Genomic DNA, 72,089 nt, shown 5'->3' on the forward strand with positions numbered 1-72,089 from the left:
CATAAAAAAATAATAATCTAAACATCATAATAATTAACTACTTAAAATTAAATAATTTAATAATTATTTCTTACTATTTGTTAATGCCGGAGATATGCTTGTCATCCAAACAAATAAGTTGATTTACGATTTAAAAATTTTAAGGAATAAAATAAAATCGAAGAGAATAGAATTCAGAAAAATAATTAAAAAAGTAATTGAGAAATGAGAATTTATAATTAAGAATTGAGGATTGAGGATTGAGGATTGAGAAATGAAAATTGAGGATTGAGAATTTAGGATTGAGGATTGAGTATTGAGTTGAAAAGAATGAGGTTTGGAGGGGGTTTATAAAGGAAAAATTGTGGTTGTTGGACTCCTTTTAGTCGTTGAAAAAGTTACAATTGGAATAGTTACTGTTGAAAGAAAATGCATCCTATAGGGTACTTTTTTTTCTCTCTCTAAAAACAATGCAGATCAATAAATTAAAAAAAACGGCACACTTTCTTAGTTGCTTTTTTTAGCATATTTATAAAATTATCCCTACATTTTAGATTTTGGTTTTAATAGATTTAATTTGAGTTTAGTCTAAAATTTGGATTCAAAGGTCTTTCAATTTATAGGTTTTAAAATTTCATTTTCTAAATTTTAGAATTTTTAAGTTCTTAATGTTAGATTTTAAAATCCTAGAATTTTAAGTTCAATTCGCTTATTTTTAGAATTTTATAGTTTTTTTAGTTAACCTTGAAATTTAGATAATAATTGTAGAATTTCAATTTCATTTAGTATTATATATTTAGACATCTTCTTTCCTTTTTATTAAGTTTATTCGGAGTCAAGACTAGAATTTTAAAACCTTAAACATTAAGCCTTGTATTCGAATAGGTATTGTAAGGATGCTTTAACCTTTTCTACACATAATTGTATTTTAGAACCCATATTTGATTATAAGATCATGCGAAGATTTTCCCTTTGATTTGTTTTAGGATTAACTTTAAAATTTTGGGTGATAGGTGACTAACCGACCAAGCTCAAATTAGTTAATGATAACTTCACTTTTTAGGTTTTTGTGTCTAGCTTGTTAGGTTCATCCCTAACATATTATGACAACTTAGCGACTCCACCACGAACTCTAGTTTCAAGAGTCTATCTACTTTAGGGCTTGGCTTTAAGGTTTTTGTTGTAAGTTGAATATGTAGTTATATTTGTTGTAAATTGTCATTCACTTTACACATGAATTTGATCCTATTCCCTCATTCGGCCTATTAGGAAGAGTGGTCTTGGGCTTTCATGTAGTCCTTTCCATAGCATAAATTATTTTTTAAAATCGATAGTAGATTTATCATTTATTTATTGATTTCTTGAAGTGTTTATATGTCCATGTTTATAATTCATTAAAAGTAAAAATATATATAATGTTAAATGATTCAAAAAAATATTTTATAAAATCAATAGAAAAAAATTATAATGCAACTATCCGATTGGATTGGTAATCGATTGAGATACCGATCCAGAAAGGTAAAAATAGGTGATTTACAAACTGAGCTAAAAACAGTTGAACCGATTGAATTGTATTTTATAATTATTAATATTTTTTATATTTTTTAATAATTTACTTGATTTAAATCGAACAGACTCAAAATCGACAGTTTAGTTGGTTTGATCACTGATCCGATTTTATTAATTTTTTAAAGATTTTATTTTTAATTACATTAATTAACATAAAATAACATTTTTATTTAAATTATTGGATAAAATTAAAATATATTAACTTATTATAAATATATATATTTCTTACATTATTTTTTTGTTAATGTTACACAATTATATATATATGCTGGAAGTAATGGATGCTCAATTATCTGTCAATATGCAGCCTTGATTGGATTTGTGTTTTTGTATGTTTCAAATAGTTTGTTTATTTGTAGGGAAAATCTGAAAAAGAATATGATCAATCAGAGGGGTTCCGACAGGAGTTGAAATTGAAGGTTCGAGAGTTGTTGATAGAGTAGTAATGGCATCGGAGAAAAATGGCGATAAGGGTATCTTCAGATATCTGAAGAAGTTCAATAAAAGAAGGATGAAGAAGAGCAAAACGAGATGTGGATAATTAGGGTTACCTTTCTTTTGATTTATGGTATCCCTGTTTGGGGGCCTTTTTTATTAATGAATTCATCGACTTAGAAAAAAAAAAAAAAAGCCATGTCCAGAACTTGTATAATAAATACCTTCAAGAGGTCAAATAACATTGAGTGAAACAAGTATGAATTCTTGGGCGACCACAAGACCCCACCAATGTGACAAATAGAGAAGCCAAAGGTTATCAATCAAGAGAAATAGTTTCAGGAGTGTTGGAAACTAGAAAGATGAATTTAATGGAAAAGTTTCACTGTTGGATGTAATTGTCCTAGGCATTGAACTACTAGGATTGGACTCCCATGAATGGATTATGTCATCTATTTCATATTCTTCATCACCATGGTCTTCAATAATATTTCCACCTGAAGCTTTAATCAACTCCAGCTCCATTGCAACTTGTTTCATGGTGGGTCTTTTCTTTCCATTAAGATTCAAGCATCTTTTTGCTAGAAGAGCCACAACTATAATCTCCTGCTCTGGACCATCCTTTACTACCATTGGATCGAGAATGTTAAATAAGGAATTCTCTTGCATTGAATCCAAAAAATAAGATACCAAGCTTCTCACTGGCTCTGATTGTTCTGCGGAGATGGGTTTTTGTCCTGTTAAAAGCTCAATAAGAACAACTCCAAAGCTATAAACATCACTCTTCTCTGTAAATTGACTTGATCGAAAATATTCCGGATCCATGTATCCAAAAGTTCCTTGCACCCGAGTGGTTAGATGTGTTTGTTCAAGTGCAACTGATTTTGAAGTTCCAAAATCTGATACTTTTGCCCTATATTTATCATCCAAAAGTATGTTACTAGATTTGATGTCTCGATGATAAATAGGAGCAGAAGCAGCTGAATGCAAATAGAACAAGGCATTGGCAATTTCAATCGCAATTCGTAAACGCATTTCCCATGTCAATGGTAATTCTTCATTTTGGTTATGAATGAGATCGTATAATGTACCATTTGGGATGAACTCATACACCAATAGAGGAACTTCAGCTTCTAAACAACACCCTAAAAGCTTAACCACATTCCTGTGATTAATTTGAGATAAAATGATCACCTCGTTAATGAACTGTTCAACCTTCTTTTCATCAAATTTCTTTCCTTCCACCATTTTGGATTTCTTAATAGCCACAATGCTTCCATCTATTAGCATTCCTTTATAAACAGTCCCTTGACCTCCTTGACCAAGGATTCGATTCTCATTATAATGATTGGTCGCCTTTTCCATCTCTTTTGAAGTAAACAACTTAATTTTTTCAACATTACCTTCATTGCTAGACAAATGTTGTTGCAGTAACAAACCTCCATTCCTTTTGAAGTATTTCTGCTTCAGCATGATTTTTTGTTTTCTTTTGAGGACTTTGTACATACTCCATGTTGCGAGTAGTAGAAATAGTGTCCCAACACTAGTGCTGCAACCTACATAGATATAAGAAACATAGTTAAAAGGTAAATTTGAAAAATAAAGTACATGTTAAAAAACCATGAAAATGTTTCGATAAAGTTTTATTCAAATTTGATAGCCCAATGAAGAATGAGTGAACCTTATTGCACCATCCATTGTTTTGATATTGAACTTTTACAAATTTAATGATAAATAACTATTACTGCATCACACATTCAAAAGTAAATATATTATTGCTTAAACTAAAATAATTCAATAACCATAATGATTCCACTTTAAAAACAAATACGTACCTACAATAATGCTTGTAAAGATATGCTTTTTTTGAGTATGTATTTTGCGCTCACAACGAAATCCCGTACTATTGAATTCATAATGAGGAGGGCAAGACTTTGAGGAGCAATAGTTACTAGGGGTATTCAAACAAAGCATGCTGCAATACTTATAATTCTCACATTTCTCATCTGTCATTTATGAATTGAATAAAAAGATATTAGAATCATATAATTCGGTTAAAGTATTTGAAAGGTCTTTCTATTAAACGGATTTGATCAAATTAGTTTTTATATTATTAAATAGATCAATTTAGTCTTTATATTATTAAAAGAATAAAAAATTTAAATTATAACATTATTAACATTTACTACATAAAAGTATGATGAAAATTATTTTTCAATTTCAAACAAGATATTTCAAAAACTTTAAACATAATTAACTCTATTAAAAAGTAAATGAATTTTAAATAGTAAATGTTAAGTATATTCCAATTTAGCCTTATTTAATTTTTTTAATAGTAGATGGATTAATTTGATTAAGTCTTAGTGGGACTCTCAAGTATATTCATTCATATAATTCAATAGATATTAATTTAGTAATGCAAGCCAAAATAGAAGTTATTTTGATATATAATTTCATTTTCCTTTTGTTGGTTCAAATTATGTTTAGGAGTATTCCAATATGTATGTAGAACCATTATTTAGTTGATTGAGATTTAGTTGAATTAGCATTACTCTTAATTATTGTAACAGTTAAAACTAGTTGAAATGTGATTAAATGAGAAAGTTAAATACAATTATCAAAAACATAAAACAAATAAGTACAGTAGTTTTGTTTAAGAGGGATGGATAATTTTTAATATATATATGGACGGTTAATATTTTGACAATTCATTCATTGAATTTAATATTTTATTCATATAGATCGTGCATGTCAAATTTGATGTAAATTAAAATTTGCCAACCTTTGTTTTATGTAAAAAATATTCATCTATGAATATATTGAGTATAGTAGATCAATATGATAGAGATATCGGATGGGTTTGAAAATTTACATGCATGACAAGTACAATTATATTAATAAATTCAACGTTGGATTGTTAAAATATTAATCGTATAAAGAGATATGAAAGAGTGTAAAACTGAAGTTGTTTTAAAAAATTATGTAACAATTTATTTATTAAAAATGATATAAAAATAGGAGTTTGATTGAAATGGTAGAGTTAAGATATTAGTTATCATGGTGCCTTTGTTCAAATTTCATTACACTCATTTTCTAGATTTTACATAAATTATAAAATAACAAAATACTCTCATAATAATATTTGTTATTTGTTCTTGCATAAAAGTAAAAGATTTTCATAATTTCTCAATCGAGTTGAAACTCTATTGATGGGTGACACCAAATCAATTAACCTATTAAAGAATAGTACTATTTTAAGGCACACCCATGATGTGAGCGGAAAACATTATGTAATAAACATATTGAATTAAAGCTTATATAAGAATCAAATGAATCGTAATGATAAAGTTTAATTTTAAAATTTGTTGTGTGAAAGATTCAAATGTCACAATGTTAGATTTATTATGAATTTTATATAAAAATATATATAAAAAAAATAGAATACCCTTAAAATAATATAACTTAATTTGTATATAAAATATTTTAATAATTTTTCGATTGAAATATACCTATAAGCAAAGGTAATATAGATATAAGAAAAAAAAGTTCCAAAAAAAAATTAATTCGTACCTTGGCATGAACTCGAATAACCGAAATCTTCGCTGTAGCATACACATAGATGTTTAGAGCTCAACATCGACCAACAATATTGACCATCGGACGTACAATAAGTGTTCGAGCTATCATTCAAATGGCACTCTCCTAATATTGGTGTGCCCCATTGCAGCCGTGTTGGGACATAGGCCTTGTTACTTATACCAAACTTCAAATCATAGTCAATAGAAATCATGGAAGCAAACCCGCATGATCTTTTTCTCCTATAATCACTGCTACTCATGTTTACGTAGAATGAATTGAGACCCTGAGGAATCTTAACAAGACAACCATTAGTAGAGGAAGTCTCATTATTAATCCTACAGCTTGGTTGCAAACATCCACCTATAAGATTATATGTTTTGTTGAAAACAGTAACCATATTACCGCAACCTGAAGACCAAAATTTGTTGTAGGAATCTGAGTAGTAAAAAGGGGTGCCTGTTAGATTGAGACTCATCCCATTATGATGGTTTTTGCGACAATTAAAGTAAGTTATTGGATGGTTGATTGTGACAGTACCGTAAAAAAAATCAAAGGCTAGTATTTTTAGATTCGTGCCACTTATATTTAAGAAAGGCCCTTTTTTTCCATTGGTGGTTTTGTCGCAAATTACTTTAAACCAATCTTTGGGATCATCTTGGCCCTTCACTCTAAAGGGGTAGTTAAAAGTAACATTCCCACATGACTCTACCTTGTAGAAGTTGATGGATACGCATCCTGCAGGCTTAGCAAAAAGGAAGTAAATTGCAAAATCTACTAAATGTATATACATCTAATATTTGTAGAAAATAAAAGCAACGTGTCATTCAAAAAACAAAAAATATATAATTATCGAAGCTACATATGAAAAGTGTTACTCTTAATTAAGTTTATGTGTTATTTGTCACATTAAATTCAATAAAACTTTCTTATTATCAATATAAATTTTATGGTTGAATTTGATGTCATACAATATTTCTAATTAAAAATATGTTTAAGGGTGTAAAGCCCTCAAACTTTTTAAAAAAAGTAATTAAGTTTCTATTTTTGTTTTTGTACTCAATTAAATACTTGAATTGTCAAAATGCATCAAAAGGTCTTTTAACCATTAAAGTTAATTGACCCTAGTTTTTTTTTTCAGTTAAAACTACCATGTGTCATAACCATAGCGTGATATGTGACAAAGAATGATAAAAAATAAAATCAATTAAAGATATAAAAATTATTAAATTTTAATAAAAATATTTAAAAGTTATTAAAAATTAGAAAAATAAATTGTAAAAAATTGTAAAATTTTATAAAAATAATTAAAATTTATCAAATATATAGAAATATAGAAAAATCATATAATTTTATAAAGTCGTAAGAAAATTATAAAATGTAAAGAAATATAAAATTTTTCCAAAATTATAAAAACTATTGTATCTTGATTTTATAGCTATTAAATTTTAATAATTTTTATTTCTTTTATTGATTTTTATTTTTTATCATTTTTTACCACATGCCACGTCATGTTGTGACACATCATAGCTTAACTGAAAAAAGAAAAAGAAATTAGGGGTTATTAACTTTAACAGTCAAAGATTAAAGTTAACTGTCAAATGGCCTTTTTGATCCATTTTGATAGCTTAAAAGCTTAATTGCTTTTCTTTAAAAAGTTTTAATTACTTTTTACACCTTAAACTTTAAAAATACTTCCTTTTCTAAAAAAAAATTCCGAAGATATTTATCGCGGGTTTTCTTTTACATAATAATATTCTAAATATTAAATTCTTATACTAATGTATAATTCAACTTATGATCATTTCAAATTTTTTATGGAACTAATGATTCAATTTTCAAAATAAATGGACTTCATTTAAAACAAAATTGTGTAAATCATGAAATGAATGGAAACATAATAAAATGTAATAAAAATAAAATGGATAAAACGAACATGAAGCCAGCGGTGTCCTTAGTCCAACAAATTAGTAAACTACACCTTTCTGCCTCTCTCAAAAGAATTAATAATTTAACATAAACACTTTAACCCTTGAATAAATACGTAAATTTACATTTTTAAACTCCTCTAAAAAATTAATTTAATCTCATTTTAAGTATTAATTTAACTGAATTAAAAGAAGAAAAATGAAAGCCAAGCAATTGAAATGACAGCGCGTGACTGACCTCCTTCACCGCAATAGCTGGAATTCCAGTTGAGCACGGCGGGAACATGCGTGGTTCCTTTATTGATGCCACTGGGTAATGGGTAAGCATCACGGAAAGAGTACTTGCTAAAGATGAAAGCAGATGCGCATCCTTTGCTGTCAGGATACATGGCTCTCATTTTTACGGTATAGGAAGTGAGATTTGCAGTAATTTCAGTAAAGCAGCCAGATTCAGAAGCACCATCGTCACACCTTGGTTGACTGCAGCCGCCAAGTGAATCAGCTTCGCTACGTAAAATAGTAGCCAAATTACCGCATCCTACTGACCCGAAATAATTCATATCACTTGAGAAGAAAAATGGAGTGCCTGAGAGATTGACCCTAACACTAGCCTCGTTTATACGATTACAATTAATGTAAGTAACTGGATAGTTGATGAGAATGGCGTTTGAATATAAGGCTTTTCCAAGTACCTCTAGATCGATGCCATTTACGTTTATGAAAGGCTTGGTCCCATTGAGGGTTTGGTTGCAAGTTACACTAAACGAAGGATGAGTATAGCATCTGCTGTGGATTCCAAAAGGGGATGTAATTGTAATATTTCCACATACTTCTTTACCACAGGTAGGTTCTTGAAATTCTGCTGCTTGTAAAATAGGGCATAACAGGAAGAGGAAGAGGAAGTAAAGCGGTAAGTGAAAACCCATTAGCGTTGTTATTTTGTCTGAGGGAAATGAATGAAGATTTAGATAGGGTTACTGTAGAAGTCAGGTTTTAAAGAAACAAAAGCAGGGTTAAGTAGCACAACGAGATTGTAAATTATACTTCTTAAAGAAGCCCCACTACTGTTTTTCTTTTCTTTTTAAAATTAGCACCACTATGTCAAAATAAATTATAATTTTTTACGTCTAAACTTAGTAATATGATAAAAATATCTTTATTTATTTAAACTTCAAGTTTTAATATATTCTATATGTTTTATATTTATCTGGAGTTCTTTCCTATAAATATATTCATTTCTACCCCTACTACGTCAATCCAACGAGCCTTTACTCCATCTTTATTCGATCATGATGAAAATAAGACAAAATAAAAATATTCATATTAAATTTAAAGTTAATCAAATTCACCCCAATCAAGAAACACAACCAAGTATTGGACAAATGTGTGGCGAGACAAAATTTCTTCCGTCAATGTGCTGTTTCATTTTGTATCCCTCCACTCATTTCCTGGCAAGTGTATTAAAATTATTTTTAAAATGAAATTTGAAAGTAAAGGTTAAAAAATTAAATACAATTTAATAACTTCCAACACTTGTATCAAATTGTAGATATTAGATAAATTACACTTTATAAATGAAACTCCAAATATTAAATATTTAATAATATACTGCACATGTTACAATGCATTTAAGTGTGACCATTAAACATTAATCTGATACCATAATATATAACAAAGGTACTCATACTTTATAGCTCATCATTTTTAATGTTTGAGCTGTTTTATGGACACCATTTGGTCCGCAACATTTGAATACAGAGGTGATTAAACTATTGTATTTTTCGGTGACTTAATTATAAACAATTATAAATTATTAATTTTTATTATTCAATTATGAAAAGTTATAAAATGGTTATTTAATTATTCAATTTTATTTTATTTGTTATCAACTGACTAACATAAAAATAGAAACATTTAAAATTTAAGATAATAAAGCGATTAAACGAAAACAAAATTAAATAATTGAGTAACTATTTTATAACTTTTACATTGAGTAAATAAAAAGAAAAAAATTCCATAAGTGGATGACAACTAATCTACTTTCCCCATATTTTATGTTATATTTCACATGTAAAAGAATCTTATTTACTAAAACTTAAATTTTTGTCCTTCTCGATCCCTTCTAAAGGTGTAAATGAAATATTATTGATGCTTATAAAATTATTTAATTTCGACTAAAAACAAATTTTAATTCAATAATTATTGAATTGATCTCTGACCATCGATCCATTCAAATTACAAATATCCTATACATTTATCTGTGTTTAATAAACAAAAGAAACTCCAAAGACAAGAATATTAAATATTTAATAATATACTCCACATCTTACAATGCATTTAATTAATAGTACAGACAAAGGTACTCCCACTTTATAGTTCATCATTTTTAATGTTTCAGCCGTTTTTCTGGACTACTCGACCAACACGATTTGATCGGCAACAAGTGAATATATTATGGATAAAGTATCATATTTAGTTACTTATTATGAAAGCCTATTTTAGTTATTTAATTATTATTAACTTTTGTTTATCACTTAATTATGAAAAAGTTATAAAACGATTATTCAACTATTTAATTTTATTTTTTGTCACCAACTAACTAATATAAAAATAGAAACACTAAAAAATTTAAGATAATTAGGTGATCAAATAAAGACAAAATTAAATAGTTGAATGACCATTTTGTAACTTTTATTAAATTGGGTGAAAAGAAATAAAAGACAAGATTACTTGAGTATGATTCTGAAAAAAATTCGAATTCAACTCGGTAATTATTGAACTGAGCTCAAGCTATCGATCAAGTCAAATTCAAGCTTAGTAATACTTGACTTGAAGTGCTTGCAAGTCTTAACGAGTTTTTCATATTTTTTATATTATTAAGTTACTTAGTTTCCCTTAATTATTGAGCCGAGCTCAAGTATAAAAATTGATAAACGAGTTTAATCGAGCTCGAATTCAAGTAACTCGATTATTTCTCAAGTGAGCTCGAACTTAAAAACAAATGTTCAATTAAACTCAAACCAAATATTGAATTTCAAAATTTAAATCAAGCTTAGTAATATTCAAGCTCGGCTCGATTATGCGACTACCCTCTACAAACTAATCAGTATAGCAAGTATCTGGCCCCGTAAAATGTGCAATGCACCTCATTTGGATAAACTAACATATTAATAAATTTCATAATTTTAAAGATAGGTAATCTTAAATGAATAGTATATAAAATGTTAGTAAACAACTAATTTGGATTTGCATGCGATTCACTAGTTATTTTTGTGTATTAATAATGTCATGTTTTTATAATATATTGTAAGTTTCAAATATTGTCAACATTAAAAGTTAATTTTAAAAATATATTTTAAGTTTAAAAATTATTAAATATATATACTAGTGTCTATTTTCCTTATAATTTGTATTCCTAATAGTTTATTTAACTCAATTATAGGTCGAATTATACTTAATCTTAATTTTGTATTTTTATTGTATATTTATATATGCATGCATATTTCAATATATGCACATTTAGAGCTGCATATCACGAGAAAAACTAATGTAAAATAAAGTACATTTATACATGTATAATCTTGTATTCATGTAAAAATAATATGCTGAAAATAAAATAAGTCCAAATGCATCGATATTATGAACAATAAATATAAATGTTTTTAAAATTAATGAATGAATTAAATATAGCAACATTGTATTTCTTAAAGTAACATGTATTGTTAATATTGTGTTATCTCGTATTTAATAATTACATGGTGTCCATTTTAGGTTTTATATTAAATAAAATTAAAAATTATAGCGAGGAGGATGCTGGGTATATTAACAAAATATATAAAAATATTTATTCCGATTCTGTTGCTACACTTTTATAAGAAAATTGCCTTGAATTAATTTTTTAATATAGTTAGCAGTTATACGTGGTAGATTTTTATTATGACAAATGACAGTTTATAAGTTATACCACATAAAATTTATTTCCGGTTTTGTAATATCATATTGCTATAGTGTATAATAATAATAATAATTAGATAAAAAATATAATAGCCCATTTTCAGTGAAGTTGGAATAGTAGTTTCGGGACCACAAATTCGAGTCCGGAAGAAAAATTATTTTAATATTATTTCATGGTCTGCGTTGTGATTGAAATATCGCATGAAAATTAAGTAAAGAAATTTTATCGGTTGCATGTCTAATTAGATGAAAATGACCAAATTGCATAAAATACAAAAGTTGAGTTCTAGTAGCTATATGTATCAAATAACTATGGAATTCAAAGTTTGAGGTCCTTATCTGGAAAATAGGCCATTAAGAGGAGTTAGTAGATAAGTATGGTTAGTCATCATTAGAAAATTTAATAAAGAAAAGGACTAAATTGGAAAGTAAAAGATAAAAATATGATAAATAATAAAATAAAAGAAAATATCATCATATTATCATCTTTCCTAAATTAAAAAGATGGAAACCTTGCCATGGAAACCTAAGCTCAAGCCAAGTTATTTTGCTTAATTAGGTAAGTATTCTTAACCCGCTTTTAATGATTGTTATATTTTCGAGATCGTAATAGATTAATCTAGCTATCTCGGAATTAATTTGTAAAGTTATCAAAGTATTAAGGTTTTACTATGGATGAGTATGTATGAATTATGAAGTTTTATGGTAGAAAATGAAAGGTTGTTGATAGATAAACAACTTTTGTAAAGAGAAATTTGATGAAATTATGATTTAGGGACTAAATTGAAAAGATGTAAAAGTTATGGAAAAATTCTAAATTTTGTGAAATACATAGGTTGATAATGTTACATGTAAAAATAGATTAGGCTTGGAATAAGGATTAAATTGTATGAATTTTATTTTCCGAGCCTAGGGACGAAATTAGAATTAATTAAAAGTAAATTTTATTAAATTGATGTTAAATTCATTCGTATAGATCCGGATAGATCAAATACGAAGTTAGATCGTGGAAAAGAAAAAGTATTGGATTAGTAGACAACAAATCAACGTGCAACTGTCAAGGTAAGTTCGTGTAACTAAATTGTATATCTATATGTTTAAATTAAATGTTGTGTATGTGGATGGTGTAATTGCCAAGTATGAAATTTGTATAAATTGTTATGTGTATTTATTAATCACATAACTAACAATGACCGACAAGTATTAAGTCTCATTTGAATAAATGAAATTCGATGGTTATGGGTTTTCCGATTGGCTGTGATCCTGTATGTGTTACAGACACACCATAGCTCTTACGAGCGTCCCAATATTTGGCTCTCACGAGCTTCCCGTTATAGCTCTTCGGAGCATCCCGATTGGTTGTGATCCTGCATGTGTTTTAGATACACCGCAACTCTTATGAGCGTCCCGATATATGGCTCTCCAGAGCTTCCCGTTATATGGTTCTTGCGAGCTTCCTGTTATGGCTCTTATGAGCTTCTCGATAATTAGCTCTTCAGAGCTTCCCGGTAACTGGATCTTTTGAGCTTCCCGTTATACGGCTCGACAGAGCTTCCCGTTTATGTGCTCGTATGAGCATTCCTGAATATGAATTGACGAATTACAGTTTTGTACACTTTATGCATGTACTACCTGTGTATCCATCGATATTTTAAATGATTCAACGGGCAAAATCCTGACATGAGAAAATATGAGTTCGAAATGAATCATTACTTGTATATACATGAAACACATGGAAATTTGATATTTGATGAACTCATACATTTTTCTTGGTATTCATGTGAAATACATGACTAGCATGTTTTATGAGGTTATGTGTTTAGGCTATTAGTCAAATTTCTTTGGATGTATTTTGTATGCTTACCTTAAATCTAAATAAATGGTAAGTTAATTTCCGTTATACAAACTTACTAAGTATTAAGTGCTTACTCTGTTTCATTTCCTCTGTTTTATAGTAATTTGGAAGCTCAATTTGGTTGGAAGCTGGTTGGAGCAACATTACACCATTCTTCGGCTTAGTTTGGTATAAATAGCAAATTACTTTTGGTTATAATGGCATGTATAGGGTAATTTGGCCAATGTTGGCTTAAAAGTATTTTATTGTAAATAGCCATTGGAATGGCTTGAGTTAGGTATATTTGATATGTATATATGTGTGGCTTATCATGTTTGTTTTGCTGATATGGTTATGAATGGATAATTTATGAGTATGTTGATGAATGGTTTGAAATAACATGATTGGAGAAATATGCATATATGTTTATATGGTCATTTAGGTAAGATTGAATACTTAGGCATATGGGGTGTTATGATATGTATTAAACTTGGTTTTGGCTTGAGTTAGATGTACTGTATTGGTTGGTGAAAGTGTTAAAGTGTTAATGGAGGTGGAAGACAAATTGGGTGAGAAAAGTGGCCTTAGAAATGGTCTATTTTCGTCCACACGGGCAGAGACACGGGCATGTGTCTCAGCCGTGTGTGATACACGGCCTAGCACATAGGCGTGTAGTTTGGTCGTGTGTCCCCTACATCTTAAAAATTGAGAAACAGAATGCTCAAAATATTCACACAGCCTAGCACACGGGCGTGTGGCTTGGTCGTGTGACCCAAATCAGAGAGCACCCTAAATTGGTCACGGGATGGGACACGGCCGTGTGCCCTACTTCGAATGCCCACACGGCCTAGCCACAGGGGCGTGAGTCCCCTGCACCTAGGCAAAAATTTTAAAGTTTCGCGAAAAATTCTCTAAGCTCTCGGTTTAGTCCCGATTTGTTTCTAATGTGTAGTTTGGACTTCGAGGGCTCAAGTTAGGGACAATTTGATTGGTTTTGATTTGATTTCTGACATGGATGCTAAATGAAATGAAATGTTTGTATTTGATCTGTAAGTTTCGGTAATGCTCCATAACCCTGTTTCAACAACAGATATGGGTTAGGGATGTTACAAAAGATGAGTACTTCATAGTAATAAATAATTTAAATTCAAAAGTAAAAAAATATTGTAATTGACATGTAACATACAAAAATTTTTTTAATGAAAGATATAAATAAATTTTATAATTATAATTGTAAAAAATTATATAACTTATTAATCAAATAAAAAATTTATATAACATACAAGAACGGGCTTAACCTCTTCCAACAGTATCATCTCCAAGATTTGAGCATGTGCTCTCTCTTTCAAATTGCAAAAGACTTTACCACTACTCCCAACACTTATTGATAGCATATAAATTTTTTTTTTATATATTTGTATGATGAAAAGTAATTTGAAAATACATGAAATTAATTAATTTTCATCATAAAATATTATAATTGTAATGCCCAAAAATTTTAGTGGTCATAGTTGTTAGATTCTATCGTTAGCAAGTATTTATTTCAATGGTTAGAGGCTCTAGTTATGTGTTAGGGTCTTGGGTTTAAATCTCAATTCAATCGTTTTTGTTCATAGGCCTATCGATTTAAAATAAAATATATTTTGTTGTCAAAATAATTTTGGAATTGATTTTAAATGAGTTTGTTTTAAAAAATATATAATAATAAAATCAAGTAGTTAATTTAAAATGTATTATCTTTTGGGTTTGTTTTGAAGTAAGCAAAACAAGGTATTTAGTTTATGTTGTGCTTATCCATTCCATTTTTTTTTTTAAATTAAATTCATTTTATTTTTGTTTTATTTATTTTGTAAAGAAACCCAAATCCACGTTCCCACTTCTGTTATCTCCCTAACCCACAATTTCAAATCCAAAATATTGTTTTTTTTTATGCTTTCATCTTTTCTTTTATTCTTTCATTTTTGTTTTGGGAATATTCTTTAAACGCTGGGCTGCTGTTAATTTTTGAAGCAATAGTTGTACAATAGGCAGTGGGTGGCCCTCCAACAATTTAAAATTTTCTTAGTAGTTGTTTGTTACATGGTAAGTGTGTGGTTGTGTTATGAAGTATTGTTTAGTTTGATTAGGATCGATTATTAGTTACGTTTTCACGAATCGTTATTGAAACTGGTTGTGTTAATTATCAATGTAGGTTCTAGGATTACTTGTGTTGAATCAGCATCAGAAAATAACCAGGTGTGTAACGAGAAACTCGAAAAACAATGAATGGTGAAAGCTAAAATTGGGCACTATTGACGTCACACGGCCGTGTGGTAGCCCGTGTGTGACAAACGGCCGTGTGACAGACCATGTGCTGGACTATGTGTGACACACGGTCTAGGCTATTTTAGACCGTATGGACCACACTGGCGTGTGTGGGCCGTGTGCCAGGTCGTATGGGCCAAAAATTCAAAATTTCTCCCTAGGGCCGGATACGTCGTCCCGATCGACTGTGGGCCTTCGGTGGGATCGGTATGTGATTAGATATAATAGAAAACATGAAATTTGATCATCTGTTATAATAAATTCTGACACATGCAAGTGTATCTGAGCTGTCATATGATAGTTTCAACTAAGAGTAATGTTATATACGTATATGATTTGTATTTGAAATGTTTTGCATGATTTCTGCTTTGATTATATCTGATTCTGGGGTGGGATATATTATGTGGAGGAAATGTTTATGTGAGAGGTGATATTTCGCCCATTATACTAGTAGCACAGCTGCAAATAATCTAAACAGTGTCATACCGACACTAAGTGGTGTGTAGGGTTGGATGGGTATTTAATACTCTATATGGTGTCTAGGAATGGTCGGAAATGATGTGTAGCGGATGGGGGCAGGATTGTAAATTTGCATATGATTCTGATTCTATATAAGATATACATTTGTATCTGCTCTACTTTGTAATGAATCTGAAAATTAAAACCGTAATTCTATTTTCTTTAAAGTTACACACTGAGTTATGAAAACTCACTTTTTGTTTGTCTATCACTTTTAGGTAACCCTCAGACTTAGGCTGCTTGGTGCGACGGGAGCTCGGTTATAACTATATTTTCATAAATTTAATTTATTTAAATTTTGGTTTGAGAGTTTTGTAAATTTTGGACTGTCTGGACATTTTTTGTGGTTTTGGGTTTTGGACTTTAATTTCGTTTTTTGCAGTCACCGCTTAAATGTTTTATTGACAAGGTTTGTTTTTCTGCAAACAATGGGTTTCAGATTAACAGCTGAGTTTTTTTTTAAAATTTAATGTTTTAAGAATTTGCAAAGTATTCATTTTATTTAGCAAATATAAAAAACCAACGTTCCTAATTAAATTGTTATATCGAATATGTTTTCCTATAAAACGGGTTCTTAAGTAACAAAGGTTTATGATGATTTCCAAAATTATCGGGAACTAGATTTACAACTATTTTCTTTTACGTAGCATCCTCAGATTTAGTCATAACGTCTAGGCCGGGTTTGAAATGTTACATTTAGTAGTATTAGAGCCAGGTTGCAAAACTCTGGCTGTGAAATTTTGGGTTCAAAATTGTTTTCGAGAAAACCGTTTTTTAAATATAGTTTATTTTTGTATGAATCTGAAAAGGAATTTTGTGAAATACCAAGTCTTCGGAACCGATTCTGTAAGTACTCCTCACTCAAAAATACTTTAGTTTAGGAAACTCTGAAACGATTAAAACCATATTAAGATAGAGATTGAAACATTTCTGAGATTTCTTCTAATAATTATTTGAGGCATAAAATATCTGCTAATAAATACTTGAACTGTAACACTCTAAAACCTGACCTAAAAGTTTAGACCGAATCTCGGAGATTACATTGGCCACCCAAAGTGGCGAAAATAAAAAATCTATTATAAACATAGAAAATCCTTTGCTAAACCATCTTGGCATAATTTTTAGAAAGTTAGTTAACACTTAGTTAAATTTTGAAACAAAGTTTAATTAGCATTAAACGCAAGTCGGAAATAAACCAAATGGAATTCCTTGATAGTTCCGAAAGCATCAAATTTTGTCAATCAAACCATAATTCAAAACCCGTGATATAACGAAACTTATAAATTGTTTAAAACCGTAACATCTAGTTGATCGGAAATCCAAGCTCAACCCATACCAGAATTTTTATAATCTTTCCTATAAACCATTTGAAAATAACGACTGAAATTTAAGTAACATCATTTAAACCAAACCAAACACTTATCATCACGAGACCTCTGGCATGCCAAGTCCAGCTTTTGAACACGAAAAGTACCTGAAAGGAAGAACACTACAATGAGGTAAGCTACACGAGCTCAGTATGAGCCCGAAAAATAAAACAGATGGCAAAAGACGGAGGGACACAATAAATATTCCAGACAAGTATATATATAAAAATCACTTATTGAAATCTCAAAGCGGTAATCTAGTATACAAAAATGTATTCAAAGCATACCAAAGCACATATTAATTAACACACTTATTATATTATATTAACCATATCGCCAATATCCCAATGCTCACATAATCAGATATATATTTAGATGCATAACGAATATAATGAGTCAAAAACCCACCCCAACCATCCGAACACCATTTCGTCCCTCCTGCACAGCACAATAGGGACATGTTGGACCTAACCACCCTATACACCACATAGGACCGTAATAGGCCCATCCACCTTACACACCCTGTATGTGGAACTGAGTCACTCAAATAATAATATGCAACTGAGCTGACATATGTAAAGTTGTGTGGTAAACCGTTGTACAGAAGTATTGCAGTTAAATTGCCAAATCAGTCTTCCTTCTTTCCATAAGCAAATCCCAAAATTTTCATGCTAATGCAGTATTACACATATTACGCAAACAAACATACAGAAACAGACATTCACGTTTCCAGTTGAACAAATTCAGAGTTGGTTATACTTGTATTCCAATACTAAGTTATGATAGCAACAATAAACTTAAATTTATTCATCACATAAATGAAAAATTAAGTTATAACCCATAAATACACAAACCCAAACTTGACCGAGTCCTAAATACACTTATCAAGGCTTAACCGAGGGTCAGATTACACAGAAACATAAAACGAGACTGTTTATGACTCAAAACAAAAATCTACGAAACAGTGCCACACAGCCGTCTGCCCCGACCATGTGGAAGAGTCAAGGTCATCTGAAAAACAACATGGCCATGCAAAAGAGGCACATGCCTATTGAAAGAAGCACACGACCGTGTGAAGGAAACACACGCCCATGTGTTCGAGCTGTATGACCGTATGAGTAGCCCGTGTAACTCACTGTCCAAGAGTGCCAATTTAAGGAACAAAGTAGACACGATCGTGTAGAAACTCACACGCCTGTGTGGCTAAGGGACACGGTCGTGTGTCTAGGGCATATGCCCGTGTAAAAATTGACAAAAATCCCTAAATAATAGCCACACGACCGTGTAACACTAAAAAAAGTCTAAAATCTCTAATTCATGAAGTCTCACGGTCGTGTGGACTGTCGTGTATGGCACATGCCCATGTGGCCACCCATGCGGTCATGAAACCACTCCGAAATAGGACAAAATCACAGTTTCACGCTGGCAATGCAATCCCTAATTGCTAATGGTTCAAAAACACATTTGAAAGCGGAACTCCGGGCATTACGAACTGATCGATTTGCCCCTAATCCACCAATTCTGAAATCGCATAAGCCAATATGCTAATTTATAAGCAATAACCAAAATAGTACAAACAAATCGACTAAGAAAAACCTAAAACTCAGAACGAAGCAATTAAACAACATAACAGTTACCCGATTCATACTAATTAAATAAAACACACGAGGACAATCAATCAACAATGACGATGATAAACCTAAAATTAATTTGAAGAACAAAAGTACAATGGTTCAAATATACCAAAAACGAAAGTAAGAAATGAGAAGGAACGAAAAGAGAATTTACGTGCAAGAGAGGGAGAAGAGAGAAGAGTAACGTAGGAAAAAGATTTTGGGAGATAACTTCCTCTTTTAGATTAAAAATTAAATAAAAATAAAAATAACTAATTTAGCATTTAAAACAAAAAAAGTAAAACTAGAATAAAATTAATTCTTCAAAGCACACATGAAGACTCAAACCTGAGACCTAAAGGTAAACTAACACACACTAAACCTCCGAACCAGTAGGCTCATTCTGATATTAAAACGCGACAATAAACCCAATTTCTCAACCTACTAATTGACCCTAACCACAAACCTCAAAACTTTAAACCCTAAATTCTAAGATGTTACAGGAACTGATATATAAAACTTCAGAATATAGATAATCTATAAAAATGATGAACACTCGTGGATCACGTGAATGCAGTACCTGTGGGTGTGGCAGACGCCGTAAAGAGGCTCGAGCTGAGTCATCCTTGATGGGTAATATTCTCAATTTGGATACGAGTAAGACGCCGGCTATACCTACTGTTGAAACCGGGTCTCAAAGTCGCTCGGCTGGGGACGATGCATTGTCTCAGGCCATGCTAAGGGTTTTGGAGAGGGTCGCTGAGCTCTATTCAGGATCTGGGAGCTGTGGGTCAGTCACTGAACGACTATAGTCCAATGACGCTGAGTTGTTTAAAAGTGTCACTAAAGTCATCCCTACGGTGGCTGAGCATTGGTTGGAGGCCACAGAGATGATTATGAATGACATTGACTGCACCCTTGAGCAGAAGTTGCAGTATCTCTACTTCACAATGACGCATATCAGTGGTGGTTAATGGTTGAGAAAGGTACTCAGCCAGATTGGATTACTTGGGATCTGTTTTAGAGCACCTTCTAGAGTAAATATGTAGGGGCGAGTTATGTGGATGCTCGTAGATGCAAGTTCATGAACCTTACCCAGGGGGGATAGAACTGTTGTTGAACATTAGGCCGAATTTTTTAGACTTAGTCATTATACTCGTTGGATAGTGTCAATTGAGTATGAGAAGTGTATTTACTTTGAAGAAGGATTAAGGGGTAATCTGAGGGTTTTGATCGCTCCACAAAAGGAGTGGAACTTTACCGTCTTAGTGGACAAGGCGAAGATCACTAAGAAGGTTAAGTGCATTGAGTGCGGAAATAGGGAGCGTGAAAGGGGTAAGAATAAAAAGGATTCAGAGCCCTCTAGTTCTACTCAGAGGCCTAAGAAACGAGTTAGATCTAATGGGCCTTCGAGGATTGGGGTTCCAGTTACTCCTACTGTGGCTCAACCGTGTGGGGACTGTGGTAGACGCCATCCGGATAAATTTTAGAGGAGGTTAGGAGCGTGTCTATGATGTGGGTTGATAGAGCACCGTATCAGGGATTGTCGATAGCATTTTGATCAAATGTAAGACTCAGCTTCGGGATTTGTGCAGCCTCAGCGGGAAGTTCAACAGCCGCCTAGGGGCCATGGTTTGGCCAGGGGTGGTAGCGGTATGGGTAGAGGTTAGAGAGCATTGGATAGAAGTGCTAATTAAACTAAGTCGAGGTAGCCTGTGTTGGTTTATGCTACTAGAAGTCGTGAGGACAGAGACGTCGCTTATGTTATTACCGGTACATTTTTTATTCATATTGCCCTTAATTTTGCATTGATAGATATAGGGTCAACATATTCCTACGTAGCTAGCTCTATTTCTGTAAACTTAGGGATTTCTGTTGAGAACACTTCCAGAGAGATTATTGTACTAAGTTCATTGGGTCAATCAGTTCGGGTTAATAAATTGTATAGGAACATATGTTGGAAATTCAAGGGGTTATGTTTCCAGCTAATATGATAGAGCTACCATTTGAGGAATTCGATTTGATTCTGGGAATGGACTAGCTCGTGGAGCATCAGGTTAGTTTGGACTGTGCTACTAATAGGGTAGTTTTGAGATCAGCAAATGATGTGGAGGGGGTTATGATCAGCGAGCATCGGGGTTACTTGTCCAATATGATCTTTGCTCTTATGGTTAAAAAGTTGGTTTGAAAAGGGTGTGAAGCATATTTGGCCCTTGTGAGTGACTTAGCTTCTGTGGGTTCATTGATTAGGGACATTCGAATGGTTAAAGAGTTTCCGAATGTTTTTCCTAAGAGTTACCGGATTTGCCTCCGGATCGGGAGGTCGAGTTTGGTATTGAGCTTCTACCGGGTACAGCTCCGGTGTCCATCGCTCCTTACCGTATGGCACCGAAAGAGCTTATAGAGTTAAAAGCTCAGCTTTAGGAACTCCTTGATCGAAGGTTTATCCGTCTCAATATGTCTCATTGGGGGCACCAGTTTTATTTGTAAAGAAGAATGATGATATTATGATTATGTGTATCGACTACTGACAATTGAATAAGTTAACAGTAAAGAATAAGTACTCACTTATGAGAATTGACGATTTGTTTGATCAATTTCGTGGGGCTTTTGTGTTTTCCAAGATAGATATCTGTTCTGGGTACCATCAGCTCAAGGTTAAGGAGGTCGACATTCAAAAGACTGCTTTTAGGACTCGTTATGGGCAGTATGAGTTCCTAGTCATGCCCTTTGGTTTGATGAATGCTCCGGTTGCATTCATGGATCTTATGAACTGAGTTTTTCAACCGTACTTGGATCAGTTCATCGTGGTCTTCATAGATGACATTCTAGTTAGAGATGATCATGATGAGCATCTTAGAGTAGCTCTTCAAATACTTCGAGAGAAACAGCTCTACGCTAAGTTGAGCAAATGTGAATTCTAGTTGAAGGAGGTGACTTTTCTGGGGCATGTGGTTTCTGCGAAGGGAATCCGAGTTGATCCTAGGAAAATTGAGGCTGTGCTTGAGTGGAAACAGTCTAGGAATGTTTCTAAGATCTACAGTTTTGTTGGGCTTGTGGGTTATTATCGGAGATTTGTCGAGGGGTTCTTTTTAATTGCATCTCCTTTGACTAAACTATTTCGTAAGAACGCCCTATTTGTCTAAGTTGTCGCAAATCACCTAAAAATGCTTCTAGCTGGAAGCATTTTCATAAAATCGGCTTATTCCTGTAAATTTTTCAAAAATAAGTCTATTCATATAATTATATTTAAAATAAGTCTATTCATTCCAAAAGGGGATGGAATCGTAACATTTCCACATACTTCTTTACCACAGGCACGTTCTTGAAATTCTGCTGCTTGTAAAATTGGGCATGACAGGAAGAGGAGTAGGAGGATGAAGTAAAGCGCTAACAGAAATTCCATATTCGTTGTTATTTTGTTTGGGGGAAATGAATGAAGATTTAGATTGGGTTACAGAAGAAAAACAGGTTTTAAAGAAACAAAAGCAGGGTTAAGTAGCACCACGAGATGTAAATTATAATTCTTAAAGTAGCACCACTACTGATTTTCTTTTCTTTTTAAAATTAGCACCACTAAATGTAAATTATAATTCTTAAAGTAGCACCACTAGTGTTTTTCTTTTCTTTTAAAATTAGCGCCACTAGATGTCAAAATAAATTATAATTGTTTTCGACGTAAATTCAGTAATGTGAATGAAAAAAATATCTTCACCTATTTAATATTTTCTTTAAATTTGTGCTTTTATATATGTTATGCGCTTCATATTTGCTTAGAGTTCGTCTCTAAAAATATAACCATACCTATCTGTTTATGTCAATCTCACAAATCTCTCGTCTATTCTTATTCAATCATGATGAGACAAGAGAAAATAGAAAAATCACATTAATATACATTTTGTTTGACATATTATATAAATTACACTTATATAAATGAATAAACAAATAAAACTCTCAATATTACATATTTGATAATATACTGCACATTTCCTTAAAAAAATAATATACCGCACATGTTACAATGCATTTTCAAAAGAGAAAAGAAATGTGACCACAACATATAATTTATAGTACAAACAAAGGTACTCATATTTTATAGTTCATCATTTTAATGTTACTACAGTCCATCACGATAGGGTCGGCAACAAGTGAATATATTATGGATAAGCTATTATAGAGTTTACAAAATTGCAGTTTTTAGTGAAAAGTTATAAAATAATTATTCAATTGTTATTAAATTTTGTTTTAGTCAAGAATCGGCTAATATAAAAATAGAAATATCCAAAATTTAAAATAGTTGGGTGATCGACAAAGACAAAATCGAATAGTTGAGTGACTATTTTATAACTTTTTAAAGTTAGGTGAATAAAAAAAAAGAATTTCATAGTTGGGTGATAACTAATGTACTTTACCTATATATATTATATTATATTAAATTTCACATGTAAAACAACCTTATTTGCTAAGAGTCATTTTTTTTTGTGCTTCTTAGTCCCCTCTATTAGGGATATAAATAAGATTTTGATGCTTGCAAGATTACTTGAGTTTGATTCGAAAAAAAATTAAATTTGACTCGAAAACTATTGAGTTAAGATCGAGCTATCTATCGAGCCAAATTTAAGCTTAGTAATACTTGGCTTGAATAGCTTTCATATGTTTTATATTATTAAGTTACGTCATTTTCCTTAATTATTGAGCCAAGTTCAAGTACAAAAATTGATAAACGAGTTTAATCGAGCTCAAATTCAAGTAGCTCAGTTATATCTCAAGTGAGCTCGAACTTAAAAACAAATGTTCAATTAAACTCAAACCAAATATTGAGTTTCAAAATTTAAATATCGAGCTTAGTAATATTCAAACTCGGCTCGATTATGCCACTACCCTCTACAAACTAATCAGTTTAGCAAGTATCTGCCCCCGTAAAATGTGCAATGCACCTCATTTGCTCTCATGGCATCTTCTTTTCTAATTCAATGTAAAGTAGAAATTTCCAAGCTAGATTTGCAAAGAAAGACGATAATCTGAACTTTGTTGACAATTTCCTCACAATCAAGCTAAAGTTTTCCTATTCAGAAGCTTTTATCGAAAAGTCAACTCTCCTCATCACATACCATCTTTATCATATCTATGTTTTTTTTTTAATATAGTATATGCGATTTATGTTGAATATATTCAATATATTTTGAAAAACCAGCAAGCTAACCAAGTATACAACAATAAACAATATCAAATTTGTTCCCACGATATTTGTGGACCTGCTGCTGTATTTTCATCTTAAAGTAAGAATTAAGAGTTGTGTAAAATGACTTACTTTACGTGTGGGGTTTTATGATCGGAAACCACTCAGAAACCTTCTTTCAACTTAGGGTTTTTAAAAAAATAATGCACTTTAGAATTATCTGGAAAACATCCAAGCAAAGCAAAACCTATTCCATGATGAATGCTTTTTCACTTGTTTGCCAACTTATTTTTTTAGTTTTTAGAGACAAACAAAACATGATTAATTGTTTCTTAGACTCGTCTAATTAGACACGGTTTACGCCATATATCATATATGATAACAAAAAATTCTTTCTATGTGAAAAAATTGTTAGGATCGACCCGATTAAACAACAAATAACAAAAAATAGCGGAATAAATTGAAAAATTGAACACACAAATTTAACGTGGAGAAACTCCTCCAAAGAGGATAAAAAACTATGGGCAAAGATAATCTTACTGTAATGACAAAAGAAATAAATAGTATAAAAGATGGAGATAAAAACTAAATCCCGAAAACCCAATAACAAAGAACCCTCAAAACGTAAACACAAAATTCTCTAAATGTGTTATGAGTTCTAATATCTAATGGGTGTATTTTCTAGGGTTGTAAAAGAGCCTATTTATAGGCTAAATTCATATGTCAAATAATAATAAAATAATCTAAACTAATTAGTGTTTGATTGAAACAAATAAATAGAGTTTAACTAGAAGATTATTTCTCAAATTTGACTGAAATAGAAGTCATACTTAACAAATCTCCACCTTGAACTATGCAGGGAATTAACTGAGTTGAATCTATGCTTAGAAACTGGAAGACTTCTAGCCTTCGACTTGTACACTGCCAAATCAAAACTAGCCCGGGTCTGACTTTCACGAACACAGTGCCCTAACTTTTCAAAACCTGTATCCAAAAGAGAACCTCTCTTCGATGAAACAGTCATACATTTTTCCCTCCTATGACCAAGTTGCCTCCGCTTCAAACAATTTGACTTCGACTCTATAACGGATGATAGACGTCCGATTTCACCAGTCACTGTAGAACCTTCCAGAATATAAAAACTGCCAGTTCTTTTACCTTTTAACAAAACGAGAGCTCTACGAGATACTTTAATGCTGCTCGACTCGATGTTGATTCTGCATCCTTTCAAGTCTAAAATACTCAAGGAGATGAGATTCTTTCGTAAATCTGGTACATACCTGACATCTGAGAGTGTCTTAATCGTCCTATCGTATATCCTAATTTTAACAGTACAAATACCAATTACTTTACTAGATGAATCGTTTCCCATGCGCACAACTCCACCTTCAACCGAACTATATGTGGAGAACCATTCTCTGTTGGGACACATGTGGAAAGAACATCCCGAATCTAGGATCCACTCGGACGTGAGTTTGGAGTTATCGCTCGTTGACACTAACAAGAAATCATCACCGCTTTCATCGGCCAAATTAGCACCAGCTACATCTTCCTCGTTACTCTTAGTAGCTCTTTTATTTTGCAATTTATAACAATCTGCTTTGACGTGACCTAACTTTTTACAATAGCGACACCTTTTTTCTCGTTTCTTTGATGCTCCCAAAATGGAAGTTTGCCTATCTGCCTTGCTATCCAAACCAAACTCATTGTCGAGTTTGTCTCTACTCAACTAATGACCCTTCACATCTTCGAACGAGAGTTTGTCTCTGCCATAAATCAGGGTCTCCCTGAAAGACTTGTATGAAGGGGGTAAAGAGCACAATTATAGCATAGTCTGATCTTCATCGTCAATATGAACCTCAATATTCTTTAAATCATTTAAAAGAGTAATGGATTGACTGATGTGATCTCTAAAAAGCTCACATTTGTTCATACGAAACGTAAATAGACGTTTTTTCAACACTAAACGGTTAGCCAGAGACTTAGTCGCATAAAGAGTTTCTAACCTTTTCCACAAGGCAGATGAGGTCTTCTCCATCAATACCTCCTACAATACCGTATTCACGAGGCACAACTGGATTGCAGACAAGGCCTTTTCATCAAGCTCTTCCCATTCTGTTTGATTTTGATTCTCAGGCTTTTTCCCGATAACAACCTTTTTCAAGTCGGTTTGAACTAGAATTGCCATCATCTGAACTTGCCACAGATTAAAATTTGTCTCACCATCGAACTTATCAATTTCAAACCTTATTGCTGCCATTTCTAAATGGGCTGATCTATGGAAATTAAACTAGCTCTAATACTACTTGTTAGGATCGACCCGATTAAGCAACAAGTAAAAAAAATAGCAGAATAAATTGAGAAATTGAACACACAAATTTAAATGAAAAAACTCCTCCAAAGAGGATAAAAAACCACGGGGAAAGATAATTTTGCTATAATGGCAAAAGAAACGAAGAGTTTAAAAGATGGAGATAAAAACTAAACCTCGAAAACCCGAAAACAAAGAACCCTCAAAACGTAAACACAAAATTCTCTAAATGTGTTATGAGTTCTAATATCTAATGGGTGTATTTTCTAAGGTTATAAAAGAGCCTATTTATAGGCTAAATTCACATGTCAAATAATAATAAAATAATCTAAACTAATCAGTGTTTGATTGAAACAAATAAACAGAGTTTAACTAGAAGATTATTTCTAAAATTTGACTGAAATAAGAGTTATACTTAACAGAAACAATAGTCAATATATTAAATAGACATTGAGTATTAAGCACAAATTGCAGATTTTAGTGAGAGCGAAATGTACTCCAGTTTCACCAAATGACACAAAGCTAGAGGAATATGACCAGTAAAATTATTATTAGGGAGGGATAAGAGGCTGATCTTAAGGTATTCAACTTAAGGTATTCAACTGTAACCTTCTTAACTTGGCCCGTATATTATGGTCGAATTTTGAAGATTACATTGGTCACCGAAATGGCCTCATAGAACTAATTAGATTTGAAAATCTTTTTCTTTTTACTAACTTTTAGAAAACTTAATGTAACTGCTTGGGATTATCAAAATGCCAGATTATTAAGTCGAGTTAACTTGTCCTATTTAAGAAGTGTTGTGACATTTTGAGATAAACTTAGTTGGTTTTTGTTCAGTTGATTTGCCTTTTTAAAGTGAAACCATCAGTTTTACCACTGTGTTTTTTTAATAAAGATTCAGGTCACACAACTCTAATACGTATAAATAAAGTTTATAATTATAATTGTAAAAATTTATATAACTTATTAATCAAATAAAAAGTTATATAACATAATGAAAATGATTTTAATTAAATTTATTTAAAAATATAAAATTAATTTAACATATTATAATTTTATAATACCACGTCATTAGAACTAATATATATCCTCAATAAATTAAATGTCACATGTGAAAGAAGAATATTATAAACAATTGAGCCAAAGTTTTGGTTTCAAAATATTTTGTGGAAAATTCCACACTTCAATGGTGATGAGTATTTGATTACATTCAATTTTTATGTATATGCTTTTCTCTGTTTACATACACCTTTAATTAAATTTGAGTATGTTTGGTAGGGAAGAAAAGTGAGTGGAAAGAAATAGGAAGGATGACCAATTTTATCTTAATGCATAAAAAATCATTCCAAATTAGAATACTAAAATGAAACAAAATGAGAGAGGTGTATGCTAGTTCAAAATTATGCAATTTTCAAATGTTTTATTTTCTTTCATTTTAATTTTCAACTCTACCGAGTAATGGATGGAAAGAATATTATTTTTCTTTCGATTTTTTCATCTTTCTTGCCATGCACAACTATGGAAAGAACAATTGTATTTTCTATCCTTATATTTTTCTTTCCAATTTTCCATTTTTCCTTCCATCCTTCCACTATTCCACTCAACCAAGCGGGCAATTTACACAAAAAAGCCCCTTTTTTTAAATTACCGAAATGGGCTCGGTATTTAATTATTTACCGGAATGGGTCATTTTCTGGCAAATCGCGTCCACGGAGTGCGATGTCAGGGGACGCGCTAGCAAGTCGCGGCCACGTCAGCGCGCTTTGCTGACATGGCCGCGACTTCATGCCACATAGCGCGTTTCGGGGGATGCGATTTTGCCGTTTTTCCCACGTTAGGTTTTTTTGGCTTTTAGGGTTTAGGGTTCAGGCTTTTTAGGGTTTTTAGGTCCTGGAAGAAATAATTTCGAGTTGACATTTCTGATCAAATAGTATAAAATCGCTTCTAGTAGGATGCTATTTGAGAAGAATTTGTGAAATCGCGCCCTCGTGGACGCGCTTTTGCTACAGTAGGTCATGGAAGAAATAATTTCGAGTTGACGTTTCTGAGCAAATAGTATAAAATCGCTTCTAGCAGGATGCTATTTGAGAAGAATTTGTGAAAGTGCGCCCTCGTGGACGCGCCTTTGCTACAGTAGCATGTTTGGGCTGAGGCTATAAATTTGGTAGAAAATGTTCTCAGAATGCATAAGTCACAGCAGAAACAATTTAGAGAGGCTAAGAAGGTTAGAGTTTCAAATATGAGTGAACGTATTAGTGCAGTTATTTACTACGATGGTGAGGTTTGCCATACAGAGAATGGTGTTGTTTTTTTGTCGGAGAATACGGTGCGACTAGTTTTTAACCAGAACATAGATTTGACAGAACTTCGTAAAAGAATTAGGCGTAAAATTTCTATTTTATTACATCAAATAAACTTCTATTTTATTACATCAAATAATATCAAAATAACTCAAAAAAATTTCTATTTTATTATTACATAAAATAATATCAAAATATTCAAAATATTTGTACAAATTAATTAAGCTCATGTTATTACATCAAATAATATCAAAATAACTCAAAAAAATTTCTATTTTATTACATCAAATAAAATTTTATTTTATTACATCAAATAATATCAAAATAACTCAAAAAAATTCCTATTTTATTACATAAAATAATATCAAAATATTCAAAATATTTGTACAAATAAATTTAAATACGGCAATCAATGTCTATGCCCGGGGGATTCAGTGCCACATGGCGGTCGTCGACGATTACGCGCTGGATTCCTCCTTTGTCTAGCTTCCGAAGGCGGTTGTTGTTCCTCCGGCAGGGATTCTGGTTCTTCCAGTACGACATCTGGTTGTCGGACTTGGGACGATGATCCACCTTCAAAGAATAGTGTATGTGGAGGTGTTTGCATCACGAACGATGACGGTGTTTGAAACCCATACGTTGGTGGGGATTGGTAAAAAGGAGAGCTCCTCGACAGCCCCTCTTGCGATCTCTCGTGCGCCGCTGGCCTATACATCGGCGGTCCACTCGGCATAACAGGAAATGGAGCTGAACCGGGCATTTGGCTCCAACCTACCATAGGACTCGGAAAAGGATATATATAAGGGTTAGGATACATATAAAGGCTAGGAAATGCACCTGGCATCATCTGAAAAGGCGGTTGCGTGGGTATCATCGATGCGTCGGGTGACTGTGTCGGTGCTCTCGTTGAGCCTGGTGATTGCATGGCCGCTGATGATGAGTTGGGTGAATGTCTGGGCCTCGTTGAGGGGTTGCCTTTGTCGTCTTGTCGTCTTGGATTTAGAGCCCCACGCCTTTCCCTTTGGGCACGTATTTGCTGCTGCCTCTCCTTTGGCGTCAGTAAATACGGCTTGCCATGGATCCTAAACCATGGCATGTATTCCGGAACGCACGCTAACTCCAGAATGATGATTGGTTCCCGAGTAGGTATATATTCATACCGATCTTCCCATATTTCCATGTACTCGGACCAGTATCTCAGCCAATCCGTATTCAATTGCCGAAGGTCGACTTTGTGTTGATCGTCAAACACCTCAGGATCCACGGGAATCGGTTGTCTACATCCAAACTATCGTAGCACTCTGTCTGACTGGTGCGGCTCCATGGTTGCGTAGTTGATCAACACAACTTTCACGTGCCAAGCTAGTGGATTTTGTAAGAACTCATCCGGAATTACTGCCCGAATTGCTGGATCCTCGTATGGTGTCCATTGAAACTATATGAACATTATAGAAATATTAGTTATATACATAATACTAAATACTAAGTACTAATTACCAATAGACTAGCAAATGATGGAAATATCAATTTTATTTAATACTTACATGTGCTTCCGACTGTTGGTCTAATAGAAGCCGTATATCTTCAAGTTCTGTAGGTAATCGAGAATGACTTGCCGGATGGTTCCACCTAATTAAATAAACTTTTAGCATACTTTTATTTTTAAATATCTACATAATAATTGTAAACTCTAATATAAAATTTACATCGTTATGAGTGGGAATGTATATGGGTGGTCCACTCGAGGACGTAGAAATAGAAAGCGAAACCGTGCCCATGACTGTAGTAGTGACAGGCAGCCTCCAATTTTTGCTCTCCTTGGTTGCGTCGCCCTGCACATCTCCCGATATAATGTGGCCAAGACGGCAGACCCCCAACTCAATTCACTGGCTGCTCTAAAATCAAAGAGTTTCAGCAGCCATCTTAGATGTACGCGGCTCCGTGACGTGTCGGGCATCAGATAACCTCCAATTAATTGAAGAATGTATGCCCGAGCATATCGGATTCTTTCAATTTCGGTTGAATCCTCATCCGGATCAAGGAATGTGTCACGTAACCAACCCATCTCGATCTTACCTCCCTCCATTTTCTCCGGAATAGCGCCCAAAAGCTCGTAGCACACCGCCCCCCAATCGCTAGATTGGGCAGACCCGTTGACTGGGTACCCGTCCACCGGTAATCCCAATTGCAGACTGACATCTTCTAGAGTGATAGTGCACTCTCCACATGGAAGATGGAATGTGTGCGTCTCGGGTCTCCACCTCTCGATCAACGCACTGATTAGTTTCGGATCCACCTTGCATCCCCGGCCTACCGTCGCCACGTGCCAAAAACCCGCTTTCCGTAGGTAGTTCTCTACTAACGGAGATGGAGGAGCATGCATATTCCGGATATTGCATTCCAATACCCGATCTACAGACTTTTATAACAAATAATAAATTAATAATTATCTGAAAATACATAAATAAAAAATTCTTAAATAATATTTAAAAATTATATTTAACGCTTACCATTTTCATTTGTTCCACCGATATGTGACGATTATCAAGACGAATCAATTCTCCGGCCATTGCTGAAATCGTACAAAATTTTACGGTATAAAAAATTTGAAAAAAATAATTTTTTTAAAATTATTTAAAAATAGGGATTTAAGAGAAATTTAAGAAGAACTTGAGAGCAAATTGAAATTAAATATGGATTTGAGAGAAATTTTGAAGGAATTTGAGAGCAAATTGAGAGGAAATTTGAGAGAGGATTAGTTTGTGAAAAAAAACAAAGGGGTGGGGGTATTTATATATATATTTTTACCGTTGGGAGGGGGCAACAGTCAAAAATTTGACCGTTGCGCACTGTTCACGCGCGTTGGGAGGGTTGTGCCCTCTAGGACGCGATTTGTTGCCACGTCAGCAAAGCGCGCTGATGTGGCCGCGGCTTGCTGGCGCGTCCCCTGACATCGCGCTAACGTGAATGCGATTTGCCGAAAAATGGCCCATTCCGGTAAATAATTAAATACCGGGCCCATTTCGGTAATTTTTTTAAAAAAGGGTTTTTTTTGGTAAATTGCCCCAACCAAGCACACACCCTAAGGCTTTGCTTGGTAGAGTGGAAAGAAAATCGGTAAGATGAAAAATTGAAGGGGTAGAAAAATAGAAATATGGAGAATATAAATTTTCTTTCCATGTGTGTGCTTGGTAGGAAAGATGGAAAAATTGAAAGAAAAGAAAAGGTAGAAAGATAGAAAGATGGAAAAATATAAATTTTCTTTTCATATGTGTGCTTAGCAGGAAACATGGAAAAATCAAAAGAAAAAATATTTTTTTCCATCTATTGCTGGGTAGAGTTGAAAATTGAAATGAAAGAAAATAAACATTTAAAAATGCATAATTTTGAACTAGCATACACCTCTCTCATTTCCTTTCTTTCCATCATTCCAATTTGGAAGCACCGGTTTTTATACATTAGGATAAAAAATGGTTCTTTCCTCTCACTTTTCTTCCATATTAAGCACATTCGAATTAAAAATATTTATTTAATTTTTATACATCCTAAAATGTACCAATAGAATTAGAACATTAATACACATACCAATTTTAAAAAATAATTTTAATATTTTTAAGCTTCGTCTAATTTAGAAAAATTGTCTTGAATGAATCTGGACATAGACTTATCTTGTAAATGGTTTTATTAATTTTTAATTTTTTGAACTTTATTTAATATTTTTATAATTTTGAATATTTTTTAGAAATTTATAAAATTTAATTTTTAAATATATATTTTTTAATTTAAAAAAGTTTTAAGCTTCAAAATGAATGAACTTGGTACTGGCACATAACAACTATTGCTAACAGGAAGCACCACGTTAGCGTCGTTAATGGTTACGTTAATGTTGTAACAGTCAACATTAGTCAAAGGGCCTATTTGGCCAATTTTTTAAGTTTAGTGGCTCAATTGGGTGCAAAAAGTTCGTAGGGGTTTAATTAATTTTTTTTTTGAATTCGAGGACCAAAAATACCATTAAGCCCTTCTTTAACTATTGATATATCCTTTTCTATGTATTGGTCAACATTAGTCAAATGGCCTATTTGACCAATTTGTTAGTTTAGGGGCTCAATTGGGTGTAAAAAGTTCATAGGGGCTTAATTGATTTTTTGAAAATGTTTGATGAGAAAAAAATACCATTAAGTCATTCTTTAACTATTGTTATGTCTTTTTTAATTAATTTTACATTAGCGCATAGTACAGGCACATGATGTATGGGGTGTTTCCATGTATACATGTAGAATGTATTTTGATACCGAGGAATTATATGAAAATGTGATTATTAAGGTTGTAATGTCACTTCCTAGTAATTACAAAGAATTATAATTTTCTAGATGCCTTTAATGAGATAGAGTGTAATTATATTGTAATTCCTTCTATCTTGTTTAGTAGTATAAATTGTAATTACACATTTACAAATTTTAAAATTTTAAAAAAGGTATTAATTACTATAAATAGTTATCAATAATACTTGAGAAAAAAAATCTAAACAAGTAGCATAAATTAAAATCAAATCATTTTATCTTAGTCCAAGAAAGTAACCGACAACACGATTACCAATAAAAAAGTACAAAAAAAATAAACATTTTATTATTGCTCTAGCATTCCACGTTTGTTGGGTTGTTCCTTTTCTAATATTTAACATATACTTTTTATAATCATCTATTAGTCCTTGACCAATTTCTTCATTGTTGATACAAGGTACAACAATGGAAGGAAGCCAGGAAGAGGTAAGGCGGAGTGAGTGGTGGTTTTGTGGAGGCCGGTTCACTTAAAGAGGGGAAGAGTTGGAAAGGAATAAGAGGATAGGCTGATTGTTGAAAGATGAGATGGTTGCTAAGAGTACTTTAAGGATTGGAAAATCAACCCCTTCTTCATCGTTGAAAGGTATTTATAAAAGAGGTCCTCTTGTCTATTAGTGTGACATGGCAGGATAAATACTCAGTCCCACCAAATGTGTAAAGAATATTCATGAATGTGAAGGGTATTTCGAGTCGCGCTTCAAATACAACTCTAACAAATATTTACGAAAAATGGGTCTCACGCCTGTATGGCCCACACGGGCATGTCGTATTGACAGTTCACTTTTTGGCTTCGCACCGTTTACAACTTTTCAATTTTTTCGTTACACACCTGATTGATTTTCGATGCAAATCCAACAGCAAGAATTTCAGAACCCAAAATCAGCATTTAAAATAATCAATTTTAGTAATGAAACACTAAATTTAAACCACTAATTTGGCTACAACCGCTTATAACAAATCTTTAACAAATCGGAAATCAATATTCCGACATTCGGTTACTTACCCAAAACAAAAGCGACTATCCTAAAAATCTCCTAACTCAATGGAAGGATGTCGTGCGTTTCACGAACTTCTCCTAACAGTACACCAAAACCATTAATTAGATCGAATCTTACATACACATAGTTCCATATAAAACGAAAACAACAAATTCTTCTAAGGTAAATAAAAGCTATTATCGGAGATATTACCAAATTAAGCAGAAGCACCTAAATCTCAAATGTCCAGCAACACAGAAAAACAGCAAGAAAGCGGAACAAGGAATGAAAGAAAAGAGGCAACAGAAGGAAAAACAACAAGGAAAGATGGCTAAGAAAGAAAATGACAAAAATCCATTAGCAACAATTGGAAACAGAACGTGGAAAGAGGGAGGGAAAAGTGAGAGACGTGAGAGAGTGAATGGGAGAATTTTGGGGAAATTTTAATAATAATAAAATAAAATAAAAAAACAAATCTAAAAAAATCCCAACTCAACTACCAAGTAACCACTATCAGATCTCACAGCAGTTAAAATTGACTCAAACTTCAACCTCCTAAATGACCCAGACTAGAGAAACCGAAAATATTTTCCGCTTGCACGCACGGGGATTCAAATACAGGACCTCTGGGTAAGATGAAACCTTACCACTGAACCAACAGACTTATTTTTCAATACAATTGAGTGGAAAGAAAATATAAGTCAGACAAAGAAAGAAAGGAATTGGGATAAAAAAAAATTCAACAAAAAGACTTGAACCTAAAACCTCTCACACACAAGCACAAAACTTAACCATTTTAACCCAATTAAATCACTTGACAAATTCTAACAATTCAAAACCACAAATTTTTAGGGTGTTACAATTAATTACAAAGAATTATAATTTTCTAAATGCATTTGGTTGATAAAGTGTAATTATATTGTACTTCTTTGTGTCTTGTTTAGTAGTATAAATTGTAATTAAAAATTTTAAATTTTTAAAAAGTATTAATTACTATAAATGGTTATCAATAATACTTGAGAAAAAATCTAAACAAGTAACATAAATTAAATTCAAATCATTTTATCTTAGTCCAAGAAAGTAACCAAAACCACGATTACCAATAAAAAAGTACAAGGAAAATAAACATCATATGCAACTTTATTATTGCTATAGCATTCCATGTTTGTTGGGTTATTCATTTTCTAGCATTTAACATGTATTTCTTATCATCATCTATTAGTCATTGACCAATTTCTTCATTGTTGATACAAGGTACTACAATGGAGGGGAGTAAGGAGGAAGTAAGGCTGAGTGAGTGGTGGTTTTCTTGAGGCCGATTCACTTAAATAGGCTGAGAGCCGGAAATGAACAAGAGGATAGGTTGATTGTTGAAAGAGGATATTATAAGAGAGGTCCTCTTGTCCATTAGCATAACGTGGTAGGATAAATGTTCAGTCCCACGAAATGTGTAAAGGAAATTCACGAGCATGAAGGATATTCATGATGGGCCCCATTCTATTATTCATTCTATCAATACAAGGTTGTTATGCCCATGCAGGTCCTAATGGCCTCGGAGATGTGTTAACACCAAAAAAGCGGGTGCCTAGCATTTCTGAAGGGCTGGTGCTCCTTTGATCTTGGTGGATGGTCCGATGAGACATCTTCTCAGGCAGACTTAATGAAAGGGTCAATGTTGTCTATGCTACTGACACATGTCCATGTGGTAGGGGGTATAACATTCATCATCTAAAACAAAATCTAAATATGTATCATTAACATTATCGAGATCATTTTTTATCTGTATCATTAATATTATCAAGATCTATTTTTTTATGTACTATTTAAAGTGTTGATAATTCCAATTCCACCTGTAAATGGAATTGTGAAGTATAGTTAGCATGATCGAACATTGTTTTTTAGACTATATTGATGTGGTGTGTTAATATGGGAAAATTTTTTTTAGAACAATAAATATCCTCACAACTACATTTCGAAACTTTGAATAAAGAGTTTGTGAGCCGTCTTTAGTATTTGTGTCTAGCTCTGTTCTTTCAAATAATATCATACCCCGTGATACACTGCAAGAAAACATTTTGCATTTGCATAATCAATATCTGCCACATAATATTTCCTAAAAAACATGTAACAGTTTAAATAATTTATGAGAACAAACCCCTTAGACTAGTTAAGCTATGTAGTGTGCGGTTAAGTGAGGAATAAATAGAGTAGGGTTTTAACCAACTTTTGGTTAATTATCACATAAATCTTTCATATTTATTGAATTATTTAATTTAGCCCCTCTCGTTTTAATTTCTAAATTTTATTATGGTGTGTGACCCATTAAACATCTAATTATGTTGGTAATAAATATATTCTATTTCAATTAAATTTCTAATTATGTTGAATTATTAACCTTGATTATCTGCCTTCATTAAGGACTTGCAGTTATACAAAAGATATGTTCCCTCGTATCACTTGAGGTGATGAGTCCTTTTTGAACCACTTCATCACCTCCATATGTCATATCATACCTAAAACATCCTACTTTAAGCATATATCAATACGAATCCATTTGGTAATGAATCAAAGTATGACGGTCAACATACAGGGAGAGTCTGTGTGTCAAGTCTAAGAATTATTTATACTACCAATACAGGGAGTATTTCTATAAACACTAAGGTGTTTTTCGTGTTTTTCACCCTAACCTTATATTGGTATTTGTTAGTTTTATGAATATTTGAATTTTAAATAAATTTTCCGACTAAGTTAACATTAAATTAACTTGTAACACCAATTTAATAAAAATATATTAATTAAATAAGCATAGATATAATTTCATTAAAATCTATGAATAGAAAGAGTACCATTAATTTCTTTGAAGTCCCCACTTTTTGGATCTTAATGGGTGAGAAATTTGTTAGATAGAAACTGAAGACAATATTTAAAGTAAAGGGGACGTTAAAACCCCCCGTCTTTGAAAAATAAATACCATCACGACTGAACCAACAATTCCCTTGAGTCATAATTAGGCACTTAATGGAAAAGTAAGTCAACAAAATAATAGAAAAGGCTTGGGCGACAATTAATTTATACTCTAATGTCTCGTATATAATACTATAAGGATAATGCTTATTTATTATTATCTATTATATAGAAATATGGACCATCAGAAACAAAAAAAGCAAAGATTCTATCCTTTTATTGTATATTATTGATACTAACAACATAGAAATTTCCATGAAAAAGAAAGCACAACACATGAAGTAAATTACATGACATCGACTGAAGCAATGATAACAACTGGCCCCTACAACAACTGCAACAAGACCTTGACTCCTATAATCACTTTCCTTAAATTCTTCTCTTTGGAAACTATAACATATATGCTACTACTGAACCTTTAGCAAACAATTAAGCTTAGGTAATTCGACATGGCCTCATCCTCAACCTTTTCCATTATTTTAGGGATACTGCAGGCTACCATCTTTCTAATTTCCATTGCCAGAACTGTGACAGTAGCAGATCCATCGCCTTTGGCGTCCGAAGCCATAGCTATGGTAGAAAGTGGGTGGTGGAGCAACTATAGCAACAATGCTTCAGAACGTTGCCAGTGGCCAGGTATATCATGCGACACTGCTCGAAGCATCATCCAAATTGACATTTCTGATGCGCCCAATATTGAGGTTGGAGATAGATTTGGGAAATTGAATTTCTCTTTATTTCCAAATCTTGTCCTTCTTGATCTTAGTGATCGTCAACTTGGTGGAAAAATCCCGTATCAGATAGGTAATCTATCAGCATTGAAGCACCTTGACTTGTCCCATTGTGGTTTATCCGGTGAGTTACCTCCTTCTCTAGGAAACCTAACCCAATTAGAGTACCTTGACATGTCCTATAATTATAATATTAACGGTTCCATCCCTCCACAACTAGGGAATCTAGTGAACCTTGTCAGTTTAAATTTGAGTTGGACCAGTCTTAGTGGAAACATTCCACCGTTTCTTGGGCTATTGACCAACCTTAGGCATCTACTTTTGGATGGGTATCAATTTGATGATGGTAATAATACAATCCCTCAAAATTTGTGGAATTTGAGGGGTCTTGAGACTTTAAGCCTAAGACGTTGTGGAATTGTTGGTCCAATCCCTTCTGCTTTGGGCCAGTTACTAAATCTCAAATATTTACTTCTCGGGGGAAACAAAATTAATGGATCTATCCCATTTGAAGTTGGATTTCTATCAAACTTGACAGATTTGCATCTCGGCAACAACAAACTGGTTGGTTCAATACCTTTTCCCTTGTACCAGTTAACCAATTTGGAAACTTTGTACCTTCCAAGTAATCAACTTGAAGGTTCGATCCCTTCTGCTTTGGGTCAGTTGATAAATCTCAAATCTTTATTTCTTTGGGGAAACAAAATTAATGGATCTATCCCATTAGAAATTGGATATTTAACCAATTTGGAAACTTTGTACCTTGATGGTAATCAACTTGAAGGTTCCATCCCTCAGAATATTGAAAAGTTGAAGAACATCAACTTTTTAAGCATCACTAATAATAGTTTTACTGGTCATATTCCCCTGGCTTTGTGTCGTTTGACAAAATTGGAATCTATTTACCTTGACAAAAATCAAATCAGTGGTTCAATCCCTTCTTGTCTTGGTAAGTTGTTCAACTTGCGCGGTTTGGATCTTGATTCAAATCTATTAGAAGGTCTTATTCCCGAAGAGATTGGGAATTTAGCAAATTTAACTTCATTAAGCCTCTCCCAAAACAAGCTGAGTGGTTCAATCCCTGAAGAAATTGGTAGGCTTTTTCACCTATCAAATTTAAACCTCAGCTTCAACCAACTCTCAGGTAGTGTCCCTATCTTGTCTGCCACTAAGCTTCGTATTATCGATGCTGGAAACAACTGTAACAAGATTTCTCCCGATCCATTTGAAGGCAATAGTCGTCTATCACCCTATATGTGTCCTTCTCCAGTAACCAACAAAGCCAACAGCAGTACAATTCTTTACTATCTCAAAATATTCCTCCCTATTGCCATCTTCTTCGCATTCTCCATTTTGGGATATTTTCTATTTTCACGATTTAAGCTCAAGAATAACCTTGTCGGTGCACAACCGACGAAGAATGGGGATTTGTGTTCCATATGGAACTATGATGGAAAGATAGCATACGAGGATATTGTTGCAGCAACAGAGGATTTCGACTTTCGATACTGTATAGGAGTTGGTGGTTATGGAAGTGTTTACAGAGCACAACTACCTTGTGGTAAAGTAGTTGCCTTGAAGAAACTTCATCGTTTAGAAGCTGAAAATCCAGCCTTTGACAAGAGCTTCAGGAATGAGATCAAGTTTCTAACAGAAATACGACATCGAAGCATCGTAAAGCTTCATGGGTATTGTCTACACCGACGGTCCATGTTTTTGATCTATGAGTACATGGAAAACGGGAGTTTGTTCTGCAACCTAAGAGATGAAGTGGAAGCTGTGGAAATGGATTGGACAAAAAGAGTGGAGATCATCAGAGGCATAGCGCATGCTTTGTCTTGCACTATGATTGCAGCCCTCCAATAGTTCATCGAGACATATCAAGTAACAATGTTCTTTTAAACGAGCTTTAAGACCTTTGTAGCTGACTTTGGGACTGCTAAAATGTTGGATCTGGAATCATCTAATCGGACCATGATTGTGGGCACATGTGGTTATGTAGCTCCAGGTGGTTTTCTTTGCTTCGTTTGATGACATTTTCTTCGGAATTTATAAAATTAATTGAACATATAAATGATTTTCTTTTAATCTGGTTTTTCGTACGCAGAACTTGCATATACGTTGGTTGTCACCGAAAAATGTGACGTCTATAGTTTTGGAGTGGTAGCACTGGAAACGTTAATGGGAGAGCATCCCGAAGAAGAGTTATCATGGTTGTCATCACCAACTTCTTTGATAAATACGAGGCTGATTGATGTGCTAGACAACCATTTACCACTTCCGACAAGCCAATTGGTTGCACAAAATCTTGTTCGCATTGCTACGTTGGCATTCGCTTGCCTAAATCCACAACCCAAGTCTCAACCAACGATGAAAGAAGTGTGCGAAGAGTTTCTTTGTGGCCAAACATCCTTGAAAATTCCCCTTCGAATGATCTCTTTGTTACAACTTGGAAATGCATATTGGAGGCAGAACTGAAACTTGTAATGTTTAAACTCCATGCACTTGTTCTTGATTAGATATTGTTTATCAAGCTTTGATGATTTGTTTGTAAACCATATCTTGTGTTATATATGATGGAATGAATTGCAATGTTCAATAAACTTGTTTATTCGGTTGCTTTACAGAAGAAAAATCCTACAATTTGATCTAAATATTCAGACACCATCCTAATAGCTTCCTTCCATTTCGCCCTTCTTTCAAGCATGATAGACCAAGTCAAAGGATGAATAAATATAAGTAAATTAATTGTGAATTAAAGCAATAAAATAAAATAAAATTTTAATAAATAAAATGGATTAATTAAGTATGCACAAATTTAGAAATGCACTGTTTCTTTCATCAATTTGCATAAGGTTAAATGGTTCAGGAGAAAGCTTTCTAAAAAAGATTACACTAAAAATGACCAAACCATTTTGGAAAGAGGGAACGATGCTTAGGGGTAATTTTTTTTAAAGCAAAGGCCACTATTGAAGAAACTTCATTAATACTTAGGGGTAAGGTCTTTTAAATTTTTTACATTATGTATAATAATTCAGTTTGATTTAATTTTTCATTTTTATACTAATTTTAAATTTAGGGTTTTAGACTTATTTTAATAAAATATCTTTATTTTATAGTTTTTGGATATTATTCGATAAATTTTCAAAGTCTTTTATATAAGGCTTAGAATTTCCAGTCCCCCGATGAAAGGGTTCAAAAATGAAGCACAAAGAAGTATTTATAAAGTGAAACTATGAAGAAATCAGAGTAGTCACAAAGGATAATAATATAATATAATATAATATAATAATCTCTTCCAACTTCGGCTTCAATATAAATGATCTTGCATTCCACCAACAAGCCAGGTCTCTTGGGCTATATTAGATGAAATGTTGTAGAAATCAGGGTCATATTTCATCACTACTAAGCTCTCTTTCACCTTCCTGTTTTCCATTTCCATTAAAGACCTAATTTTTTTCTTTTTTCCTCGTCTTTCCTCTTGCACTCTTGTTTGTCTCCTTGATCTTCCTCGTGCTCTCCGGCCCTATTAGCTTCTTCTAACTAGCTCTTACGAGGAGCGGATCGACAACGCAGAAGCAAGAGAGCATTTGCAGGTGGGATTGCTGTAGCTTGATCATCAACATGATCGAGGGAGCATTTACAGCAATCACAATTCTTAATATCAATCTGCATGTCTGAGAAGATTGCAGATTTCAAAAACCTAATTGTCTGCTTAAAGGTCTAAAGTCAAATGCTGAGTTGGTTATAACATGTAATTAAGTAATGAAACCTGCATTTATAATTTATTGAAGGAATCAGGCTGCCACAATATCTATAAATGATTAAGTTCAAGCTATACAAATTATATTAAAAATAAGATGATCATTACAAAAAAAATAAAAAGGAAGGCCCTTTTCACCAACAGTAACATGTAATTAAGAAAACCATGTATTTTTCAGTTTCTTAATCTTAGCCTGAACTAAGTATTGCATTGCAAATGACATAACATGACCCATGTCAACAATGTAAACAGACACACATTAAAATTTAAATTTAAATCCATAAAAAATTATGTACTTATATTCATGCATTTATACGAACACAAGAAAGATATACAAATTTATAAGAACAAGCACAGTGTCAAATCAATATGGTTCCTTCCCTCAATACAAACATCGTGTGACATCAACCAATATAAAGACGATAACAAAAAGTATGCCCTAGTTTCAGCACTCTTTTAAGGCAGTTACTAAAAGTTGCTTTCAACCAAGTTAAGAAGCATATCAAGAAATCAAGTTAAGGACTTCTAATGAAAGTTGACAAGAAATTTTCCAGAGATGAATGCACTATCCACAATCCGTTCTAACAATTTGATCTTCGATCTTACCTTCTATTATAAGAATGAGTAGCCTTTGTTTGTGGCAATTTCTGATTGGTTCTAGTATTCATTAATAAGAAAGATTTTCATTTCTTAAATAAACGTATACATCTTGAATCCATTCTATATCAACAACAACAATAATACATACAATAAGAGTGATAGAGTACGAGTTTCCGTACAAGATTTCACACATACAAAAAAAAACAAAATAAGTGAAATAATTCCATCTAAAATGAAATTAATCAAAGAAAACCAAAACTGATGTAGTAGAACAGATGACTGAGAATGTAAAATTTTCTTATATTAGTTCCATTGTTTTTTTTTTTTTAAAAAAAAGAGAGATTGCAAGGTAAATTAAAGAAAATTCTGGAATACCCACAAAGGGTTTGTGAACAAACAAGTTAACTCAGATCAGAAAAAAATCAGATTGAGAAACCAATTATTCAACCATGAATATAACACCTTAAACTCAGTATGGACGAAAGTCTAAGTTTAGGAAGCGCAGTCATTCTTAAAGCAAAACATTCTTCATAATTAAGTTATAAAAACATCCAGTATCCATAACATAATCAAATTTTAAAGGATTGAAATATGAATTCTAGCTATAGATTCACACACATATAGATATAATATGTCCTACAAAAGACCAAGTCCCTCTGCGCGTCAGCCGCTTAATCCTATGGGTTCCCTGAAATTCATACGAATAATTAGAGTGTTGCAGTAAAAAGTAAAACATAGTTGAGCTATACTATATAATGATGTATATATATTTGAACGACATTGAGTGTTCAAGTACAGCTTGTTATCATCATTTTAGTAACATCCTAATGCAAATTCAAATATATATAATAGACTGACAAGTCAATTTGATACAGATACAGACATAAATCTCATAGTCCAACATCTATACACCATCTCCATGTTTACTTCCTTCCCCTTTACACACCAATAGGTATATAGTACCTATCCATTCCTACACACCTCATAGTGTCGATATGACACGTTGCAATGTTTACAGTCTCACTGCCAGAATAACAGAATATACAGATGGTTTGACCACCGATTCAAAATAGAACTCTTTCTCCACATCACAATCTCCTTACATGCAGTTTCAAAACAAACACTGATCACATTCATACATAACACAGTAGTTAAACAATCAAACTATAATATACAAATACTGATCTCAGTAATAACTATTTCATACCAATATGCAAAATCACTTAACAACCATGATAATTAGACTTATTCAATAAGAAAAGTTCAAATGATGGCTTATCCCACCTTACACGTCCACTACGGCACTAACAGAGGTTCAGAATTCAAGTTCATACACCCGCATGGCCTGGCACATGCCCGTGTGACTTGATTATGTGTGTCACACGGCCTGAACACCCATCTGTGTGTCTCACCTGTGTGCCTCTAATAGAAACTTAGTGAATTACACGGCCACAACATACGCCTGTGTGGCCACTTGTGTGACTCTAGTACGAACTCAGTGAGTTACACGGCTTAAATACACACCCATGTGTCTCACCCATGTGACTCTTGTACCTCATTACCCACACATACAGCCGGGCACACGCCCGTGTGTCCACAATTTCAAAATCAGGGAGTTACAAGGCCAACCACACGGCTTCCTACATGGTCGTGTGGCATACACGGCCAGCACACATACCAATGTGGCCACCCATGTGCCGTCGACAATCCTCGATTCTGGCAAAGAATAACGTAAAAAAAAGAGGGTTTTCGATACTCATCTGTTACACGATGTTGTAGAAGCACCACAATACAAAATCCAAGCCTAAAACAAGTTTCATACTTCCCATTTCAATATGACATTCATAAATGAAATTAACAACAATCAATTTCCGTCGAAATCTTCGACTCACTACACAAAATGAAAGGAAGTTATTACCGCGAATTCATCGTCCCTGTTTGGTTCCTAAATAAGGCGAAAAGTGTTAGGCATCTCTTAGTCTCTCCTAACGTATAAAAACACAATGAACAATAAAGACATCACACACTTTAGAATTTTGAAGGTTTTTCCCCAATTCGCACAACAACACTTTAAAATAGAAATACTTGACTCGATCACCTTAAAACGTACCAGAGTAAGCAATATTACAACCCCAATGAAGCAATTATGCAAGACGAATCAAACTAAAGAAGTTCTAGAGAAATTGTATACTAAACCGAAGCAAAAAGAAGAAAAGAAAAGAAAACGAAGATAGAAGAAAAAAAGAACGTCTAACTATCACTAGAGGGAAGAAGTCTTTTAAAATTTAGATCATTTTACGAAAAAGTGCAAAACATAAATCCTCGTTGCATACAATGAGGCTCAAACACGGGACCAAACAGAATACAAATGTTTAACTAGTGAATCAGCAGGCTCATTCTTCACACAAAATGATATAGAATTAAACTTAAACCAGGAACCAGGAATTCTAAATCAAGGGTTTTAATAAAGAAATGAACAAGATTCCAAAATTCATGCTACTCGGACCTCAGATCTCAAGTAAACAAATAGAACAAACAACCACAGAAGTAGGCACATATCCATTAACACATCCTATAAATAAATCTCAGATTTTAGGGCGTTATAGTGAAAGAACTGTAAAATATAATTATTAGGAACAAAAACGATTACCCTCTTTTTATTTGTCGGCAACCACTTGATTTTAAGTCTTTGAACATAAATTTGTCGGCAAAGAAGACATACTTGGACCTAAATCCATCTTTTGTTTTTCTACGTTGAATAAAAAATCCAATCAATTGATGAAACACTCTGTAATAAGCCCAATTTACCCGGGCCCGCATGCATAAACCCAAATAAAAAATAAATAAGGTCCAGTCTTTTTACAAAGCCCAATTATTAGCCCAAATTATCCAAAGCCCGAAATCAACAACAGAGACAGGGTCAGGAAACCCTAGTGACGGCCGCCAGTATTCCAATCGCCGCATGTCTCGGGGCCAGGGTCCCCTCTGCGAGAATCGCGCCTCCACGTACGGGCGCACTCCACGGCCACCGGACCTGCGAAAAAAGGGGACGTACAACGCAGCAATAACAGAGTAACAGTAAAAAACGCAACGAATATTGAAGAGAGGATTTTTGTCTTTTTTTCGGCTATTTAAAGGCCGATTTAAATCATGTAAAGGGGGGATTGAGTGTAAAAAGGGACGAAAATAGAGAGAATATATTGAAAAACACGGAGGAAAAGAGAAGATTGAAATAACAGATCCGAAATTTTTGAATAACAAAGGTCTTTTTATTTTTCGGTGTTCATTATTTTTATGTTTATTATCGTTTTTATAAAAGGAGGAAAAGGAAGGGTAGCTTACCTCTTTCGCTGGAGTCGTTGAATCGGCGCCGCCTCCGTCGCGATCGGAGCATCGGCGCGCGGTTGAACGGCGGCGCGGAGAACGAGTTGAAAACCCTAGCAGAGCTTTTGCTCTCTTTTTTTTCTTTCCTTATGCTACAAATGAAAATTTTTTAAAAAATTTTGTTTTAAATTGTATTAGCAAAACGGCGCCGTTTAGGTGGCCATGACCATGTGATGACCCGACCCGGAGGGGAGGATCCGCGCATTCTGGCCTTGAATGGGAAATTTGCGCATCTGGTCCTTCAATTTCTAAAATCGTTTTAAAATCAGTTTTGTTTCCTTTAAATGTGGCCTTTACTTTTCTTTTGTTTCGATTTGATCCTTATTTAAACGCACTGCTTGGGGAGAGGAATTATTTCCATTTTGGCCCCCATGTAATGCGCGTGTGGCAGATTAGTCCTTCTTTTTATTTTGACTTCATTTATTGATTATTTTGTGTTTTCTCTTCCAATTTTTTTAATTTTTATATCATTATTATTATATTATTTATTATTACTTATTATTTCTATATTTATATGCATATATAGTATATATACATTTTTAAAAACTTTTATAAATACATACATATATTTTGTACATACAAACATTTTATATATATATACTTTTATATCTTAATATTTTTTTACTTTTGTAAATATGAATATACGTATTTTTTATATTATCCTTCATAGATTTTTTTTCAAACGTATGTATATATGTATACCTGCATATTTTAATACATATGTATTCCCCATATCCTATAGCTTAAAATATACATTCATTTTCTATAGTATAAATATACGTATATTTTGTTTTTAAATTATTATAAACATTTTATTATTTTATATATGCTCCATTATTTTATATACATATTGTACATATTTTTTATATTTTTACTTTATTTTCACAATTCTCATGTACATATATACATGCATTTTAGAAATTATTATAAGTTTTTATGTATTTCATCCCCTTTTTATGTGCATACTTATATGTGTGTTTTATATATGCATTAACATTTTTTCATGTCTTTCAAAAATATATATTTTGGTTTTGTCAAAATCATCGTATTTTATAAATTTTCAAAGTATTTGGCGTTCACGATTCTCGAGGAAGACCGTGTCCTAACTTACTGGATTGCGATTATTCTTCGATGAATTTAGAACGCTAAGTATTCATTTTGCATTAAATTCGCAAATTTTAAATAAAAACTTATTCTTGGGAGTTCAAAAATGTTGGGTCCTAACTTACTGGTCCTGATATTTTGACTTCTCGAAATAAGAATTTTCAAAAGTAAAAGGCAATATTCGGGTATTTTAAAGATTTAAAAATATTGTGCCCTAACTTACTGGGTGTGGTGTTTTATTTCTTTGAAATAAGAATGTCTTACTATTTTGATTCATTTATGAAATAAAAAGTTTTATTTTAAAATATTTTCAAATTTTCGACACCAAGATATTGAATAATCAATTTGGTACCGATTTTGGGCGTTACGAGGGTGCTAACCCTTCCTCGTGCGTAACTGACTCCCGAACCTGTTTTCTCAAATTTCGCAGACCAAAATTGTTTTTAAGGTGAGCCGATCATACCTCAATCAAGGATCGGTGGCGACTCCAATTTTTGTTTTTTAAAGTCGACAACAAAATTTTTGTTTTCAAAAAGCGGTTTCGACAGCTTGGCGACTCCGCTGGGGACTTTAGAAAGTCGAGCCATAAATTGATTATGTTTGTCTTGGTGTCGAAAATCAAAAGTTTTTTTAAAAAAATTCATGAGTTCCCTTCGCACTCATTGATTTTTCATCATGGTATGTTGGTAGTTTTGCATTTGCATTTTGTATTTAACCTTTAAGTGGGAGCGAGAAACTAGTCCTTCGTGAGGTTTTCACCTCCGTGCAGGGTAGTGGACCGCTTCCGGGATACATCCGTACCTATGTCTTCGTGAGATTTTCATCTCCGTGCAGCCATAGGGAAATGTATTCCCCTGAACTGAACTCGATCCATATGAGCCTATAATGGGTGAAGATCGAGGAATCTGCTGGTTCGGGTACCTTTACCTTAGAAGCCAAACCGCATATAGTGAACCTTAGGAACTTACCCTAGGTAGAATTACTCTAAACCTTAGTAGATACCTGACTAGGAGTTTTTATTATTTCTTGATTGTATTGGATTTAATGTTTATACCCGATACTAACCCGTTTTGTTTTGTTTTGGTTATGATTGCATCGCATTTGCATTGTAGAAAAGAGATGTTGATTCAAGTTTGATTACTAGTTTAGAAAGCCTATCATAAGAAAACGGGTTTCTTGATAAAATGGAAAATAGTACGGCAGCCTGAATATATTCCGAGAAATACAAGAAGGGCGATGGAAGAATTCGTGACTTTACTTCAGGGCCCGAGGATTCAAGATGATTTGTCTAAGAGCTTTCAACATTCCAAATTTCTTAAAGAAGCTAATGAGCATTACGAGGATAGGCAGACAACGGATTGAGACCATAATCAAGCAGAAGGAGCTAGCAGTGACATCCATTAGAAGTTCGCGAGGTTTATCTTAACATCCGGATGAAAAAGGAGAAGATGGCTTTGCTTCGAGTATGAGGGCAAAGCCGTATATATATCCGCTTTATGTAAAGAAATTTGTCCTCTAGTAAGGTTTTCTAAATGGAATTGAATCAGAATCAGCGTCTCTTTATGCATTCATTTCATGCATTCGCATTTCATTACATCATATGCATCAAAGATTATTCAAAGATCCTAATTAACTAAAATCATTGCTCAGTTAACCTGGAATCCAACCAACCAACCCAACACCGTTACGGCACTCGAGCAAAGACAAGAGATATGGATTAGAGATTAGAAAAGCTCAAACAGTACCAGAAAGAGATGCAGGACCGGCTTCAGCTACAAATGCAGGAGCGGTTAGACAAGATGAAGCAAGAAATGTCTGAGAAGATGCGGGAATCTCAAGAGGATATAGTGGCAAAGCTAACCCGACTGATAACTAAGGGAGGTGACAAAGGAAAGGGCCCCATGGCAGATGTTGATGAGGGAAATGATGATGAACTTTTCTATCCTCCAGGTTTCACCCCTCCACATGAGCGAACTCAAGCTGAATACCCGCGCAAATCTACTGTCACCATCATGCCTCAGCAATTTCGAGCTGGTGTTTCGAACCTCCAAACTGGGCCGGGTTTTAATCCCGAAAATAATCCTATTAACTCTGTCATTCCTGACTTTGATGAAGCGGTTGAGAAGGAAAGAGTGAAGGAGAAGTTACCGAGACAGTTGGAAGAGAGATGCAAGTGGCTTGAGGAGAGTTCAAGGCGATGGAAGTTACTGAAAGCTATCGAGGCATTGACGCAAAAGAGCTGAGTTTAGTGCCAGATCTTGTTCTCCCTCATAAGTTTAAGATGCCTGAATTCGAGAAGTACAATGGGACGACTTGCCCAGAGGCTCATATCACCATGTTCTGCAGGCGAATGGCTGGATACGTTAATAATGACCAGCTATTAATACATTGCTTCCAAGACAGCCTTGCAGGGGCAGCATCCAAGTGGTACAATCAGTTGAGTCGAGCTACGATCGGTTCATGGAGGGATTTGGCGCAAACATTCATGAAACAGTATAGTCATGTGACGGACATGGCTCCTGATAGAATCACCCTTCAAAACATGGAGAAGAAGCCGGTTGAAAGCTTCAGGCAATATGCACAAAGATGGAGGGAACTCGCAGTCCAAGTTCAACCACCACTCTTGGAAAAGGAAATGACCATGCTATTCATTAACACCCTGAAAGCACCTTTCATCACACATATGTTAGGAAGTGCCACAAAAAGCTTTCCTGACATAGTCATGAATGGTGAAATGATTGAGAGCGCTATAAGGAGCGGGAAAATTGATGCAGAGGAGAGTAACAAGAGGTTAGTCCCAAGGAGAAGAGAAAATGAGGTGAATAACATGGGTTACTCTAAATCAGTTACTGTGAGTCAGCCAAGAAAGGTGGTTACTAATCAACAGGCTTCATCGAGACAGGAAGCTGGTACAAGACAAAACACTGAGAGGCCCCAATTCACGCCAATTCCAGTGTCGTATGGGGAGCTGTATCAAAATTTGTTTGATGCATGTGTTGTTTCCCCTTTTCCTGTGAAGCCTCTACAACCTCCGTATCCCAAATGGTATGATGCAAACGCGCAATGCGAATACCACGCGGGAATTACGGGACATTTGATTGAGAATTGCATTGCCTTCAAGAAGCAAGTTGAAAGACTCATCGACATGGGTGTTGTTAAGTTTGGTGACTCATTAAGTGCAGAGAATCCATTACCCAATCATGATTGATAATGGGGGGTGTGTGATGTATAGAGAAGTGATGAGATTTTCACATCGACGCCATATGTGCAGACACAATTAAAAGGGTTCTGGTCAGATATCCGCCTGGGAGGTGTTATAAATAATGGGACTGCAGAGGAAACTCCTATGTTATTTAGAGCCTGATAGAGTAATGTTCAGAACACACTTGTTGCTTTTAGCCTAGAAGCAATAAGAACTTCTTTGTGAAATGGGCTCATGTCTGAACATTATTATTTTTAATGAAATACATTATTGCAATCATCTTTAAGCAAACATTCTTTCATTCTTTTGGATTTTTCTGCCAAACTATTCATTCATTCATTCATATTATTCATATATTCTTTTGTATATCCTTCGGTACTCACTATGGATCCCCAAATATCAATGACATGAGTGACGCTGCTACAGACTCAAAATTTCATTTTTAGTGAGACATGTGTTTAGAGGGATCTCATAACCTTGAAGATGACATGGATTGTAGCTTATCTCCAGACTTATTGAGGATGGTAGAATAAGAGGATAGACAGATCCTACATCACAATGAATCATCAGAAATTGTGAGCTTGGTGAAGATTGGAATTGACATGACCACAAAGACGAGGCGGGACCTTACAGAGCTACCCCAAGAATTCAATGATGTCTTCACATGGTCATACCCAGATATGCTCGGGTTAAGAACTAACTAGTAATCTGAATAACAGCATGATGTCAGAAATGTGCAGTAGGTTCAACATCGATGCTATGAACGATACAGTAAATTTTCTTTGCTGGGGCAATATCCTCCTCTTTGGCTTATCATAGCTTTACTCATTGAAGTCGAATTGCCATTTTTCTACATTTTATCCTAAGAGGAAGATCCGAAGGTTCGTCCCAATGAATTTCACAAGGGGGAACTAGTGTTGAAAAAGATCCTTCCTATACAAAAGGATTGTAGAGGAAGATGGATGCCAAATTAAGAGGGTCCATATGTCATAAAGAAAGCCTTTTCTGGGGAAAATTTTGATCCTGAGTAAGATGGATGGTAAAGATTTTCCAAGCTCAGTAAACTCAAATTCTTCCTAAAAGGTGGGACCAAGGTGAAAGCCTGCAAAGGGCGCTTTGAGTCAAAAAAAAAGGGCCAAGGTTAAAGCCTACAAAGGGCTCTTTGGGTCAAAAAAAAAGACCAGGGTGAAACCCTACAAAGGGAGCCTTGAGTAAAAAAGGAAAAAAAAAGAAAAAAGGAGAGGCTAAGGTGAAAACTCGCAAAGGGCGCCTTAGACCAAAGGGGATTTGAGTTGAAAACCCGAAAAGGGCGGCTCAAATATTGATCAGAATGGGGCATGAAGTAATCAGAGCAGCTCAAATATTGATCAGAATGGGATATGCAGTGGTCTTGCTATACCAAAATTAGCAGGAAAGGGTATGCGACATCTTGGGGCATCGATAGAGTATGGTAGATCTCCTAAACACATGTCAAACCCAGAAAGGTCTTCAGCAAGTTTGTATAGAGAAGTTCAAGTTACGATATCTGGGGCACCTAATCCTTATACCATTTTTGTTATTCTTGGAACACTTCATTCATTTCCAAGATACACATTTCTAAATCCATTTCTTTGTCATCTATCTTTATTATCTTTGACAACTTATTCATTTCAAGCTATGCTCAGAACCAACTCTATTCTTATCCATAATCTTTTTTGCAAGCATGTTGCATTGGAATAATGATTAATGGACTAATAAAACTTTCACAAGGGGAGTTTTGCATATTACTCTAGAAGTTTCTGAATAATATAGGAACCTCAAACAGGACTATTGTTTAGAACGCACTAGGTTGGAAATCTGATAAAGAAGAGTCTAAATTAAGACTACCCCTTTGAATTTTCGTCTAACAAAATGGTGAGATATCGTGTTGGTGATAAAGCTTCAATGAACAAGAAAGCAATGATCACCGAATAATAAGAAGAAGTTGTTCTTGGAGAGGAAAGTTCTTCGTTTGTACATGAGCATTTGGTACAACACCCTGGGAATGGTGTAAGGGACCAAAAAGTTTCACATCCTGTATCCTCGAATTGTGATAGCAGAGGATTGAAAAAAGGTCAAATCTTTCTACCCTTGAGTTACAACGGGAAAAAGATGGTTCAAATTTTGCGTCCCAGTGGATCAAACTTAGAGGTTTACAGTGGGGGGCAATCTGGTCAAATGTTTCTTTGGAGACGCCAGCCGAGCAAAGAGGCGCTATAGGACATTTGCGATTAAACCTTAATAAACTTGGAGTAATAATAACTCAAGCGTTAAAATATCATTTTCATGACATTTTGCTTTCATTCAACTGTCATTCATACATGTCTAGTTAGGAGCATTTGATTCATTCTGATCATGACATCCTAATCATTAGGCATAATTAGGCTCATAAAGTGAGTCATACAGGTCATGTTCCACAGAGAACAGATCGGTGAAATCATGAAGCCTTGTCTCCCTGAGTAATAATGGAGCGGGTTGACAAGTAAAAAGATTGAAGCCACAACGGCGGATCTTACTTCCTTAGCAATGCAGTGGAATAGATTAAAGCTACGACGGCGGATCTGGTTTCCCTGATATTGCAATTAAAAATATTGAAGCAACAACGGCGGATCTTACTTCCTTAGCAGTGCAGCGGAACAGATTGAAGCTACGACGGCAGATCTGGTTTCCCTGATATTGCCATTAAAAAGATTGAAGCCACAACGGCAGATCTTACTTCCTTAGCAGTGCAGTGGAATAGATTAAAGCTACGACGGCGGATCTGGTTTCCCTGATATTGCAATTAAAAAGATTGAAGCCACAACGACAGATCTTACTTCTCTAACGGTGCGGTGGAACAGATTGAAGCCACGACGGCAGATCTGGTTTCCCCGACATTGCAGTTGAGCAAATTGAAGATTACAGATCTTATCTCCCTAAGCAGTAGTGGAGCAGATCGAAGATGGCGGATTTTACCTCCCTGAGGTTGCAGCGGAGTATATTGAAGCCAGTAATTCTACCTCCCCGGTCGGCAGTGGAATCAATTGAAAAAGCAGATCTTGTCCTCATATATTGGCGTGAAGTAGATCGAAGAAAGCAGATCTTGTCTCCCCATACTGGTGGTGGAGTAGATCGAATAAAATAGATCTTATCTTCATGTACTGGCGTGAAGTAGATCAAAGATAGTAGGTCCTGTCTTCCTATATCGGTAGCGAAGTGGATCGAATATACATATTTTATCTTCCCATACTGGTGGTGAAGTAGATCGAATATACAAGTCTTATCTCCCTGAAGTTGCAGTGGAGCAGACTGAAGTAACCAATCCAATCTCCTTGAAGTTGCAACGGAGTGGATAAAAACCGCAGATCTCATCTCTCTGAAGTTGCAGTAGAGCAGATCACATCAGATTTACCCTTAAATTGTAGCAGAACAAGTTGAAGCTATAAGACTTATCTCCCTGAAGTTGCTGTGGAGCAGATTAAAGATAACAAATTTTGCTCTTGTGAGAAGCTACAATGTACGAATCCTATCTCCCTGACATTGCAGTGGAGTAGATTGAAACACTAGTTCCTGTGCCTCTGAAGATGCAGTAGGAGGGAATGAGGCTACTAGAAGAAAAGCACTGAAGAAGTCGAGGCTTAGTAGAACCGGGCACAATTGGGCTTTTCAGTCTTTGCTCAATTTACCCGACAACAAGCAAAGAGGGGCAGCTGTAATAAGCCCAATTTACCCGGGCCCGCATGCATAAACCCAAATAAAAAATAAATGAGGTCCAGTCTTTTTACAAAGCCCAATTATTAGCCCAAATTATCCAAAGCCCGAAATCAACAACAGAGACAGGGTCAGGAAACCCTAGTGACGGCCGCCAGTATTCCAATCGCCAGATGTCTCGGGGCGTGGTCCCTCTGCGAGAATCGCGCCTCACGTCTGGCGCTCTCCGGCCACCGGACTGCGAAAAAGGGGCGACAACGTAGCAATAACAGAGTAATGAAGAAAAAAGCATACGAATATTGAAGAGAGGATTCTTTGTCTTTTTTCGCTATTTAAAGGCCGATTTAAATCATGTAAAGGGGGATTGAGTGTAAAAGGGACGAAAATAGAGAATATATTGAAAACACGGAGGAAAGAGAAGATTGAAATAACAGATCCGAAATTTTGAATAACAAAGGTCTTTTTATTTTTCTGTTCATTATTTTATGTTTATTATCGTTTTTATAAAAGGAGGAAAAGGAAGGGTAGCTTACCTCTTTCGCTGGAGTCGTTGAATCGGCGCCGCCTCCGTCGCGATCGGAGCACCGGCGCGCGGTTGAACGGCGGCGCGGAGAACGAGTTGAAAACCCTAGCAGAGCTTTTGCTCTCTTTTTTTTTCTTTCCTTATGCTACAAATGAAAATTTTTTAAAAAATTTTGTTTTAAATTGTATTAGCAAAACGGCGCCGTTTAGGTGGCCATGACCCGCGCGGTGACCCGACCCGGAGGGGTGGATCCGCGCATTCTGGCCTTGAATGGGAAATTTGCGCATCTGGTCCTTCAATTTCTAAAATCGTTTTTAAAATCAGTTTTTGTTTCCTTTAAATGTGGCCGCACACTTTTCTTTTGTTTCGATTTGATCCTTATTTAAATGCACCGTTTGGGGAGAGGAATTATTTCCATTTTGGCCCCCATGTAATGCGCGTGTGGCAGATTAGTCCTTCTTTTTATTTTGACTTCATTTATTGATTATTTTGTGTTTTCTCTTCCAATTTTTTTTTAATTTTTTATATCATTATTATTATATTATTTATTATTACTTATTATTTCTATATTTATATGCATATATAGTATATATACATTTTTTAAAAACTTTTATAAATACATACATATATTTTTGTACATACAAACATTTTATATATATATACTTTTATATCTTAATATTTTTTTACTTTTGTAAATATGAATATACGTATTTTTTTATATTATCCTTCATAGATTTTTATTTCAAACGTATGTATATATGTATACCTGCATATTTTAATACATATGTATTCCCCATATCCTATAGCTTAAAATATACATTCATTTTCTATAGTATAAATATACGTATATTTTGTTTTAAATTATTATAAACATTTTTATTATTTTATATATGCTCCATTATTTTATATACATATTGTACATATTTTTTATATTTTTACTTTATTTTCACAATTCTCATGTACATATATACATGCATTTTAGAAATTATTATAAGTTTTATGTATTTCATCCCTTTTATGTGCATACTTATATGTGTGTTTTATATATGCATTAACATTTTTCATGTCTTTCGTAAAATATATATTTTGGTTTTGTCAAAATCATCGTATTTTATAAATTTTCAAAGTATTTGGCGTTCACGATTCTCGAGGAAGACCGTGTCCTAACTTCTTGGATTGCGATTATTCTTCGATGAATTTAGAACGCTAAGTATTCATTTTGCATTAAATTCAAAATTTTAAATAAAAACTTATTCTTGGGAGTTCAAAATGTTGGGTCCTAACTTCATCTGGTCCGATATTTTGACTTCTAAATAAGAATTTTCAAAAGTAAAAGGCAATATTCGGGTATTTTAAAGATTTAAAAATATTGTGCCCTAACTTACTGGGTGTGGTGTTTTATTTCTTTGAAATAAGAATGTCTTACTATTTTGATTCATTTATGAAATAAAAAGTTTTATTTTAAAATATTTTCAAATTTTCGACACCAAGATATTGAATAATCAATTTGGTACCGATTTTGGGCGTTACGAGGGTGCTAACCCTTCCTCGTGCGTAACTGACTCCCGAACCTGTTTTCTCAAATTTCGCAGACCAAAATTGTTTTTAAGGTGAGCCGATCATACCTCAATCAAGGATCGGTGGCGACTCCAATTTTTGTTTTTTAAAGTCGACAACAAAATTTTTGTTTTCAAAAAGCGGTTTCGAACACTCAATTTTATTTCTACTATTTTGATTCAATAAAGTTATAATAGTTTTTTCAATCAAATGAAAAAGAAAACTAAAAAAAGAGAAGAGATGAACGGTGTTTTCAGCTAAGGTTTAGGGTTTAAAAATTTTAATTAATTAAATTTATTTAATTAAAAATCTATTCTCATCCCATTTAGAAATCCAAGTTGGCAATTAAAATCTAATTGGACTGCCACGTAGGATTACCGTGAGGGAGATAACGGAACTTAACGGAAAAGTGATTACTTCATAACAAAATAATAACATAAGTGACTAAAATGTAACTTGAGGCAAATAAAAGTGACTTTTTTTGTAGTTTACCCTTATTTTATACTAATTTTAAGTTTAGGGTGTTGGACTTATTTTAATAAAATAAACTTTGTTTAATGGTTTTGGACATTACTCGGTAAGTTTTCAAGTCTTTTATATAAGGCGTGATAATTAATTTAACCCTTGATTTTTATATCTTTTGTTAATTTGCCTCTTATACTTTTTTTTAATTTGACTCTCAACCTCTAAAAAAGTCAAATTTGACCATCAACATTTCAAAATAATCGAAATGATTTTTAAAATAAAAATATTAACTAAAATGTTATTTTTATAAATATGGAAGCCCACGTAGCATTCCACGTGAACTTCATAGTATTTTTGAACTTTTATGAACTTTTAAGTTTTTATTTTTCAACACTTTTATAATTTTTAAATTATCTGTAGAAGTGACATATAAGATAAATAATGTCATATCAAGATAAAGTACACATGGATTGACACGCAAAGTGTTACGCCAACTTCACTAAAAATTAATGTTTATTTAGTATTTTGTTAGAAAAAGTTTTTTGATTCTTTTAGAAAGATTAGTTATCAAATTTAGCTCAAAAAAAAGAATAATGGTCAAATTGACCACAAATATTATAATTGTTCAGGATTAAATTTGTCATTTTATCTTTCTATAAATAATTTCCCAAAAAATTAATTTTTCAAGTACATCACTTACAAAGAGTTTTTTATAGAATTTTTAAATTTATTTCACTATTTAAAAATAAAATATTTATTTTACATAATATAGAATTATAATTAATAATAAATTAAACAAGAAATAAAATTCGATTCAAATAATCGTGGTTTTTAACTTGTGCCAAAAAATAATCTAAACATCATGGTTGAAATTTCAAAATTTCAATTTCTTAGATTTTTCTTTCAAAACCAGAGCGATGCTAGCTAGTCATGGGGATCGTCCTTAGTTTTCTTTTTTAAATAATAATAATAATAATAATAATAATAATAATAATAATAATAATAATAATAATAATAATAATAATAATAATAGGTTGAGCTCCTAAGCCTAAAACGGGTCCAAACTCAAGTATCATCATATTATTCGATAAAAATTTTCAAATTTTGAATTAAATAGTTTGAGTCATTTGAGTTAATTAAGTTATTCGAGTTAACTCGAATAAAAATTGGTTTAACTCGAATATAAATTATACAATTTGAGTTATCCGAAAATTCAATAAGAAAAGGCAAAACTACGTTATTTTGATAAATGTTTACCTTTTCTAAAGTTAAAAGTCAAAACCATTAAGTTAAAAGGCAAATTTACATCGTTTCGATAAATATTTACTCATTAAGTTAAAAGGCAAAACCATTAAATTGTTTATGTAGTTAAATAATCTTATACTTCGTCTATTAGTTAAATAATCGGTCCATATAAACGCAACATTTAGTATAAATAATATGATTCGTTAACTCGACTCAACTTGATTTGAAAGTTTTTTACTCGATTTGATTCAATTCAAAAAAATTCAAATTGAGTCCGGTTGCTAAAATAGGATTAATCAACTCGACTAACTTAACTTTTTAACTCAATTCGACTCGATTCGATCGAATACTCACCCTTAATCACCAATAATATTAACCTCATTTAGCCAAAAAAGGCAACATTCATCCTACTAAACTATTTTCCATTGTAATGAGGAATTGGTTGTCAAATAATCAAAGGGATGTTGTTAGAGAAAAAAAGTTGTCATCCTAGTTAGGACGATTGCTGAGATGGTAGAGTTTAACTTTGGCCAATTGATATATGAAAAAGTGGTCAAACATGCAAAAAAGGTTCATGCTAGATACCCTCCACCTTTCCTTTTATCTATGTCTTACTAAACTATAATTATAGTTTTTATTGTTGTTAATGCATATTCTAGACAAAGCATTGGTGGTTAATCTACTTAACTATGTTCTAAGTTAAGTTTGTTGGATTGAGGATTGTGCTGAGGGGGGAGCTATAGGTGTTTTATTTATTTGCTTCCTGATTTGTTTGGTTTTGTTAAAAAAATTGACAAAGGAGAGTATTGTTGAGGAGAGTTTGTGACATGGCTGGCTAAGTGCCAATGGAAGTGGTCACTTCCACCATCATTGCGATAGTTTGTTATTTGTCATTTTTATAGTTGGCGATACAAATTCTTTGGGCTATGATCGATGTTAGTGTTGTGGAAGTTTTTAAGCCCATCAATAAAGAACAATCCATTTAGAGAAACACATTTAAGGACTGGATCGAATTTCATCTTGCAAATCTAATCCATTGGATTAAGGATGTTGGATTAGGACAAACTTTGAAGACTTATCACCAATAGTCCAATTTACATTGGTATTTATTATTATATTGTATTTATGCTATTTTAGCTGCTAGGAATAAAGAAAAGTATAATGAGAGAAAATATAATTTTTCTTCCCATAGTTGTGCTTGGCAAAAAAGATGGAAAAAGCGAAACTTTCCATCCATTGTTCAGTAGAGCTGAAAATTGAAATGAAATAAAATAAAACGTTTAAAAATGCATAATTTTGAACTAGCATACACCTCTCTCTCATTTTCTTTCTTTTCATCATTCTAATTTGGAAGTATTGGCTTTTATACATTAGGGTGGAAAATGGTTCTTTCCTCTCACTTTTCTTTCAAGATTTATTTATTTTTCTACTTATCCATTCCCTCCTTCTATCCCAAAACTTTTCCACCCTACCAACTTAAGTGTAATTGGTAAGAAAGAAAAGTGAGAGGAAAAAAAAATGTCTATTTTCTATCTTAATGAATAAAAACAAACCATTACAAATTACTTTTTCATAATTATGTTATTTTTTTCCACTCTTTCATATTTCTATCCTCCTAAATTTCTTTCACTTTACCAAAAATAAGGCATTGAAAAACGCCACGTTCATCTACTTTGTGGTCGTTACAGTGCTAACACGGTTATTAACAACATTAATGTGGTGCTCTAAGTCAGCGATAGTTAGCTACCATGTTAGTAAAAATAAAATAAAAATATTTTTAAAAATAAAAAATTAAAAGGAAAATTTAAATTTTTTACTAGAATGAACCTAAACACGTGGTTGTCCAAGTTCATTCGTTTCAAAGCTTAATTTTTTTTAAATTTAAAAAATTTAAAGTTTTTATAAATATGTAAAACATTATTAAAATTTAATAAAAAATTTAAAACTTAAGTCCTTAATGAATATGTCCAAATTCATTCAAGATTAGTTTAAAATATATTAAAATAATTTTTCTTTAAACATTGATATGCGTATCAATAGTTTTCTATTGCTACCTTTTAGTATGAATAAAAATAAAAAATTATTATAGAAAATATATCAATTTAAATAATTTAAATTTTATTAATCATTCGTCTAAGGATTTTTAAATGTATGAATATATCAAATTAAAATAGTGTATCTAATATTTCATTACATGTGTAGCTTAAAAGGTTTAAAAATTTGGATATGTTTGTACATCTAAAAAACTTTACACAAACAATTAATAAAATTTATTTTTATTTATTTTCTGAAATATTTTTTAATTTTATACATTCTAAAATGTACCAATAGAATTAGAACATTGATACACATATCAATTTTTAAAGCATATTAATTATTAATATTTTTTAAACTTTTATAATTTAGAAAAATTATCTTGAATGAATTTGGACATAGAATTAACTTGTAAATGGTTTTATTAATTTTAATTTTTAAATTTATTTAATATTTTATATATATTAATAATATTTTAAAATTTTATAAAATTTTATAAAATATATTATTTTTAAAAATATTATTTTTAATTTAAAAAAAAATTAATCTTCAAAACGAATGAAGTTGGTATTGCGACATCAGCAACTATTCTTTTTTTTAAAAAGTAAATATTCCTTTTAATTTTTTATTTTTGTTGACATGGAAGTTGACGTGGTATTGCCACAGAAGCAACTATCGCTAACATGAAGCACCACTTAGCGTCGTTAATGGCTACGTCAACATTGTAATAGTCAACATTAGTCAAAGGGCCTATTTAGCAAATTTTATTAGTTCAGGGCAATTGGGTGCAAAAAGTTCACAAGGGTTAATTGATTTTTTGATAAAGTTCGAGGACCAAAAATACCATTAAACCCTTCTTTAACTATTGGTATATCTTTTTCTAAGTATCGGTCAACATTAGTCAAATGGCTTATTTGGTCAATTTTGTTAGTTTAAGGGCTTAGTTGGGTGCAAAAAGTTCGCAGGGGCTTAATTGACTTTTTCGAAATAGTTCGACAGTAAAAAATACCAATAAGCCCTACTTTAACTATTGATATGTCTTTTTTAATTAATTTTACATTAGCGCATGGTACAGGCACACAATGTATGAGGTGTTTCCACGTATACATGTAGAGTGTATTTTGATACTACGGAGGAATTAGATGAAAATGTGATTATTAAGGTAGTAATGTCACCTTCTAGTAATTGCAAAGAATTATAATTTTCTAGATGCATTTGGCTAGTAGAGTGTAAGCATATTGTAGTTCTTTGTGCCTTGTTTATTAATATAAATTGTAGTTACACATTTACAAAATTTAATTTTTTTAAAGTATCAATTACTATAAATAGTTATCAATAATACTTGAGAAAAAAATTTAAACACTTAACATAAATTAAAATCAAATCATTAGTCCAAGAAAGTAACTGACAACTCAATTACTGATAAAAAAAGAACAAGAAAAATAAACATCATATGCAGCTTTATTATTGCTCTAGCATTCCATGTTTGTTGGGTTATTCTTTTTCTAACATTTAACATATACTTATTATCATCATCTATTAGTCCTTGACCAATTTCTTCATTGTTGATACAAGGTACAAAAATGGAGGTGAGTAAGGAGGAGGTAAGGCAGAGTGAGTGGTGGTTTTGTGGAGGCTGATTCACTTAAAAAGGCAGAAAGTTAGAAAGGAACAAGAGGACAAGTTGATTGTTGAAAGAGGAGATGGTTTCTTAGAGTAACTTTAAGGGTTGGAAAATCGATCCCTTCTTTATCGTTGGAAAGATATTTATAAGAGAGGTCTTCTTGTCTATTAACATGACATGATAGGATAAATGCTCAGTCCCACCAAATGTGTAAATGATATTCACGAACATGAAGGATATTCATGATGGGGTCCATTATGTTACTCATTCGATCAGTATAAGGTTGTTATGCCCATGCAGGTCCTAATGGCCTTAAGGATGTGTTCACACCAAAAAAGCAGGTGCCTAGCCTTTCTAAAGGGTTGGTGCTCCTTTGATCTTGGTGGATGGTTTGATGATAATACTCTAAAATGACATACTTTTATGTGTTAATTTCATATATATTTTGAGTATGATTATATTAAATTGTGCTTTTTATGGTTTTTATCTTGTAGGGACCAAATTGAAGGTAAAAGAAAATTTAGGGGCAAAAGCTTGAATTTAAAGATAAAATGGGCCAGCATGCGAAATAGGAATGAAGCTGTGCGAAAAATACAAAATGTGAAAGGCTTGGGGGCAAAAATTCAAAGAAGAGATTTATAAACATAAGAGTCTATTTAAATTTGAATTTTATTAGGATTATTGTTAGGATTATTATTTAAATTTAATTTCAGCTTTTATCTTTATTTATCTTTTAGAGTTTAAATAGGAACAAACTATGTTTTCTATGTACTATAAATAGAGGATGGAATGACATAACCGTCTCCCTAAAGCTCTTAGCTTTTGTTCATTTTATTATTCAATAAAATTCAATTTTATTAAGTTTATTTTTTTTCCCGAAAAGCATGAGCCACTAAACTCATCTAGCCAAAGGTTGTCAAAATTCCCCAAAAAAGGTTCATGAGGCTTAGAACCCACACTTAGCCTTCTCAACTAGTATTCATCGTTTCTCCGCATTACGAGACTGACGCTTCCATCCATGTCATTCCAAAAGTGATCTTTCCATCTTGTGCAAAGGCGGTCGCTTTGTATGTTTTGGAAAGGTTGTACAGTCGGTTCGTTAGCTTACTACGTCAGTGGTTGTCAAGCCCAAGAGACAAAATGGCATGGAATTCGCCATTGAGAAATGATGATCTAATGTAAGACAGTCTTACAAAAGTGACGGTTGGCTAGAGTCAGGTTCCTCTAAATAGTAAGTCTAAAACCTAAGTGGAGCTGGTGGTCGTAGGCGTCCTCTTCCACTATAACTAGCTTATTCTGTCATGAGAAGGATCACCTAAAAGCCTATGATTGAACCCAATGAGGATCGAGATAACTGGAGGCTGGAACCCCTCAAATCGAAGAATCCCTTCTCTCAATTCTATTTATTTTTACAATTTCAATTTCAATTTATACAATATCAATTCGTCCATATTTTTAATTCTGTCTTTTTTATTTTTTCAGGTACGACATTTTTCTTGGGCATCGACTGTGCCCGAGATCTCAAGAAACAAGAAGATGTGCAAATTTAGTCCCTAAGGATTTGACCCTACTTCCCTTATACTATTATTTCTGTTATTTTATACGGATAGGTTATTTTTGGTGCTTCCAACGACACACTAAATTTTAGCGCTGTTGCTGGGGACTAGTAACATACTAATCTTGTTTCCTTTTCTTATGACCAGATCTGCTCTAGGAATTCTTGCGTTTGATTCAGAAATAGAAAAGACTGCGAGAGCTAATCGCAAGGAAACAAAGCTACGTAAAAAGCAGTCAGAGGTGGTAGGGACTTAGAGTAACCCATCGTTGGAAATAGAAGTAGTTGACAAAGTTAAGTCTAAGGTTAACGAAAACCTGAATCTAGCACATCAACCTATGGCTCAAACAATTCGGCAATTGGTCGAAGCTCTTGCAGGACAACCACCGTTATGCATTGCGTATCCTACTATAGATACTAATTTTTAACTGAAGTCATGATTAATCCAGTTACTACCGACTTTTCACGGATTATAAAATGAAAATCCGCACAAACATCTAAAAGAGTTTCATATGGTTTGTCTTAGTATGAAACCTCAGGGCATAACTGAGGATCAAATCAAAATGCGTGCTTTCCCTTTCTCCTTAGCAGATTCTACTAGGGAATGGTTGTTTTATCTACCTCCTGGATCTATTACAACTTGGACTGATCTCCCCCGTTTGTTTATCAATAGGTTTTTCCCAACATCTTGTGCGGTTGAGTTAAAAAGGGAGACCGTTGGGATAAGGAAAAAAGATGTGGAGTCTCTTTATGACTATTGAGAGCTATTCAAGAAATTGTGTGCAAGTTGCCTACAACATGGGATAACAGAACAGTCTCTGCTCTGATACTTCAATGATGGCTTAAAGCTCATAGAGATGAATATGGTAGATGTTACTAGTAGAGGAGCATTGGTTAACATGACTCCCCAAGAGACAAGGGAATTGATATCCACGATAGCTGCAAATACTCAGCAATTCCGAGCCAATCCTAAGCCTACCAAAAGGGTTCACCAGCTAAGTATTTTAGCTTTAGAAGATAAAGTTAATCAACTTATTAATATCATGAATTATCTTTTTGCAATAAAAATAGGACCAGCCCGACCATGCAAAATTTGTGCAACACTCAAACATACAATAGACGCGTGTCCTAGTTTGTGTGATGATACTATGGCCCATTTGGATGCTGTGAGAATTTTTTCTACACCACCCCTAAGGTAATATGACCCTTATGTTAATACCTATAACCCAGGGTGGAAAGATCATCCCAAATTGAGTTACGGAGCTAACCTACAGTACAACCAACCATACCAAAACCTGATTCCACAATAGTTGTGAGATTCAATTACCTCTCTGGAAACCATGGTCAATAATTAGCAGCTAATATGCATGATTTTAAATAAAAAACCTAGGCGCCTATAAGAGAATTAACCATATCAATTGAGAAATTGAACTCACAAGGGAATCTGCCATTACAAATGGAACCTAATCCAAGACAACACGCAAATGTAGTAACAATGTGAAGTGGAAAAGCACTGGCAAGAATCTTATCAAGATTCTATCTAGAAAAAGTAAGTGAACAATGAACAGGCCTAAACAAAACCTTTATTTCCCATAATTCAACCTCCATTTCCAGAATGATTGAACCAATATCAAAAAGGTAAAGAGGAGAAAGAGATCCTAAAAACATTCAGAAATGTTGAGATCAGCATACCATTGCTGGATGTCATCAAACAAATTCTGTGATATGCCAAGTTCCTTAAAGAGCTTTACACCAACAAGCGAAAATTAACTGGAAATGAAAGAGTAAGTGTTGGTGAGAATGTATCGCGATGTTACAGCGGAATATGCCAGCAAAATGCAAAGATAGGGGCATGTTTGCAATACCATGCAAAATAGGCCACTTAGGAATCAAAAAAGCCATGTGAGATTTAGGAGCTTCCATAAATGTAATGCCTTTTTCCATTTATGAATCACTTAACGCTGGTTTTTTTTGACAAAAACAGGTGTTACCATTCAATTAGTAGACATGTCTATTTTGCATCCTAAAGGAATCCTTGAGGACGTATTAATAAAAGTCAATGGACTTATCTTTCCTGCAGACTTTTCTATGATAAAAATAGAAGAGGATAACGTTCTTGGGTCTTCAGACATCTTGTTGGGGAGACTTTTCCTTGGAACCCTCACGACAAAATTTGATAGGGAAATCGTGAAGTTTAACATTTATGATGCTATTAGTCACCCGAGTGAAATCTTGAACGCAAATCGTGTTGACAAAATTGACTCATTAGTAGAATAAACTTTTGAGCCACCTTATGAAGATAAACTTGAAAAATTTTTTGATGAAAATTTCGATTCAGGATCTATTTGCGAATCTGTTAATGAATTATTGGCTCCTATGGATACTAAACTTCTACCTTCTGTTGTGCATGCACCAGATCTAGAATTCAAACTACTTCCCGACCATCTCAAATGTTCATTTTGGATAATGATGAGACCATTATCGACTTACAAGGGATTAACCCCTTGACAGGCACACATAAGATTTTCTTGGAGGAAAAAGCAAAACCAAAGCAAGAGGCACAAGGACGATTGAACCCAAATATGGTGGATGTGGTAAAAAAGGAGAATTTCCAAGCCTATACGAATGAAATAATTAAGCTGGAACAACCCCAATACTAGTTGGGGCGTCAAGCTAACGGCATTAAACAAGAACTTGTTAGGAGGAAACCTAATTTTATTTTTATTTTATTTATATATATTATATTATTTTCTATTTTATTTTCTTTTATGTTAATAAATTTTATTCTCTCTTCTTATATCTAGGAAAATCGATGAGAAGAAAAATTAAAATTGGAACGACATCTTGAAGGAATGGGTATGTTTTAGCAAAACCCTATATTCTACCCTAATCTAGGTAGGAATAGTGCATCCTTGCTTTAAACTCACTCAAACCTACGCCTAAGCAACCACCCTACAACCAAACACCCTTCCTCTTACACTTTCAAACCCTAATTTTTCACCCATGTTCACCCAAAACTCCCTCAAGCCACCATTAGTCCTCTCCCTCACCCCCACCGATGATTTTCAAATAACCATGGCTAAGAATAGGAGCCATACCGTAACTTTCCCCTCCTTGCAACTATGCGTGAACGACAGTGACTATATGGGGAGTTTTTCTAAACCCTTTTATTTTCACCTAGTTGTTTTTTTCTTCTTCCTTTTTCTTTCACATCGAGGACAATGTGTTTTCAGTAAAGGAGAAATTCCTCATTATTTCTACTATTTTATCTTTTTTTCCTATTGTGTTCTTATTGCTACTGCCTTATGCTCATTTTTGTCCAATTTATATCCTGCCTCTTTTCATGCCTAAGATTTTAACTAGGAATTGCCCACTGTTTGACCTGCGAGCATGATTCTTGTCTATTGAGTTAGTTATGATTTTTCTAGTTTGATTTCATCCTTTATTTCAATAAGGCTAAAACAATTATGATATAATGAAGTTAACCCTATCTTGCTTATAATAAAATCGATTAAGTCTAAATGCAAAGACGACACTTAATACGAATGAATGTTAAATTTATTTTCATGACTGATAGGTAATTCCCAAAACTTATTTTTGACACTTGATTGTTTTTCCTGGTCCTCCAAAATTAAAGTTATGTTTCATTAAATAAATAATACTAATAATAATGCTTCTGTGGTTATGATCACAGCTTAAAATGTGACTGACTGAGTAACCAGGGCAAGGTGCTTGGTTTGTCATCCTACTACGCGTCAAAAGGTTGTGTGATGTGTTAGGTGACGCTCCGCTAATCGGAATTAAACAATTCCTTTTAAGAGTGGGTTGGTGCTCCTTTGATCTTGGTGGATGGTCCGGCAAGGCATCTTCTTAGGTAGACTCAATGAGAGGGTCAATGTTGTCTATACTGCTGACACATGTCCATGTGGTGGGGTATAACATTCATCATCTAAATCAAAATCTGAATATGCATCATTAAGATTATCGAGATCATTTTTTTATCTATATCATTAAGATTATCAAGATCTATTTTTTTTGTGTACTGTTTAAAGTATTGATAATTCCAATTTCACCTATAAATGGAATTCTGGAGTATAATTAGCACGATTGAACATTGTTTTTTAGACTATATTGATGTGGTTTGTTAATATGGGAAATATTTTTTAGAACAACAAATATCCTCTCAACCACATTTTGAAGCTTTAAATAAAGAGTTTGCGAGAGCCGTCTTTGGAACTTTTGTCTAGCTCTGTTATTTCAAATGATATTGTACCCCATGATATACTGCAAGAAAACCTTTTGCATTTGCATAATCAACATCTACCACATAATATTTCCTAAAAAAAAAGTAACAATTTGAATAATTTATGAGAAAATAAAATAACAGCAAGGTGATGATAATATTGATGTATTTATCAAATACAATTTTGATCTATTTTCTCTCCCAAACATCATTGTCAACATTCTAGAATTTGAGGTACAAACCAACTTTTAATCCTTCAATTATAATAGTTTTTCTCAACTTAATTTGCAGTTTACTATGTATTCAATAATAAACCAACTTTATAACCTTTTATAATATTTCGATTACTATTATTTCATGCAAATTAGATAAAAATAATAATATAAATTTTACAATATAATATTTATAAACAATGTTTTTATAAAGTGTTGAATAGCTTTTATGACGCATATGTGAAAATGCTCAAATAATAGTATAAACATTATAATACATGCTTTATAAGAAATATTTGGACGAAATTTGCTAGGTCAAAATTTGCACGAAATATTTGGACTTATGTGGCTAATAGCAAAACAATTTTGACCCAATAAGAAATATATATTTATATTTAAAAAATTTAAAATATATGTTCTAAAAAGTAAGATATTTTATTATTGTATTAAAATATTTTATAAATTTGCATAAAAATAATTTCTTAAATCATGTACTTGTGTTTGAAAAACTATAAAATAATTAGTAATTGATTGTAATTACTCTGGTAACCACCCCAACTCTCAACCCCTAAGAAGAATACTATATTTGAGGTGCTATAATTACATTTAATTTAGTGAACCCACCAATTATAATGGTTATCTAAACATATTGCACCTTTGTAATAGCAAATAATTATATTCAAATTTAATAATTATTAAATGATTTTTCAAACACTACACTAATGAATTTCTAACGTTTTGCGAAGAAATTCTTTCCTCCTTTTATTTGTTTACTACGAAGGAAGATATTTCAAAATCATGCACTTTTGGGTCCGAATTAAACTGTTTTTTTTAAATTTCCAAACAATTGAAAAGAAAATTCATGAAATTAAGTTGTTTTCAAATAATTAATTCACATTGAATTTTCAAATAAGATGTCATATTAATAATATTTCAATCATTAAAATATTATATAAGACATTTTGCCATACGAGAAAATATGAAAATACTAAAACTTAATTCAGTTTAATCTGCTCAAGGAAATGACTCTAACACTGAGCTAATTCAATTAAGCCTCTGAAATTAGCTTAACTTCATAAAATTTCTTTGCAATTTTTGGATATAAATATATATAAAAGAAAAAGAAAAAAGTTGATTGGATCATATTATTTTCCGTGAGAAATTAAAATACCAGCCAACATGCATGCATTTATTTTGTAGAAAATTAAAACCATAAAAAACGAAAAGCAAAGATTCAACTCTTTGACTATAGTAATTGTTAGGGCAAGTAAAACTTGATTCGATTCAAAAAATTAAAAATATTCAAATTTCAAGTTAATAGAATAAAGTTATTCAAGTTATTAAATACCTTTTGGTCCTTGTCAATTTTAAAATTGACAACCGGTACAAAATTACAAAGTAATCAAAATAATTTTAATTTTCAAAATATTTATAAAATTCAAAATTTTATTTATTTTTAAAAATTTATAAAAGTTTAAAAATTATAAAAAATTGTAAAGAATATATAATAAAAATTTAAAAATTTTCTAATATAATAATTTTGGAACCTAAATAAGTAAATTAATGATTCAAGTTTATAATTCTAAAGTATTTTTTTCTTTAATTTTGCTTTGAAAGAGTTTTCAAATATATATGATTTTAAATTTGTATACTTTAACATGAAATTTGTTATATTGTAGCAAGATTTTAACGTGACATGTTTAATTTTTTAATTTAACTAGGATAATTTTACTCAATTCGACTCGACTGGAATTTCATTTCACTCAACTCTATTTGAAAAAATTCCTAATCAAGTTAGGATGATAACAAATTGGACTCGTTAACTCGATTAACTCAAAATTAATTTACTCGACTCTAATATTTGCATCATTAATACTAATAACAACATGAAAATGTATACTTATCTTTTCTAATCACTATGCAGGCACGAAATGGAAATTTCCATGAGAAAAAAGTATTGCGTATGAAAAGGTAAGTTCAATAACAACAATTGGCCATAATATTTACCACATAAATCTTTGAGATTTATTAAATTATTTAATTTAGTCCCTCTCATTTTAATTTCTAAATTTTATTATCTATGTGATCCATTAGGCTTCTAATTATGTTGACAATAAATATAATTTATTTCAAAGTAGAATCTAGCCATTCATCATGACTCCAAATTGGCAAAGTCAAAATTAATTTTTTTGACAGAAACTTTGATGTCTAGTATTTATGTGTAATTAAATATTTCCATCATATACCCTGAATAAGCTAAAAGGCATGACATGGTGTCTACTTTTGTCATCCGTGTTAGACTTGCAATTCCTTATATTAACCTTGATTATTTGCCTTCACTAAGGACTTACAGTTATACAAGTCAAGAGTAAAATAGATATGTTATACCATACCTAAAACATCTTACTTTAAGCACCTATCAATACAAATCTATTTGGTGATGAATTAAAGTATGACGATCAACATGCAAGGAGAGTTTATGTCTCAAGTCTAAGAATTATTTATACTACCAATACAGGGAGTATTTCTATAAACACTAAGGTGTTTTTACCCTTTAACCTTGTATTAAGATTTGTTACTTTTACAAAAAATTGAGTTTTAAATAACATCAATTTAATAAAATATATTAAACAAGTGTAGATATAATTTCATTAAAATCTGCGAATAGAGAAAGCAACATTAATTTATCGGAAGTCCCCACTTTTTGGGTCTTAATGGTGAGAAATTTCTTAGGTTAAAATAAATTCCATCACGACTGAACCAAAAATTCCCTTTAGTCATAATTGGGGCCACAATTAAACACGGAATCGTCTTTGTCAAGGCTTGGGGCCATAATTAGGCACTTAGTACACCTCACCATGTACAAGGTGTTCCAATTTTACGACTAATGAAGTTCCAACGCTTTCTAAATGAAAATTTTGATTCCACGACAAATGCAATTTTGGATTTAAATTATATCAGACATTTCCCTTCTACAATAAAATACGAGAACACCAAAATTTAATCTAGAGAAATGGCTCTGACGCTAAATTAATTAATTAAGCCTCTGAAATTAACTTAATTTCATGAATTTTCTTTATAGGTAGCGATGGACATCCTAATTTCAATAAAAAAAATAACAATTAATCATCTTTTTTTGGTGAGAAAGTAAAATAGCAGCCAACATGCATGCATTTGTTTTGTGGAAAATTAAATTAAAACCAAGGAGGTATCATTATCAACAAATATGGACCCATATATAAGAAGATTCATTCCTTTTATTCTCTATTATTCATACTAACAACATAGAAATTTCCACGAAAAAGAAAGCACGACACATGAAGAAGTAAATTCCATTACATCGACTGAAGCAATGGTAACAACTTGCCCCTACAACAATTGCAACAAGACCTTGACTCCTATAATCAGTTTCCATAAATTCTTCAGTTTGGAAACTATAACATATATGCTACAACTGAACCTTTAGCAAACAATTAAGCTTAGGTAGTTAAACATGGCCTCATCCTCAACCTTTTCCATTATTTTAGGGATACTGCAGGCTACCATCTTTCTAATTTCCATTGCTAGAACTGTGACTATAGCAGATCCATCGCCTTTGGAGTCCGAAGCCATAGCTATGATAGAAAGTGGGTGGTGGAGTAACTATAGCAACAATGCTTCAGAACGTTGTCAGTGGCCAGGTATATCATGCAACACTGCTGGAAGCATCACCAAAATTAACATTTCTGATGTGCCCAATATTGAGGTTGGAGATAGATTTGGGAAATTGAATTTCACTTCATTTCCAAATCTTGTCCTTCTTGATCTCAGTGATCGTCCACTTGGAGGAAAAATCCCGCATCAGATAGGTAATCTATCCGCATTGAAGCAACTTGACCTGTCCTTTTGTGGTTTATCCGGTGAGTTACCTCCTTCTCTAGGAAACCTAACCCAATTAGAGTACCTTGACATTTCCTATAATTATAATATTAACGGTTCCATCCCCGCACAACTGGGGAATCTAGTGAACCTTGTCAGTTTAAATTTGAGTTGGACCAGTCTTAGTGGAAACATTCCACCGTTTCTTGGGCTATTGACCAACCTTAGGCATCTACTTTTGGATAGGAATCAATTTGATGATGGTAATAATACAATCCCTCAAAATTTGTGGAATTTGAGGGGTCTTGAGACTTTAAGCCTAAGTGGTTGTGGAATTGTTGGTCCAATCCCTTCTGCTTTGGGTCAGTTATTAAATCTCAAATCTTTAATTCTTTGGGCCAACAAAATTAATGGATCTATTCCATCTGCAGTTGGATTCTTATCAAACTTAACTTATTTTGATGTCTACGACAACAGACTGTTTGGTTCAATACCTTTTTCCTTGTACCAATTAACCAATTTGGAAACTTTGTACCTTGGTAATAACCAGCTTGAAGGTTCCATCCCTCAGAATATTGAAAAGTTAATGAACATCAAGGTTTTAAGCATCACTAATACTAGTATTACTGGTCATATTCCCTTAGCTTTGTGTCGTTTGACAAAATTGGAATATATTAACCTTCACGAAAATCAAATCAGCGGTTCAATCCCTTCTTGTATTGGTAAGTTGTTCAACTTGCGCATATTGTATCTTGATTCAAATCTATTCGAAGGTCTTATTCCCGAAGAGATTGGGAATTTAGCAAATTTAACTTCATTAAGCCTCTCCCAAAACAAGCTGAGTGGTTCAATCCCTGCAGAAATTGGTAGGCTTTTTCACCTTTCAAATTTAAACCTCAGCTTCAACCAACTCTCAGGTAGTGTCCCTATCTTGTTTGCCACTAAGCTTCGCATTATCGATGCTGGAAATAATTGTAACAAGATTTCTCCCGATCCATTTGAAGGCAATAGTCGTTTATCACCCTATATATGTCCTCCTCCAGTAACCAACAAAACCAACTGCAGTAGAACTCCTTACTATATCAAAATATTCCTCCCAATTGCCATCTTCTCCACATTCTCCGTT

The 72,089-nt window shown here is 33.1% G+C and overlaps 2 protein-coding genes, 1 long non-coding RNA gene and 1 pseudogene across 6 annotated transcripts in view; 2 read left to right on the forward strand and 2 right to left on the reverse strand.

Moving 5' to 3' along the window:
* Positions 1 to 2,192: 2,192 nt before the first annotated feature.
* LOC105798209 (wall-associated receptor kinase-like 6) lies at positions 2,193 to 8,490 on the reverse strand. 4 transcript variants are annotated; one of them, XM_052621351.1, is made up of 5 exons: positions 7,726 to 8,490; positions 6,272 to 6,297; positions 5,554 to 5,845; positions 3,819 to 3,989; positions 2,193 to 3,539 (listed from the first exon to the last, which is right to left on the reverse strand). In XM_052621351.1, exons 1-5 carry the CDS (start codon positions 8,411 to 8,413, stop codon positions 2,338 to 2,340), a joined length of 2,379 nt encoding a protein of 792 aa, XP_052477311.1. In that variant the 5' UTR covers positions 8,414 to 8,490; the 3' UTR covers positions 2,193 to 2,337. The 4 variants fall into 4 exon arrangements, with proteins under 4 accessions (XP_052477311.1, XP_052477309.1, XP_052477308.1 ...); XM_052621349.1 differs by having other exon boundaries at positions 5,554 to 5,997; positions 6,100 to 6,297; XM_052621348.1 differs by having other exon boundaries at positions 5,554 to 6,297.
* A 25,459-nt stretch (positions 8,491 to 33,949) lies between these two features.
* LOC128032494 (uncharacterized) lies at positions 33,950 to 34,518 on the reverse strand. The gene is made up of 3 exons (XR_008188731.1): positions 34,405 to 34,518; positions 34,218 to 34,289; positions 33,950 to 34,043 (listed from the first exon to the last, which is right to left on the reverse strand). It is a non-coding gene; the product is annotated as an uncharacterized LOC128032494 (long non-coding RNA).
* A 3,054-nt stretch (positions 34,519 to 37,572) lies between these two features.
* Positions 37,573 to 40,489, forward strand: LOC105797403 (probable leucine-rich repeat receptor-like protein kinase At1g35710; annotated as a pseudogene).
* A 30,035-nt stretch (positions 40,490 to 70,524) lies between these two features.
* LOC105798214 (probable leucine-rich repeat receptor-like protein kinase At1g35710) overlaps positions 70,525 to 72,089 on the forward strand; it is a 2,828-nt gene continuing 1,263 nt past the window's right edge. The window contains exon 1 of the mRNA XM_012628197.2: positions 70,525 to 72,089. This exon is cut by the window's right edge and continues 661 nt beyond it. Coding sequence (XP_012483651.1) covers positions 70,599 to 72,089 — 1,491 coding nt within the window. The 5' untranslated portion in view covers positions 70,525 to 70,598.

This window comes from Gossypium raimondii, chromosome 9, assembly GCF_025698545.1.
Source record: "Gossypium raimondii isolate GPD5lz chromosome 9, ASM2569854v1, whole genome shotgun sequence".
Classification (NCBI taxonomy): Eukaryota; Viridiplantae; Streptophyta; class Magnoliopsida; order Malvales; family Malvaceae; genus Gossypium; species Gossypium raimondii.

Coding starts and splice junctions, on each gene's coding strand:
- LOC105798209 (XM_052621348.1), bottom strand. CDS start 8,413: ATGGGTTTTCACTTACCGCTTTACTTCCTCTTCCTCTTCCTGTTATGC. Junction 3,990..5,553: donor TTATTCGAGTTCATGCCAAG/GTACGAATTAAT, acceptor CATAAATGACAG/ATGAGAAATGTGAGAATTAT. Junction 3,540..3,818: donor CTTTACAAGCATTATTGTAG/GTACGTATTTGT, acceptor ATATCTATGTAG/GTTGCAGCACTAGTGTTGGG.